At 37.8% G+C, this 72,089-nt stretch overlaps 1 protein-coding gene and 1 pseudogene across 1 annotated transcript; one reads left to right on the forward strand and one right to left on the reverse strand.

Moving 5' to 3' along the window:
- Positions 1-4,403: 4,403 nt before the first annotated feature.
- On the forward strand, positions 4,404-5,352 carry LOC148004516 (olfactory receptor 2Z1-like; annotated as a pseudogene).
- Positions 5,353-14,272: 8,920 nt separating this feature from the next.
- On the reverse strand, positions 14,273-36,702 carry LOC148004517 (vomeronasal type-2 receptor 116-like). The gene is made up of 6 exons (XM_087559395.1): positions 36,488-36,702; positions 29,791-30,079; positions 25,572-26,378; positions 24,950-25,177; positions 24,553-24,676; positions 14,273-15,215 (listed from the first exon to the last, which is right to left on the reverse strand). The coding sequence occupies exons 1-6, from the start codon at positions 36,700-36,702 to the stop codon at positions 14,305-14,307; spliced, it is 2,574 nt and encodes an 857-aa protein (XP_087415521.1). The 3' UTR covers positions 14,273-14,304.
- Positions 36,703-72,089: the final 35,387 nt, after the last annotated feature.

Here is a 72,089-nt window from a genome sequence, read left to right on the forward strand (position 1 = left end):
TAGACATTTTACAATGCCAAGGTGCCAAAGGCTTAACTGGGCAGGATACAGCAATGAACAAAGGGCAAAGACTGGTGACTCTTTCTTACTATTTTGTCCTAAAAAGCACTGGTTTCCTTTTTCTCTGGCTCAAGTAGTTCTTTCTGGTCATACGATAGGCTTGGAATTTATTAACTTTTCATGAACAAGAGAGAAAAGAAAGAAAAATAAAATGAATCATTTATACAGACAACATGTATAAACATACACACTCTTATTGGTCCCAACCACCTGTCTCATGCATACTTGAATAAATAAGCATATACCTATACACATATACATCTATATAGACAAACAGACATATTCATATTACATTTGGCTGATGGGGTTGAGCCCCACAAACGACGCACACAGGGCAGAGCCTGCCAAGTTACACATGTACACTTAGATAGATGTGGCAGATCTGCCCAAACTACCCCTTTATTTCTTCTCTTTGGCTTTTTTTTACATTTTTAGAAAAATAATATCTAGAAAATTACCTTTATAGAAAAAATGTTACATAAAATGTGAGTTAAAAGAATGTTGATAATAAGTTCAAAGTATGTTTCATTTTATAATCTAATTATAAGTTCAAAGAGTTTTTCATGGCCTTACTTTATCAAAGTACATACTTCATCCTTGGTCCTGACCTAGAATGAATGTTTTTCCTTGAAAAAAATTTGCCCCAAGCCTATTTCTCTTAGTGTAATTGTGAAATTTCATTCTGGCCCTTACAATTCTATGAGGACTACTCATATTCTATTCTTGGTTTTAACTTTATTATATATTTCTGGTAAAACCAACTCCTTAAATTTTCTTCATAAGATTACTTGAATCATATAAAATTATTTTTTATATTTCATTTGTTATTTTATTTATTTGCATTCCAAATGTTACCCCCTTCCCAATTAAACCTCCTATCCCCAATCCTATCACCTCTGCTTCTATGAGGCTGCTCACCCACCCACTCACCCACTACCACTCAGCATCCCAACATTCCCCTACACTGTGTCATCGAGCCTCCACAGGATGAAAGGGCTCCCTTCCCATTGATGCCAGATAAGGTCATCTCTGGTACATATACAACTGGAGCCACAGCTCGACCTATCTGTACACATTGGATTGGATTGGATTGGATTTAGTCCTTGGGAGCTTTGGAGGATCTAAACAGCATTAACTCATCAAAGTCATCTCCATGTCAACCTGCAGAAAGTTTCTCCATAGGGCAGACTGATGCCCAGATATTATTAGGCTATGTAATAGTGATATAAAAGGCATACCAACAGTAAGAAGCCATCCAGGGATAAGTCTCTAAGGACCCTGCATTCTTAGAGCACACCCACCGCAAGTCAAACAAAATGGTGGACCATCTCCAAAAATGTTTACTTGCATCATTTTAGCCTTTCCTGGATGGCTTCTGACAACCAAGAGAGTACTCTGAGGCAAAACTGTTCTTTCAATTATGCCAAGTGATAAAACTCCTGATGCTACTGAACTGGAAAAGGTAAAGAATTATTTTAAGGGCTTGTAAGCAAGAGTTATCTGGATCTAGCAAAGGGGAAATTTTATTTGACTTGTATTAATAATGCATTGGATAACTACAGAGAGGAAACTTATTGAGTAGGTTCAGGGTTGGAAAAAGCATAATGTTTAGTAATAATAGCAAGACGAAATAACTTGTCTTCGAAGATTTCAATATCTTTTACTGTGTAGTCAAGACTAGATAGCTATACATGTATCATATTTCTAATATTTTTTAATTTTGCATTTACATATAGTAATTGTCTATATAAGTATTTACATTTTACTGTGTACTACATTTCTATACTCATATAATTTATATATAAAATCACTGTAATTTTCATTTTTGTGGCATCAGACATATAATTTCATCATGTTGTGCATAATCAAACCATTTCTCACAGTTACTTTGAAATGTTCAATTAATTTTATCAAGAACTCTAATACTGCTATAGAGCATTTGAAAGTTTTTTTCTCTTCCAACTGACAAGTCATCTATAGCCATTAATTATTTTGTTTCGATGATATTATACACTTTATGCCTACTTTTAACTTAAACATATGTATCTTTCTTTGCCAAATTTATATCCCTTGATATAATATTCCTCATCTCTGTATAAGTAGCCAGAAATGAAGATATTTCATTCGTTTATACTATGTGAATTTGGATGTACATAAACCGTGTGTGTGTGTGTGTGTATGTGTGTGTGTGTGTGTGTGTGTGTATGTGTGTGTGTGTGTGTGTGTGTGTGTGTGTGTGTGTGTGTGTGTGTAATACAAGACAATGTTGACTATTTGTTTATTATTATCTACAATATTGCTTGAAAGATGGTCGGTTGTTTATTCTGTGTACTATGCTCCCTGACCTGTGAGACTCTTGGAATAATTATACCTCTGATCACTATCTTCCGAAAGGAGTATAAGAATTCAGCATCTTGTGGTAAGCCTACAACATTTGCATGGGTAGTGGAGGTCAACTCATGTCATCATGTTCACACACGAGCCAGTTCAGCACCCCAGCTCTTTAATAAGTGGTTAAATCACACACACACACACACACACACACACACACACACACACACACACACACTTTATTCATTTATTCATGTGTTAGCATGTTATATTCATTTTTCAAATATTCTGAATAAGGTTACAATAAAGATAAAAGTATACATATTTTTAATATATTAACATCAAGTGATTTCTACAAACACTTGCTTAGTAAGTGATTTTAAAATATTTCACCACTAAAGAATTGGCATGACATCATTCTTTGATTTAACTTTAACAACAGTGCTAGTAACCGTGGTCTTTGCCAAATATTTTGTGGAAGAAGAAAATTATGTCAACAAATTATCCAAGATCAATCTGTTGCAACTCAAAGGTATCTAAGCCCAGCTTATTTCTATTTTTGTCCCAAGATCATGCAAAGCATATGCATTACTAATATTTCTCTGCTACAGTATTCCATATTCTAGCTGCCTGGAAATTTTTGTCATCTTACAAACTTACTCCAATGTCTTTGTCTGCATTGATGTTGAGGAAATTGTGCTCAATGTCAACATTGCTGGGAAAATATTTTCCTGATTTAAGGGTGTGAGAGTTGCTGGTTCTTGATCTTAATACTTGACCATTTTAGTCACCCTGTAAATTAATAGCAGATATTTTAAATCTACTTCTGTATCATGGTCTTGTTATACCTAAAGAATACTTTAGGTATTCTTTAAGACTAGCCTAAATAAAGCACACTACTCAAAATAAAATTAAGCCATCAATAATGGGTTGTTTACTGATAACTTCATAACACACATTGTGGAAACCTAAGACTACCTTCATTAAACCTATTTTCATGATATCTTCATGTTTTGTACTCCTTAGAATAGTAAGAGCAATTTTACCCTGTGGTGACTGATGGTAGAATTGTTTCTGTCTATAGTTCTGTCCAAGAATTTATGTATAGTCCCTTGAATGCTGTACCACGTCCCTAGATGCCTCAAAAAGTTTGCCAGACTTCCCTATTCTCACCAGAGCATCCCAGTGATGAAAGTTATATTAACGTCTAGGAGTATATTATTTGTAATTTTTACCCCAAATGTTTTCACAGAACTCAAATGTAATTCTTTTTAATTTTAAGTCTGTACTTATATCTGATACACATTTGTGTGCGCTTATACATCCATAAGCAAGAGGGTTCATTTTTTAGCTGACGGCACACACACACACACACACACACACACACACACACACATATGTATATGTATATATATATATATATATATATATATATATATATATGTGTGTGTGAATAAATATAAATATATATGGAGGCATTTTAATACATAGAATTTTCAGTGTTTCTTTATGTGATATATTGATGCCTAGTCTTTCAATTAAATCCAATTTGCCCAAGTGGCTAGTCTAGATATCCAGCTTATTTAAATGATTCAGTGTCTCTACCTTATAAACAATGGAATTATAACCAAGCTGCTATACCTACTTGGCATTTACATGGGTTCTGGGTACTTTAACCTTGTAAATCACACTTTTTAACTATACAGCATGCATTTTGCCCATGGATCCATCTCTCTAGATTCAGTGGGTATCATTAGAATTGAGGGTGGACAAGAGTTTTCATCAGATATTCAAATGGCTTACTTTCTGCTCTGTATCTAACAAACATTATTAACTGAACAAGGCTCCACTCTCTTACTCATTTTACCTGTGGATGTATACATTTTCTCAGGATGACTACCCAAGTAGCCACTAAAACTTGAGAGAAATCTTCATGAGAGGTGCAAGTGACTTGCCATTTTGGGTTTCTTGATACAGCTGTTGTTCCTTGAGTTAAGCATTGTACATTAGACATGAAGAAGCCTGTGAACCAATCAGAGTTCTCCAAATTTATTTTTGTGAGTCTCCAGCAGATCAGGTTCACCTGAACTCCTTTTCTCTCTGGTGGCTGCCATGTTTATCATTGGCCTTCTCTGAAACACTATTCTACTCTTATTGATCCAGATTGACTCTAAGCTACATACCCCCATGTTCTTCCTGCTCAGTCAGCTTTCGCTCTTAGATATTTGTTTCTCCCTGATCACCATACCCAATATGGTATCAGACTTTCCTAAGAACAAAGTTTTATATCCTTTGCAGGTTGTGCAGCACAACTATTTTTCCTGACCATGATGGGTGTAGCTGAGGGAGTCCTACTAGCCCTCATGTCTTATGACCGCTATGTGGCAGTGTGCCATCCTTTGCAGTACCCTATACTCATGAGATATCAAGTGTATCTGGTTATGCTGGCCTCTTCCTGGCTAGCAGGTGTGCTCAATGCACTCATCCAGACTTCTATAACACTGAACTTTTCCTACTGTGCCTCTCGAATTTTAGACCACTTTTTCTGTGAGGTGCCAGCCCTGCTAAAACTTTCCTGTTCAGATACCTCTACATATGAGATTGCGCTGTCCATCTCTGGGGTTTTGATCCTTATGTTCCCCCTTTTATTCATCATTGCTTCACATGGCCATGTTTTGAGGGTAGTTCTGCACATGCACTCACAGGAGGCCCAGAATACGGCCTTTACTACGTGGTCTTGACTTATGACAGTAGTTGGACTCTTTTATGGTGCAGCAGTGTTCATATACATGGTACCTGGTTCATACCACAGCCCACATCAAGACAACATGATCAACCTTTCTACGGCCTTGTCACCCCTACTCTCAACCCTCTCATCTACAGTCTGAGGAACCGAGAGTTGCACATTGCTTTGCTAAAATTATCAGCAGATTTGGACACAAACGAGTGACAATTATATGAAACTGAAAGAGCAATTCAAATGGTGATTAATCCCACTAAATTTCTAATTTTTTTCTATCTGTAGTACAACTACAAAGGACTTGTGGACCCTAACTCTCATTGCGATTATGTGAAGTACAGATAAGAGTGTCAGTCAGTTTTAATTTATAATCTCTCTGGTATTGAAGTGTCTTCATAGATGAAATGCACTATTTTGGAAAGTTTCGTATTTCTATTGTTAAATTGATGCTTTGGGCATTAAAAAATTCTATCTACTGACTCAGTCTTCAATTAAGCATGTTAGTTTGTGCTGATGACAACTATGATATTTAGAAACAAATGAAATTTAAATTAAAGGAAAAATAAGACACAAAAGTAGTTCATGAGGGGTAACAAACATACCATAGTTACAGCTTGAAGTTGTCACATTTATGAAAAAGTGCAGCCTACAGTCACTAGAATGATTGATTGACACATAGATCAGTGGTCATTATAACAATTCAAAGTGTTTATGTGAAAATTCATGTCTACATGGAAGGGCAATGTCTGTTGTCTTGATTTGGCAATGTTTGGTGTGCACTAGATTTTTTAAAGATATGGATAATTACGTTATGATGATACACACCAATCAAATAATATTTATAAAGTACTGTTTGAAAATTTGAAGTTTGTTGAGCTGGTTGCTACCTTAATCAATACCATTTAATATTTATTCAAGGGATTGCTATTAAATTAACTTTGTAGCAAACCAAATGTCCAGCATTTGGACAAAGCCAATGTTGAACAAAAAAATCTGTGTACTTTGTTGATGTAATGTGATTATAAAATGCATTACATATAGTTCAAGTAAAAATCTTTTTCAAATTTACTTTTTTATTCACTTTATATCCTTATCACAGTTACCCTTCCTCCTCTTCTCCAAGTCCCATTCTGCCCCCATTTGTTGCCCTATCCTCTTCTCCTCAGAGAAGGGGGGCTCCTCCCTTGAATACCATCCTACCCTGTGACACCTAGTCCCAGCAGGACTAGGCACATCCTATCCCACTGAGCCCAACCAGGCATTCCAGGTAGGAGTAAGAGGATCCAATGGCAGGGAACAGAGACTGATACAGCCCCACTCGGCTTGTTAGGGTTGCCACAAGGCCAAGCTGCACAGTTGCCTCAAATATGTAGGGCCAATTGCTACAAATGTACAAGTGTACAGACCCTGGGTATGCAGGGCTGTGAGCCATGAGTGGAAGCCTACTAAGGTTGAGCTAAAGATTTGAAGTCCCAGAGATCTTAAAGGGATATTAGGAGTTTCACCTGCTCCTGGCACCAGGTCCTTGTCACATAGCTACAGACATCACCACCCATAGATTTGTCCCCATCAGTCATGTATGGGCAATGTCCCAAGCCCTTCTACATATAGATGAGACATCTCTAATGTCTCAGTCTAAGACAATAGGAAAAGGGGTATGACCACAGTAAAATAGTCTCAAAAAAGAATTCTCCATGATAATAAGGTTCCTAGAGATCCGGAGCGCATGCCAGTAAGCTTCCCTTCCCATACATTATTTCCTGCAAAAGGTATTTAATTTAAGGCCACCCTGAGAAGTGGGTTATGATTTTATGTATCCATTTTCCACCATGACAATAAACTGTTTATAATCATAGACTGCCTCTTTTCATTGAGATCTGTCATGGGGTGCCATGGAGAAGGCCTAGCTGCTGTCTAGTCTCCTGTAGAAGGCCTCTCTGCACTCCCAGCCACAAGGCTGCTGTCATCAAGTCAAGGACTCTCTCCACTGGGGCTAGCCTGAGCTCTCCTTTTGCCCTGGCTCTGAGTCTAGATGCAGCCTGCAGGCCCTCATCTTTTTTTTTTGCCCTTCTGCAACTCCCAGCAGAACCTTGATGTTCCAAGAATGTGAGAACCCCATAGCCCCAGCTTTGTTGCAGGCCCCTGGGTCCCTTGAACCAGCTCGAGCTTTCCCACACCCCTGAAGCAGTGTGTCTGCGCATCCCTGTGGCCCAGCACCAAGTAGCACAATGGGGTAAGTGCAGTCAAACTCTCACATTCCACTTCCCCAAGTGGCCATACACTGAGGTAGAGCAGATGTGGAACTACAACCCTACATGGATACAGCCACTGCTGCTTGCTTCTTTCTTGCTGGGCTGGTCTCTGTTAGCTTCATGGTCCCAAGTTATTTTTCTCTGTAGGTTTCTTTTTGGTGTTGTTGACACCTCTGGCTTACTCAATTCTATCCCCCACTCTTCAAAAAAATCTGTGAGTTCCACCTAATGTATGGTTGTGGGTCAATGTATCTGCCTTCATCTGATGCTGGATAAAGCCTCTTAGAAGATAGTTTTTTTATTAGCTTGAGAATTTCTTATTTGCATTTCGAGTGTTATTCCCTTTCCCGGTTTCCGGGCAAACATCCCCCAATCCCTCTCCCTCCCCTTTATTATGGGTGCTTTCCTCCCTATCCTCCCCCCATTGCCATCCTCCCCCCAACAATCTAGTTCACTGGGGGTTCAGTCTTAGCAGGACCCAGGGCTTCCCCTTCCACTGGTGATCTTACTAGGATATTCATTGCTACCTATGAGGTCAGAGTGCAGGGTCAGTCCATGTATAATCTTTAGGTAGTGGCTTAGTCCCTGGAAGCTCTGGTTGCTTGGCATTGTTGTACATATGGGGTCTCGAACCCCTTCAAGCTCTTCCATTTCTTTCTCTGATTCCTTCAACGGGGGTCCTATTCTCAGTTACTGGTTTGCTGCTGGCATTCGCCTCTGTATTTGCTGTATTCTGGCTGTGTCTCTCAGGAACGATCTACATTCGGCTCCTGTCAGCCTGCACTTCTTTGCTTCACCCATCTTGTCTAATTGGGTGGCTGTATATGTATGGGCCACGTGTGGGGCAGGCTCTGAATGGGTGTTCCTTCTGTGTCTGTTTTAATCTTTGCCTCTCTATTCCCTGCCAAGGGTATTCTTGTTCCCCTTTTAAAGAAGGAGTGAGGCATTCACGTTTTGATCATCTGTCTTGAGTTTCATTTGTTCTAGGCATCTAGGGTAATTCAAGCATGTGGGCTAATAGCCACTTATCAATGAGTGCATACCATATGTGTTTTTCTGTGATTGGGTTACCTCACTCAGGATGATATTTTCCAGTTCCAACCATTTGCCTACGAATTTCATAAAGTCATTGTTTTTGATAGCAGAGTAATATTCCATTGTGTAGATGTACCACATTTTCTGTATCCATTCCTCTGTTGAAGGGCATCTGGGTTCTTTCCAGCTTCTGGCTACTATAAATAAGGCTGCGATGAACATAGTGGAGCACGTGTCTTTTTTATATGTTGGGGCATCTTTTGGGTATATGCCCAAGAGAGGTATAGCTGGATACTCAGGTAGTGGAATGTCCAATTTTCTTAGGAACCTCCAGACTGATTTCCAGAATGGTTGTACCAGTCTGCAATCCCACCAACAATGGAGGGGTGTTCCTCTTTCTCCGCATCCTTGCCAGCATCTGCTGTCATCTGAGTTTTTGATCTTAGCCATTCTCACTGGTGTGAGTTGAAATCTCAGGGTTGTTTTGATTTGCATTTCCCTCATGACTAAAGATGTTGAACATTTCTTTAGGTGTTTCTCAGCCATTCGGCATTCCTCAGCTGTGAATTCTTTGTTTAGCTCTGAACCCCATTTTTTAATAGGGTTATTTGTCTCCCTGCAGTCTAACTTCTTGAGTTCTTTGTATATTTTGGATATAAGGCCTCTATCTGTTGTAGGATTGGTAAAGATCTTTTCCCAATCTGTTGGTTGCCGTTTTGTCCTAACCACACTGTCCTTGGCCTTACAGAAGCTTTGCAGTTTTATGAGATCCCATTTGTCGATTCTTGATCTTAGAGCATAAGCCATTGGTGTTTTGTTCAGGAAAATTTTTCCAGTGCCCATGTGTTCCAGATGCTTCCCTAGTTTTTCTTCTATTAGTTTGAGTGTGTCTGGTTTGATGTGGAGGTCCTTGATCCACTTGGACTTAAGCTTTGTACAGGGTGATAAGCATAGATCGATCTGCATTCTTCTACATGTTGACCTCCAGTTGAACCAGCACCATTTGCTGAAAATTCTATCTTTTTTCCGTTGGATGGTTTTGGCTCCTTTGTCAAAAATGAGGTGCCCATAGGTGTGTGGGTTCATTTCTGGGTCTTCAATTCTGTTCCATTGGTCTATCTGTCTGTCTCTGTACCAATACCATGCAGTTCTTATCACTATTGCTCTGTAATTCTGCTTGAGTTCAGGGATAGTGATTCCCCCTGAAGTCCTTTTATTGTTGTTTTGCTAGGTGAATATCTGCAGGCATAGCAGAGTATCAGGGGTTGGCTCTCTCAAATGGGATTGGTCTCAAGTTGGGGCAGTCATTGGTTGACTTATCTCTCTATACCTGCTCCATATTTATATTTATCTTTGTCTTTAGTCCAGGCAAATTTTGGATTAAAGGTTTTGTGGATGAATTGATGTCCCCTTCTCTCCTCTGGAAGTCCTTTATATATACAAATGTTTTACATGAATATTTGTATTATACCACATATGTGTCTATTTCCTGTGGAAATCAGAAGAAAACAATCTGTCTTTTTTTAACTGAAGCTATGCATGTTTGTAAACTATGATGTAAGTCCTGGGAATCTGAACCCACATGCTCTTTACAAATATAATTATCTACAAGAGGTGGACACTTCAGTGTCTGTAACACCCTCTGGTAAGAATATCATCTAAATTTACCCCCATAGACTCTTATACACTCCCCCACATATGGTGTGAGCCACTTCCAGAGATTCCCAACACCAAATAGATTGGACCAGAAAAGAAACACCTCCCAACACATAATAGTCAAAACACCAAATGCAGGAAATACAGAAAGACTATTAAAAATAGTAAGGGAAAAAGGTCAATAACATATAAAAGCAGACCTACCAGAATCACACCAGATTTTTCGCCAGAGACTATGAAAGCCAGAAGATGCTGGACAGATGTCATACAGACGCGAAGAGAACACAAATGCCAGACCAGGTTACTGTATCGTTCAAAACTCTCAATTAACATAGATGGAGAAACCAAGATATTCCATGACAAAACCAAATTTACACAATATCTTTCTACAACTCCAGCACTACAAAGGATAATAAAGGGTAAAGCCCAACATAAGGAGGCAAGCTATACCCTAGAAGAAGCAAGAAACTAATCGTCTTGGCAACAAAACAAAGAGAATGAAAGCACACAAACATGACCTCACATCCAAATATGAATATAACAGGAAGCAATAATCACTATTCCTTAATATCTCTCAATATCAATGGCCTCAACTCCCCAATAAAAAGACATAGACTAACAAACTGGATACGCAACGAGGACCCTGAATTCTGCTGCGTACAGGAAACACACCTCAGAGACAAAGACAGACACTACCTCAGAGCAAAAGGCTGGAAAACAACTTTCCAAGCAAATGGTCAGAAGAAGCAAGCTAGAGTAGCCATTCTAATATCAAATAAAATCAATTTCCAACTAAAAGTCATCAAAAAAGATAAGGAAGGACACTTCATATTCATCAAAGGAAAAATCCACCAAGGTGAACTCTCAATCCTAAATATCTATGCCCCAAATACAAGGGCACCTACATACCTAAAAGAAACCTTACTAAAGCTCAAACACACATTGCACCTCACACAATAATAGTGGGAGATTTCAACACCCCACTCTCATAAATGGACAGGTCATGGAAACAGAAATTAAACAGTGATGTCGACAGACTAAGAGAAATCATGAGCCAAATGGACTTAACAGATATTTATAGAACATTCTATCCTAAAGCAAAAGGATATACCTTCTTCTCAGCTCCTCATGGCACTTTCTCCAAAATTGACCATATAATTGGTCAAAAAACGGGCCTCAACAGGTACAGAAAGATAGAAATAATCCCATGCGTGCTATCGGACCACCACGGCCTAAAACTGGTCTTCAATAACAATCAAGGAAGAATGCCCACATATACGTGGAAATTGAACAATGCTCTACTCAATGATAACCTGGTCAAGGAAGAAATAAAGAAAGAAATTAAAAACTTTTTAGAATTTAATGAAAATGAAGGTACAACATACCCAAACTTATGGGACACAATGAAAGCTGTGCTAAGAGGAAAACTCATAGCGCTGAGTGCCTGCAGAAAGAAACAGGAAAGAGCATATGTCAGCAGCTTGACAGCACACCTAAAAGCTCTAGAACAAAAAGAAGCAAATACACCCAGGAGGAGTAGAAGGCAGGAAATAATCAAACTCAGAGCTGAAATCAAGCAAGTAGAAACAAAAAGGACCATAGAAAGAATCAACAGAACCAAAAGTTGGTTCTTTGAGAAAATCAACAAGATAGATAAACCCTTAGCCAGACTATCAAGAGGACACAGAGAGTGCGTCCAAATTAACAAAATCAGAAATGAAAAGGGAGACATAACTACAGATTCAGAAGAAATTCAAAAAATCATCAGATCTTACTATAAAAACCTATATTCAACAAAACTTGAAAATCTTCAGGAAATGGACAATTTCCTAGACAGATACCAGGTACTGAAGTTAAATCAGGAACAGATAAACCAGTTAAACAACCCCATAACTCCTGAGGAAATAGAAGCAGTCATTAAAGGTCTCCCAAACAAAAAGAGCCCAGGTCCAGCCGGGTTTAGTGCAGAATTCTATCAAACCTTCATAGAAGACCTCATACCAATATAATCCAAACTATTCCACAAAATTGAAACAGATGGAGCCCTACCGAATTCCTTCTACGAAGCCACAATTACTCTTATACCTAAACCACACAAAGACACAACAAAGAAAGAGAACTTCAGACCAATTTCCCTTATGAATATCGACGCAAAAATACTCAATAAAATTCTGGAAAACCGAATTCAAGAGCACATCAAAACAGTCATCCACCATGATCAAGTAGGCTTCATCCCAGGCATGCAGGGATGGTTTAATATACGGAAAACCATCAACGTGATCCATTATACAAACAAACTTAAAGAACAGAACCACATGATCATTTCATTAGATGCTGAGAAAGCATTTGACAAAATTCAACACCCCTTCATGATAAAAGTCCTGGAAAGAATAGGAATTCAAGGCCCATACCTAAACATAGTAAAAGCCATATACAGCAAACCAGTTGCTAACATTAAACTAAATGGAGAGAAACTTGAAGCAATCCCACTAAAATCAGGGACTAGACAAGGCTGCCCACTCTCTCCCTACTTATTCAATATAGTTCTTGAAGTTCTAGCCAGAGCAATCAGACAACAAAAGGAGATCAAGAGGATACAGATCGGAAAAGAAGAGGTCAAAATATCACTATTTGCAGATGACATGATAGTATCCCAAAAGTTCCACCAGAGAACTACTAAAGCTGATAAACAACTTCAGCAAAGTGGCTGGGTATAAAATTAACTCAAATAAATCAGTTGCCTTCCTCTATACAAAAGAGAAACAAGCCGAGAAAGAAATTAGGGAAACGTCACCCTTCATAATAGACCCAAATAATATAAAGTACCTCGGTGTGACTTTAACCAAGCAAGTAAAAGATCTGTACAATAAGAACTTCAAGACACTGGGGAAAGAAATTGAAGAAGACCTCAGAAGATGGAAAGATCTCCCATGCTCATGGATTGGCAGGATTAATATAGTAAAAATGGCCATTTTACCAAAAGCAATCTACAGATTCAATGCAATCCCCATCAAAATACCAATCCAATTCTTCAAAGAGTTAGACAGAACAATTTGCAAATTCATCTGGAATAACAAAAAACCCAGAATAGCTAAAGCTATCCTCAACAATAAAAGGACTTCAGGGGGAATCACTATCCCACTATGTTCATCGCAGCCTTATTTATAATAGCCAGAAACTGGAAAGAACCCAGATGCCCTTCAACAGAGGAATGGATACAGAAAATGTGGTACATCTACACAATGGAATATTACTCTGCTATCAAAAACAACGAGTTTATGAAATTCGTAGGCAAATGGTTGGAAGTGGAAAATATCATCCTGAGTGAGCTAACCCAATCACAGAAAGACATACATGGTATGCACTCATTGATAAGTGGCTATTAGCCCAAATGCTTGAATTACCCTAGATCCCTAGAACAAAGGAAACTCAAGACGGATGATCAAAATGTGAATGCTTCACTCCTTCTTTAAATGAGGAAAAAGAATACCCTTGGCAGGGAAGGGCGAGGCAAAGATTAAAACAGACACAGAAGGAACACCCATTCAGAGCCTGCCCCACACGTGGCCCATACATATACAGCCACCCAATTAGACAAGATGGATGAAGCAAAGAAGTGCAGACCGACAGGAGCCGGATGTAGATCGCTCCTGAGAGACACAGCCAGAATACAGCAAATACAGAGGCGAATGCCAGCAGCAAACCACTGAACTGAGAATAGGACCCCCGTTAAAGGAATCAGAGAAAGAACTCGAAGAGCTTGAAGGGGCTCGAGACCCCAAAAGTATAACAATGTCAAGCAACCAGAGCTTCCAGGGACTAAGCCACTACCTAAAGACTGTACATGGACTGACCCTGGACTCTGACCCCATAGGTAGCAATGAATATCCTAGTAAGAGCACCAGTTTAAGGGGAAGCCCTAGGTCCTGCTAAGACTGAACCCCCAGTGAACTAGACTATGGGGGGAGGGCGGCAATGGGGGGAGGGTTGGGAGGGGAACACCCATAGGAAGGGGAGGGGGGAGGGTGATGTTAGCCCGGAAACCGGGAAAGGGAATAACACTTGAAATGTATATAAGAAATACTCAAGTTAATAATAAAAAAAAAGAATATGATTGACTTGTATGAATACCAATAACATGTTAAATCTAATATATGAGGTTTGTAATAAAACATAGTTTTCTTCAAGCTATGCAATAACTTCACACATGATTTAAAAGTTAAGAAATATTCATTGATTCATCTGTGTTTTGTCTCGGAACTTTTGAATTGAGTTTCTGTCTGGTCTTAACAAAATAATGTAGCATTTCGGGATAAAGATACACCCTAGCAGGCCCATACTGGAGGCCAGAATAGAAAACACTTCAACTGCTACCATGACTTTTCCCTTGGAGCTATGGTAGACAGGAAGGAAGGTGATCCAAACACTGCAGAACACCAGCATGCTGAATGTCAGGAACTTGGCTTCATTGAATGTGTCAGGTAGATTCCTGGCCAAGAAAGCCACTGTGAAGCTCACTAGGGCCAGAGATCCTAAGTATCCAAGAACACAATAGAATGCCATAACTGAGCCTTTGCTGCATGTGATGGTGATGCAGCCATGTTCAGAGTGTGTATCAATGTCAACAAAGGGAGGTGATGTCCATAGCCATATTCCATAGAGAATTATTTGGACAACTGTACAGATGGGAATGATGTATTTAGGTATCCTTGATACCATCAATCCCCTCATTCTTCTGCCTGGAAGAGTGATCCTGAAGGCCAGAACCACAGTAAGAGTTTTGGCCAAGACTGTGGACACGGACACAGTGAACAGAATTCCAAATGTAGTCTGCTGTAGGATACATGTTGTAGTATTTGGATTTCCAACAAAGAGCAAGGAGCAGAGAAAGCAAAATATAAGGGCCGTTAGCAGAATGTAGCTGAGAGTACGGTTATTAGCCTTCACAATGGGAGTTTCTCTGTGCTTCAGAAAGACCCCAAGGACAAGAGCTGTAAGTACAGAGAAGCACAGGGCCAGGCAGACAAGAGCCATCCCCAAAGGATCTTCATAAGCCAGAAATGTCACAGCTTTTGGCAGGCAGTGGGTTTGCTCTGTGTCGGCATACCAATCTTCTGGACACTTCACACACTCCTCTGAGTCTATTGGCAAAACAAAGAATCACCAGCATAGCTCTGCATTGTCTCTAATTCATAGGATATCTCAGCCAAAGATTCTGAAGAACCTTAGCACAACCTTCCTTCTTTGTTGCTATGAAGAACCATAGCTCTAAAGCAGCATTTCTTATTTTACAGTATCTTTCATATATGTGGTAAAAGAAAACCTTTGGTGTTTGTGTTATAAATAAAAATTTTATTTACCTTGCATATTTATGAGATATTTTAATTATCTTGAGAGTAAGAAAAAATATATTGTGTCTTAGCAATTTGGTACTGTATAAGAACATAGCTAATACTTGGCCACTTGTAGTTGTCTCAATTTTATACACAGTGTTCATGAGAATGTGCCAGTTGGGTTCTCAGAAAAAGTTGGATTTATGTTAGCTAAACTGTCTGAATTAATAACCTATGGGTCTATTTTCATATGGTCATAGGGACATAGGAATCTCTCCCTTTAAAATTCTGTTTATCAGGGATAAAGATTCTATTGCTCAAAGTTTAGATAATGTGAAATTATTGCCTTACAAAGAGATACTTCACATTTCCACCACTTTGGGTTTTGTTTACACATATTCATTTTAGGGAGGCATGGCATTTACATATCTTTCAGTTCTACAATTGTAAAAGTTGATTTGTATTAACATACAAATGAAAGAAGAACTTCATGGAAAAGCAATATAAAAGAAATAATTTTCTAAATTCTACCAAATTGAGATGACACATAGTAAGAGAAATGGGAATAATTTTCCCTCCTAGGAGTTTTATATTCCACTTTGATATGTTTTGTTACTTTTATTGTAATTCACACATGTTACATTAAATTGAAGAATTATATATGTCCAATATTGATGCTCTCCACTGAGAAATATATTTTTTCACATAGTCTCTCATTTACTCAATAATATTGATTAAAATCATAGGTATATGCATTGCATTTATGTTTAGGCATATCATAATTAACATCATATACATATCAGAAGTCTTATTTTAGAACTCCTATAGAATATTAAAAGTAAATAAAAATATGAAAAAATTCTATCCAATAATGTTATATGTAGTCAATAGTGAGTTGATAATTAATTAACATTAGCTGTATATTTATGGGATAGTATCATAATCATAAAAATTATATGACATCTTTCATATGCTGTATTATCCTTAGCCCTTATTCTTCTGGCATTATATGCTAACCACTTCACAACAGCTCATTAATATTGATCATCTTTACAAAAATGCCAACCAAATGGAGCTTCCAGGGATTACACTACTACGGAAATACTATACATGACTGACCCAAGGCTCCAACAGCATATATAACAGAGAATAGTCTTCTTGGGGCACCTGTGGAAGTTCCCCTTAGTCATGTCAAGGTTGGACGCCCAGTGCAGGGGAATATGGGTAGTAAGGGGGGTGGATGGGGGGAATACCCGTATGGGGGAGTGATATGGGATGGGGGCTTATGGACAGGAAACTGGGAAAGGGAATAGCATTTGAAATGTAAGTAAAAAAATATATCGGGTTGCTACCCTCATGGAGAGCTGAAACCAAGAACTGAGGAGTGACTTCAGACCTGAGACCAGAGGTAAGACCAACTTTTCTGCCCCAAGTGACCTGTCTGTTGGACTCAGGACACACAAAGGCAAAACTCCTCTGGGACTGGACACTTCCAGTTTCTAGCTGACCCCAAAACTCTCTGATCCTGGCCCACAGCTCCCTGCTCCCAAGACCCGTGGGAGAGCTCATCGCCCAGACATGTGGGCAGTCCTGAGACTGCAGGGCAGGAGAGACCGTCACTTCTGCCCACCTTTACCCACATCCCTGGCCCAAGAGGAAACTGTATAGGGCCTCTGGGAACAGGAAGATAGAGGCAGTCAAGCTGCAGGAGCCTTGGAGTCCAGACTGCGCCCAGATCTGAATGGACCCGGTTAAAACAGTTCCCTGCACCCAAATCCCACATGAGGGAGAGTTAGAACTTCAGAGGGGCAGACACATCTGGAAAACCAGAGGAGACTAATCTCTGCCCACATTTCTGACTCTAGAGGAAAGCACCTAGCGCCATCAGGGCACCCTGAGCACAGGGACCCAGAAGTAGGGGTAGGCCCTTCTGCTTGCTGCCCTCACAGAGAGTTGAAACCAAGCCCTGAGAAGCAAATTAAAGCCCGAGACCAGATATAAGACCAACTTTTCTACTCCAAGTGACCTGCCAGGTGGACACAGGACAAATGCCCACAGGAACAGCTGAAAGCCAGTGGACAGGAAAGACTACATGCCCAAAAGCAGAAAACTCTGTTCCTGAAAGAAAACAGGAAAACAGGTCTACAGCACTCCTGACACACAGGCCTAAAGGACAGTCAAGCCAAAGTCAGAAATAGCAGTACAAGGTAACAAAATAGACAACCTGATAACAGGAGGCAAGTGCAGGAACCCAAGCAACAGAAACGAAGACTACATGTCATCATCAGAGCCCAAATCTCCCACCAAAGAAAACATTGAATACCCAAACACACCGGAAAAGCAAGATCTAGATTTAAAATCACATTTGATCATGATGATGGAGGACGTTAAGAAAGATGTAAAGAACTCCCTCATAGAAATGCATGAAAACACAAGTAAACAAGTAGAAGCTCTAAGAGAGAAAACACAAAAATCCATGAAAGAATTAAAGGACAACACAATCAAACAGGTGAAAGAATTGAAAATGGATATAAAAACAACAAAGGAAACAAAGGGAGACAAACCTGGATATAGAAAACCAAAGGAAGAGACAAAGAGCAATAGATACAAGCATCACCAACAGAATACAAGTGATAGAAGAGAGAATCTCAGGAGCAGAAGAGTCCATAGAAATCATCGACACAAGTGTCAAAGATAATGTAAAACAGGAAAAGCTACTGGCCCAAAACATACAGAAAATCCAGGACACAATGAGAAGATCAAACTTAAGTATGATAGGTATAGAAGAGAGTGAGGATACCCAACTCAAAGGACCAGTAAATATCTTCAACAAAATCAAAGAAGAAAACTTCCCTAACCTAAAGAAAGAGATGAACATAAACATACAAGAAGCCTACAGAACTCCAAATAGATTGGACCAAAAAACAAACTTCCCGTGACATAATAGTCAAAACACGAAATGGACTAAACAAAGAAAGAATATTAAAAGCATCAAGGGAAAAAGGTCGAGCAACATATAAAGGCAAACCTATCAGAATCACACCAGACTTCTCTTTTTTTTCTTTTTTTAAATTATTATTAACTTGAATATTTCTTATGTACATTTCGAATGTTATTCCCTTTCCTGATTTCTGAGCCAACATCCCCCTAACCCCTCCACCTCCCCTTCTATATGGGTGTTCTCCTCCCCATCCTCCCCACATTACCGCCCTCCCTTCAACAATCACGTTCACTGGGGGTTCAGTCTTAGCAGGACCAAAGGCTTCCCCTTACACTGGTGCTCTTACTACGCTATTCATTGCTACCTATGAGGTGAGAGTCCAGGGTAAGTCCATGTATAGTCTTTGGGTAGTGGCTTAGTCCCTGGAAGTTCCACACCAGACTTCTCACCAGAGACTATGAAAGCTGGAAGATCCTGGACAGACGTCCTACAGAACCTAAGAGAATAAAAATGCCAGCCCAGGTTACTGTATCCACCAAAACTCTCAATTAACATAGATTGAGAAACCAAGAGATTCCATGACAAAACCAAATTTACACAATATCTTTCTACAAATCCAGCCCTAAAAGGTAAATAAATGATGAAGCCCAATAAAAGGAGGCAAGCTACAACCTAGAAAGAGCAAGAAAACAATCGTTTTGCAACAAAACAAAGAGAAGACAAGCACACAGACATGATCTCACATCCAAGTACAAAGATAACAGGAAGGAACAATCACTATTCCTTAACATCTCTCAACATCAATGGACTCAATCCACCAAGAAAATAACACAGATTAAAAAAATAGATATGTAATGAGGACCCAGAATTTTGCTGCCTACAGGAAATACATCTCAGAAAAAAAGACAGACACTACCTCAGAGTAAAAGGCTGGAAAACAACTTTCCAAGCAAATGTTCTGAAAAAGCAAGCTGGAGTAGTCATTCTCATATCGAATAAAATTGATTTTGAACCAAAATCATCAAAAAAGATAAGGAAGGACACTTCATATTCATCAAAGGAAAAATTCACCAAGATGAGTTCTCAATCCTAAATATTTATGCTCCAAATACAAGGGTGCCTACATACAAAAAAGAAACCTTACTAAAGCTCAAAGCACACATTGCACCTCACACAATAATAATAGGAGATTTCAACACCCCACTCTCATCAATGGAGAGATCATGGAAACAAATTAAACAGAGACATAGACAGAATAAGAGAAGTTATGAATCAAATGGACTTAAGAGATATTTATAGAACATTCAACCCTAAAACAAAAGGATATACATTCTTCTCACCACCTAGTGGTAATTTCTCCAAGATTGACCATATGAATGGTCACAAAACAGGCCTCAGCAGATACAGAAAGAAAGAAATAATCCCATGTATCTTCTCAGACCACAGCGGGATAAAGCTGCTCTTCAATAACAATAAGGGAAGAATACCTACATATACATGGAAGTTGAACAATGTTCTACTCAAAGATAACCTGGTCAAGGAAGAAATAAAGAATCAAAGAAAAGTCTTCTTAGAATTTAATGAAAATGAAAGTAAAAAATACCCAAACTAATGGGACACAATGAATGTTGTGTTAAGAAAACTCAAGGCTCTGAGTGCCTGCAGAAGGAAACAGGAGAGAGTATATATCAGCAGCTTGACAGCACACCTAAAAGCTCTAGAACAAAAGGAAGCAAATATGACCAAGAGGAGTAGAAGGCAGTAGAAATAATGAAACTCAGAGCTGAAATCAACCAAGAAGAAAGAAAAAGGACTATACAAAGAATCGACAGAACCAAAAGTTGGTTCTTTGAGAAAATCAACAAGATAGATAAACCCTTAGCCAGACGAATCAGAGTGCTCAGAGAGTGTGTCCAAATTAACAAAATCAGAAATAAAAAGGGAGACAAAACAACAGGGTCAGAGGAAATTCAAAAAATCATCAGGTCCTACAACAAAAGCATATATTCAACAAAACATGAAAATCTGGAGGAAATGGACAATTTCCTAGACAGATACCAAGCACTGAAGTTAAATCTGTAACAGATAAACCATTGAAACAATCCCAAAACTCCTAAAGAAATAGAAGCAGTCATTAAAAGTCTCCCAACCAAAAAGAGCCCAAGTCCAGATGTGTTCAGTGCAGAATTCTATCAGACTTTCATAGAAGACCTCATACCAATACTATCCAAACTATTCCACAAAATTGAAACAGAACGAGAGTTACTGAATTCCTTCTATGAAGCCACAATTACTCTTATACCTAAACCACACAAAGACCCAACAAAGAAAGAGAACTTCAGACCAATTTCCCTTATGAATGTCGACGGAAAAATGCTCAATAAAATTCTTGCAAACTGAAACTAAGAACATATCACAACAATCATCCATTATGACCAAGTAGGCTTCATCCGAGGCATGCAGGGATGGTTTAATATATGGAAAACCATCAATGTAATCCATTATATAAACAAACTGAAAGATAAAAACCACTTGATCATTTCATTAAATGCTGAGAAATCATGTGACAAAATTTATCACCCCTTCATGATAAACGATATGGGAAGAATAGGAATTCAAGGCCAATACCTGAACATAGTAAAAGCCATATACAGAAAACCAGTAGCTAACATTAAACAAAATGGAGAGAAACTTGAAGCAATCCCACTAAAATCAGGGACTAGACAAAGCTGCCCATTCTCTCCCTACTTATTCACTATAGTTCTCAGAGTCCTAGCCAGAGCAATCAGACAACAAAGGAGATCAAAGGGATACAGATTGGAAAGGAAGAAGTCAAAATATTACAATTTGCAGATGGTATGATAGTATACTTAAGTGATGCCAAAAGTTCCACCAGAGAACTACTAAAACTGATAAACACCTTCAGCAAAGTAGCTGGGCATAAAATTAACTCAAATAAAGCAGTAGCCTTCCTCTACACAAAAGAGAACCAAGCTGAGGAAGAAATTAAGGAAATGACACCCTTCATAATAGTCCCAAATAATATAAAATACATGGGGGTGACTTTACCAAGCAAGTGTAATATCTGTTTTATAAGAACTTTAAGCCTCTGAAGAAAGAAATCAAAGATCTCAGAAGATGGAAGGATCTCCCATGCTCATGGATTGGCAGGATTAATATAGTAAAAATGCCCATTTGATCAAAAGTGATCTAGAGATTTAATGCACTCACCACCAAATTCCAATCCAATGCTTCTTAGGGTTACATAGAACAATTTGCAGACACAACTGGAATAACAAAAAGCCCAGGACAGCTAAAACTATCATCAACAATTAGAGGACTTCTGGAGGAATCACTATCCCTGATCTCAAGCAGTATTACAGAGCAATAGTGAAAAAAAAAAACCTGTATACTATTGGTACAGAGACAAGCAGATAGACCAGTGGAATATAATTGAACATAAGGAAATAAACCCACACACCTATGGTCACTTGATTTTTGACAAAGGAGCCAAAACCATCCAATGAAAAAAGATAGCATTTTCAGCAAATGGTGCTGTTCAACTGGAGGTCAGCATGTAGAAGAATGCAGATCAAACCATTCTTATCCTGTACAAAGCTTAAGTCCAATTAGATTAAGGACCTCCACATCAAACCAGATACACTCAAACTAATATAAGAAAAAGTGGGGAAGAATCTCGAACACATGGGCACTAGAGAAAATTTTCTGAACAAAACACCAATGGCTTATGCTCTAAGATCAAGAATCGAACAATGGGATCTCATAAAACTGCGAGCTTCTGTAAGACAAAGGACACTGTTGTTAGGACCAAATGGCAACCAACATATTGGGCAAGATCTTTACCAAGCCCACAACTTATAGAGGGATTATATCCAAAATATACAAAGAACTCACTAATTTAGACTTCAGAGAGACATATAACCATATTAAAAAATGGGGTTCAGAGCTAAACAAAGAATTCCCAACTGAGGAATGTTGAATGGCTGAGAAGTATCTAAAGAAATGTTCAACACCTTTAATCATAAGGGAAATGCAAGTCAAAACAACTCTGAAATTCCACCACATATCAGTCAGAATGTCTAAGATCAAAAACTCCAGCGACAGCAGATGCTGGCGAGGATATGGAGAAAGAGGAAGACTCCTCCATTGTTGGTGGGATTGCAGACTGGAACAACCATTCTGGAAATCAGTTTGAACGTTTCTCAGAAAATTGGACTTTGCACTACCTGAGGACCCAGCTATACCTATCTTGGGCATATACGCAAAAGATGCTCCAACATATAAAAAAGACACATGCTCCACTATGTTCATAGCAGCCTTATTTATAATAGCCAGAAGCTAAAAAGAACCCAGATGCCCTTCAACAGAGGAATGGATACAGAAAATGTGGTACATCTACACAATGGAATACTACTCAGCTATCAAAAACAATGACTTTATGAAATTCATAGACAAATGGATAGAATTGTAAAATATAATCCTGGGTGAGGTAAACCAATCACAGAAAAACACGCATGATATGCACTCATTGATAAGTGGTTATTAGCCCAAATGCTTGAATTACCATAGATGCACAGAACACATGAAACTCAAGATGGCTGGCCTAAATGGCCTTTAAAAGAGGAAAAAGAATACCCTTGGGCAGGGATAGGGAGACAAAGTTTAGAACAGTGGCTGAAGGAATGCCTATTCAGAGCCTGCACACGTGTTGCTCATACATATACAGCCACCGAGTTAGATAAGATGGATGAAGCAAAGAAGTGCAGGCTGACAGGAAGCATATGTATATCTAGCCTGAGAGACACAGCCAGAATATGCAAATACATAGGCGAATAACAGCAGCAAAGCCCATCTAGAACAGGACCCCTACTGAAAGAATCAGAAAGGTGTGAAAGAGCTGAAGGGGCTTGAGACCCCATATGAACAGCAATGCCAACCAAACAGAGGTTCCAGGCACTAAGCCACTACCCAACACTATGCATGGACTGACCCTGGGCTCCAACTGCATAGGGAGCAATGAATAACGTAGTAAGGGCAGTGGTGGAAGGGAAAGCCCTTTGTCCTGTCAAGGCTGGACCCCCTGTGAACAGGATTCTTGGAGGGAGACAGTCATAGGGGGAGGATGGGGAGGGGAACACCCATATAGAAGGGAGGGAGATGGGTTGGGGGAATGTTGGCCTGGAAACCAGGAAAGGGAAAATCATTTGGAACGTAAATAAGAAATACCCAATCTAATAAAGATGGGAAAAAAGAAATATATCTAATAAAAAAAGCAGGATCAAAGAATAAAGGGAATTTATATAAATAGTACTGAAAATATAAAAATTATTTTCTACTATATAAACCAATCTTAAAGCCTTTACAAAAAAAAAATAGATCATCTTTTTTCCATGTGATATCTCTACATCTGGATTTACCTTTGACTTTAAACTACATTAATTTTTAATATATTTCTAGTCATAATATTTTCTAATAGTTAATTTTTTATAATTATACTATTAAAAATTACTTCAATCACCTAATATATAATCAATATTATTAATTTAAAAACTGACTCTTGCCTCACAAGCATGTAACCACAACTATTTATGTCATCTCATAGCTGATTTGCTTATATTCATGTCAGTTTTATGCCTTAATCACAAATTTTATTTCCATGTGTTACTTTCATCACTGACCTGTGAACAAGATGACAACATAAAATATAGCATATCCATTGATTTTATGCTTGACAGGATAATTGACCACCAAAAGAATGCATATTTATTAAACTGAACATAGAATCTTTGAGCACCAGATCATTTTCAGTAACCTATCTGGGAATTAGTATGATATGGCTATGAATGATTTGTATTTTCAGTTTGATCTACATATTGGTAGAAACAATAACAAGTAATAAAATATGTGAAATTTCTGAGAAAAGTAATACTTACCATAATATTTAGCTCTCAAGCCTATTTCTCTGAAAAAATACACCCTTACATGGGTCTAGTAATAGTCAAGAAATGTGACTGAAGCAATAGTGTGAGTGTTTTATCTAGGGGAAATACTACTTATCATATAAATTGATTAAAATAAAAGGAGATTTTATCTTTAAGGTTCCTTTCAGGCTTTTTCATATACATAATGCATGTGGAACAAGATAGTCAGTCTGAAGAATTTCCTCCCAAACCATGCAATGACCTGTTGTGTTGGAAATCTCATTTGCAGGACATCGGGAACAATCAAAACAGCAGTCTGCTTTTCCTTCCTGATGGGATTTCTTGAAACCAGGATGGCAAGGCATACTGCACACCGAAGTGGAAAACTGAGAAAAATATGTGTAAATAACAGATATCACTTTCTCCTTCCATATATAGTATTTTTCAAAATATTGACATATAAATGAACTTATTTTCAGTATATTTTAATATAAAATGCAATGTTACCAATATGTAAACATGGATTCTGCTACATAATAGCATGAATATGTAAATTAATTCAAGAAAATATATAATCCTCGAAAATGGAAAATGAAATAAATACAACGAAAAAGTGCTGCTTAGAAGTTTAACTAAAATTAAAATTTGAGGCAACCTACCTGTCTACTTCCTGTGGCCCACTCTATCATGTCTTCAGATAAGAAGAGTTGTTGGTCATGTGCAAAATAAGGAGAAAACTGTCCTACTTTCACCTTTAGTACATAACCTTGTGGAAAATTCAAAACGTTGAAAATGTCATACATTGCATCTAAATTTCTTCCTTGATTAATATTCACTGGGTCTCCTATAGGATTGATAAGTCTTACATTCTTCAGAAAGTCATTTACCTAAAAATGCATAACCTTATTATTAATTATACTAACACTTTAAGGACTAACACTTTTGTGGAGGATATTTTTTTACTCTTTAATCTCTCATTCAAAATTCTTTAATGCAAAGTAATTAACAAACATGTTAAAATAACATTGTGTGTGTGTGTGTATGTATGTGTTTAATTTATGTGTATTGAGTCTCTCACTTAACATAAACCTTATGGTCTTTTGGCTTTGCTCATTAGCCACATATATATATGTTTAACGAGGGATATTTTTTCCTTTCAAATACTGGGATTCATCCTTGCCCAGTTTGTAACTAAGATGTTGGTATCCAATTTAGATACTAATTGAGGTGGAGTATGTTTATTTTAAATGTCAACTTGAAACAACCTAGAGTCATATTTACCTGCATGCATCTAGGAATTAGCCCTTCCCAACTTTCCAATACTTTTATATCTACTTGTTGGAGACGCATATTGTGAAAGGCATGGGCCACAGCATAAACAGCATTATATATGTTGTAACGCTCATCATTCATGGCCATGTCAAAACTGTGCCACGGTAATAATTCCAATATAGTATTAGATAAGCAATGATTCAGTGTTTTGCATTCACATACAGACACTGAACAGTTAAAATAGATCCATCCCAATCTCACCAGAGAAACAGCTTCTGGGTAAGCAGAAAAGTTTGTTTTCTGAATAAAATGCTTAAAAGTAGAAATCTCCTGATAATGGTGTGACAAAGACAAAGTTCCATGGAAAGAGTCAATGGTGAAGTCTCTTGACCTTGAGATGACATCCCATTGTGAGGTAGTGATCCACAATCTCCATATGCCTAACATTTCCCATCTTCTAAAGCTCACTTCTAGAGTAGAGTTCACATTACCATAAATGATGACAACATTTGCTGATGATGTCATTATTTGAAAATAATAAGTCTCAGCCCTTTCTATGTATAACTGCATGTTTGCTGGGATCATATTCACAAAAGCTAAACAAATTTCGTTTGTCTTCACTTCTTCTTTCATATCTGAGAGAAACTGAACACCCTGGTCATCATCTAAGATAACCAGTCCCACCCATTTCCAGAGGAAATGAATCATCAAGGATACCATGGCAAGAACGAGGCTAGTGTCCTTTGGTGCGATCTGATATAAATGAGGAAACAGATCACGGTCACTCAGACTATCATGAAATGGTCCATATGTAACCTAAATAAAACAGAATACCAGAAGTAACATGAGAAATGACACTGGCAAGAAGTTAACTTTAAGATCTGAAATTTAAAAGCCTCATTTGCAAATAGGAGAAAGGACTATTTGTTTACCACATTGAAATAATATTTTCCTTCCAGTAAGTTGGAAAACTACTGACCTTTCTCCATAGTCTATAAAATTCTTATTTCTAAATTTAGCATTTTTCTTTCAAATTTAAAGCATTAATATTACATGAGAAGAGTTTTCTTTTTCATTTTATTTACATTTTAAATGATAGACAGATACCAGGAACCAAAGTCAAATTGGGATCAGATAAAGCATTGAATTAGTCTCTTAACTGCTAAAGAAGTAGAAGCAGTCATAAAAAGTCTCCAAAACAAAAACAAAGACAAAAAAACCAGGCCTAGTTGGTTAAGGCAAAGATGGGTTTTTCTCTTCTTTGTAAACCATTATGGTTATGCAAATCTGCAAAGACACTATCTCAGGATTCTTGAAATATCTACAATCAGCATCTCCTGAGCTCTGAATGCTTCTGGACTGAGCTCAAACCAGAGAGACACGAAGCAGCACACAGCACACCAACCCACAGCTGTATCAGCCTCCTAAGCGGTAGGCTCTAACCAGACACCCAGAGATGAGGCATAGCCACTATTCCACCCCTGCAGGGAACCAAGCCTAGCAGCCAGAGTTCCATCTTCCTTCCAGTCCAAACCTGTAGCAGCAATGGTCAGGGGGCAGCATATCATGCCATACTCTATACCTCTGGCTATCTCCCAAGACTGTGGTTCTAACATGGCACACAGCATTCACAGATCATCACACCACTTCCCAGTCCACAGCCCTTCCTGGCTCTAAGGAAGTCTGCTCAAACCCAAAACATACAGCCCCACCTGCCTGGAAGGAGTACTGTTTCAATGTAGGACACTCATGCTAACACCAGAGACAACTAGATGGTGAAAAGCAAGTCAAGAATATAATCAACAGAAGCTGAAGCAATATGGTAACATCAGAACCCATCTCTCCTACTCCAGCAAGCCTTAGATATCAAAACACAAATGAAAAGAAAGACAGTAGCCTTAGCTACCATCTCATGAATGTGATAGAAGCCTTAAAGAGGAGAAAATAATTCACATTAAAAACAAAATCGAACATATAGAAGCCATTAAAGAGCAAACAAATACATCTCTCAAAGAAATGCAGGAACATGTAAACAGGTAAAGGGGATTAATAAAACAGCCTAAGACCTAAAATTGGAAATGGAAGCAATAAAAAAAGACAAATGGGGGAGCCCTGAAGATGTAAAACCTAAGAAAAAGAGCAAGAACTACAGACCTAAGCATTACCAACAGAATACAAGAGAAGAAAGGGAGAATCTCTTATAGTATTCAAGATACCATAGAAGAAATTGATACATTGCTCAAAGAAACTGCCAAGTGTAAATTTTTTCTAATTCAAAACATCCAGAAAATTTGGGACACAATGGAAAGACTAAACCCTAAGAATAGTAAGAATAGAAGAGAGTGAAAACTTCCAGGGCAAAGGGCCAGAAAACATCTTTGACAAAATCATAAAGGAAACCTTCCCTAACCTAAAGAGATAGTCACATACATTTTTTAAAAAAAGCCAACAGAACACCAGATAGTTGGACAAGAAAAGAAAATTCTCATGCCACATATAAGTCAAAATACTAAATATAATGAAAAAATAAAGAATATTAAAAGCTATAAGAGAAAAAGGCTAAGGAACATATAAAAGCAGATCTGTCAGAATTGCACCACACTTCTAAACAGAGACTCTAAAATGCAAAAGATCCTAAACAGATATACAGACTATAAGAGAACACAATTTCCAGACCAGGCTATGATACTCCCTCAAACTCTCAATCACTATAGATGGGAAAAAACTATATATTCCATGAAAAAACAAAATTTAAACAATATCTTTCTATGAATCCAGCCCTACAGAGAATATAAGAATGAAAATTCAAAAAAAGGGGAGGGTAACTACACCCAAGAAAACACAAGAATTGCATCATCTCATAACAAAAACAATAGAAGAGAATCACACACACACACACACACACACACACACACACACACACACACAAAATACCACATCAAACAACAACAAAAATGACAGGAACTAACAATCATTGATCATTAATATCTCTCAACATCAATAAACTCAATTCCACAATTAAAAAGCAACAAAAACTAACAGACTGAATACGTGAACAGGATCCATCATTCTGCTGCATACAAAAAACACACAGCTCAGCAACAAAGATAGACACTACCTCAGAGTAGTGGAAAGTGCTGGAAAAAGGTTTTCCAAGAAAATGTATCTGGTGCAGAAAGAGACAGGAGAAAGGTCCAGTGGACCAGGGGAAGGAATGGAAATCTTTAGCTGCTTTGGAGGATCTCTAGGAAATCCCAGAGACCTGGGATAGGGAAGGCTACCAGAAATCAATGTGGCTGACCTTAGCTGAGATGTCTAACAGGAGAGGCATGGAATCTGTAGAGGGCAACTCCTTTAGCCATGCAAGACCCCCCAGTGGAAGGATAAGGACACCAACCCACTCACTAAACTTTCAAACTAAAATTTATCCTATCTAAAAGAAATGCAGGGATGGAACAGAGGCTGAGGGAAAGACCAATCAATAAACAGCCCAGCTTGAAACCCATCCCACGGGCAAGCATTAATCCCAGACATTATAAATTATGTTTTTTTATGCTTGCAGACAATAATCTAGCATAGCTATCCTCTGAGTTGTTGTACCTAACAGTGGATGGAAACAAGCATTTACCCGCAGACAAATATTAGACAGAAGATAGGGACACACATGGAAGTGTTGGGGGATGCAATGAAGGCCCAGTACAAGATGGAAAGTTTGCAGGAAGACCAAAAGGGTCTACAAATCTAAATCCCTGGCAGTTCTCAGAATCTGAGCCACCAACCAAAAACCTACACTGCTTGGAATGAGGCCCACCACCATATATATATATATATATATATATATATATATATATATATATATATATATATATATATATGTGTGTGTGTGTGTGTGTGTGTGTGTGTGTGTGTGTGTGTGTGTGTGTGTGTGTGTATGTATGTATGTACATAAAACAGAAAGGCAGCTCAGTAGTCTTGGATCCTCTATCTGGCCTCAGTGGGAGAGGAAGCACCTAATCTGACAGAGACTTGATATGCCAGGGTGGGGAGATACCCAAGGGGTTCCCACCCTCTCAGAGAAGGGGTGGCAAAGGACTCAGTGAAGGATCAGCATTTGTGATGTAAACAAATAAATAAAATATCAACAAGTAAAGAATGAAGAAAGGAAGAATAAGAAAGAAACAAAGAAAGAACATGTGTTTTAAACTCTACCCATTACACTTAACATCACCTGTGGAATTTTGAAGAGCTGCAGGAGTGTTCCCACTCGGGCAGAAACTGTCCATGTTGGTCCTGTAAGTGCTACATCACAGAAACTATACTCACAGATATAATTAGGATTCATCTCACCAGACTTTGAGAGCATATTTAGGTTATTGAGATCTGTTGATGTAATGTCACACTGGTCTCCAAGAAAGGTAAATCCCAAGGTAGAGTTAGGTAAAAGATTAGGGTTCTTGTTGATCTCTTCTATGGCAAAAAGCATTACCAGAACATATGGGTATGTGTTCACTGGCAAACTGAAAACAAGACACAGTAATTACTGATGTGGCTCCAAACATAATAATCTTCAAATCGAATACAATGAGTGTTATGTACTAATGATATTTATCCCCTAATTTTCTGTGTTGACAGAATCTCCTTTAAGGGTAAATTAATATACAGTATGCTTCTAGGAACTAATAGTTGATAAACGGGAACCATTCAGAACTGTTTCATTGTGAAAGTTCATAATAACTTTTCCCCTCCTACTCACACAGGAATGTTATCAACTGACCTAATTCCATTCATGAATCAGAAGTATCCTATTAACATACAGTTAATTGCCTCATGTCTTCATTAGAGAAATAACAAAAATGAGAGTATTTTTATTACTGCTTCTATATCAATTCTTGTTATAAGTGTTTAAATAAATTATATCATCTTAGTTCAACACTTGAATGTCATATAAATCAAGAGATTCATTATTTTTCACAATCTGTAATCTGTTGTACAGCATATTTTTAGATGTTTGTGTTGTTTTCTATATTTCATTAGTCTTTGCTTTAAAGGGTAGCTCTTGCTCTTACATTCTCCCTTTTTGTTCTTGCTTTCATATTATTGATTGATTGTTTTCTTTTTATTTCACTTAATTTTAATGGTTAATCAAAATGGTGAATTTTTATGGTTGATATTTTCAAAGAACTTTCTCTTTATTATTTTGATTGCTGTTAAATTCTTTAACTTCTATCCATTCATTTATTTTCTGAGCTTAAGTACAATATTCTGTCTACTACTTTGTGATCAAAATAAGAGTATGAGAACGACCTTTGCTCCTGGCAAAGTAAAGCTTTTTGGGCCTCAAATTACTCCATAAAGGTTAGTATGTTGAATGAATAATTTGTGAATAATTTTGTGAAAACAGTTTCTCTGTTAGCCATAGGTATATTTTTAAGCCATGTGCACATCTTAAGTTTAATTTTTAAAAGATTCATGGGGGCATTTACACTGCTGTGTGTGAAGAAAAAAACTGGAAACCAGGGAAAAAGAATAGGGGTGGGCGAGAAGGGAACATGATCTTGTATTGGGAGGGGGGAAAAGGACTGAAGCCCTGAGAAGCAACAGAAAGGATAGAAACAGGCAACTTTGAGAGGAAGGAGATTGCGAAGACACTCTAGAATGTACCATAGACCTGTAAAGTGAGAGACTCTCAGAACTCAAAGTGGGGGATACCCTAGATGAAAGACCCTACAGTAGGGAGACAGAACTAATTGAATCCACCTCTGGCAGAAAGACATGGAACCAAGTGAGGGATTGATTTGTTATCCCACAGCCAAAGCTCTGACACATGATTATTCCTGTCTGAAAGAAATGCAGGTATGGAAATGGAGAAGAGCCTGAGGAAAGGAAGGTCCAGCAAGAGGCCCAAAGTAGGATCCAGCTCAAAAGGAGGCCTCAAGATCTGACACCATTACTGAAGCTATGGGGCATTCACAAAAATGGACTACCCTGACTGCTCTCCAAAAGACCCAACAAGCAGCTTAAAGAATCAGATGCAGATACGTGTACCCAACCCATGAACAGAAGCTGCTGAAACCTCTGGCTAAATTAGGCAAAAGTTCGAGGAAGCTAAGGAAGAGGGCAACTCTGTAGAAGAACCAGCAGTCTCAATTAACCTGGACCCCTGGTATCTCTAATACACTGGATTATGAAACCGGCAGCATGCACCAGGTAAGATGACGCCTCCAACACATATACAGCAGAGGACTCCCGGATCAGTCAGAGAAGATGCATCTAATCCTCAAGAGAATGGAGACCCCAGGAAGTTTAGAGGTCTGATGGGCTGGGTGAGGTGAGGAAATCATTGTGGAGAGGGAGAAAGTGTGGGGGTGGAGGAGGAGAAGATAGGTGGACCAGAAAGGGAATAAAATCTTGAGTGTATAGATAAATAAATAAATAAATAAATAAATAAATAAATAAATAAATAAATAAATAAATTTAAATGATTTTTTAAAAAAACCTGGAAGCCAGAAACTGGAAATGATCCAGGTGTCCCTCAAATGAAAAAAGGATAAAGAAAATGTGGTTCATTTACACAAAGTAATACTACTTAGCTATTAAAAACAAGGGTATAATGAAATTTGCACAGAAGCAAATGGGAAGAACTAGAAAATATCACCCTGAATGATGTAACCCAGACCCAAAAAGACATTTATGGTATGTACTCACTTATAAGTGGACACTACCACACTTGCTCTTGTAGTAGATCTTGAAGTCAGAAATGATGATGCCTCTACAAGTTCATTTATTGTTGAAAACTGTTTTCACCATCCTAGGTTATTGTTATTTCAGATAAATTTGAAAATTGAATTTTCTATCTCTGTGAAGAATTGGGTTGGAACTTTGATGGGATTGCATTAAATCTATATATTGGTTTTAGTAAGAGGGTCATTTTTATTATGTAAATTCTGTTGATCCATGAGCATGGATCCATGATCCTTGATCTTCTGAGGTCTTCTTCAAATTCTTTTTTCAGAAACTTGCAATTCTTTTAATATAGATCTTTCACTTGTTTCATTACACATTTTATACAAATAATATTTTACATTATTTGTGATTATTGTAAAGGGCATTTTCTCCCTAATTTCCTTCTTAACCAATTTATCCTTCGTGTAGAGAAAGACTACTGATTTTTTAATGCAGAAAAAGACCAATAGATCAATAGAATAGAATTGAGGACCCAGAAATAAACCTACACACCTATAGATACTTGATCTTTGACAAAGAAGCCAAAACCATCCATTGGGAAGAAGAGACATTTTCAACAAATGATGCTGGTTCAATGAGTGATCAGCATGTAGAAGAATGCAAATTGATCCATTTTATCCTCTTGTACAAAGCTCAAATCCAAGTGGATCAAGGACCTCAACATAAAACCAGATATACTGAATCTAATAAAAGAGAAAATGGGGGAAATCCTCAAACATATTGGCACAGGGGGGAATTTCCTGAACAGAACGCTAATGGCTCAGGCTCTAAGATCCAAAATTGGCAAATGAGACTTCATAAAATACAAAAGCTTCTGTAAGGCAAAGGACACAGTAAGGCAAAACAGCAACCTATAGATTAGGAAAAGATCTTTAACAATCCTGAATCCAATAAAAGGTTAATATCATTCAGATGCTCCCACTCCTTCTTAAAGGGGGGGAAATATACATAGGAGGGAATATGGAAGCAAAGTTTAGAGAGGCAACTCAAGAAATTACCATTTAGAGCCTAACACACATGTGGCCCATAAATATACAGCCATCAAAACTAGATAAGATTGATGAAGCTAAAAAACATTGCATGCAGAAAAGGACTGGAAATATATCTCTCCTGAGAAACACATCCAGAGCATGTCCAAAACAGAGATCAATGCTAGCAGCAAACCACCGAACTGAGAGTAGGACCCCCTTGGAAGGAATTAGAGGAAGTATTGAAAGAGTTGAAGGAGCTTGTAAACCCATAAAAACAACAATACCAACCAACCAGAGCTTCCAGGGACTAAACCACTACCGAAAGACTATACATGGACTGACCCAGGGCTCCAACTGCATATGTAGCAGAGAATAGCATTGCTGGGGCACCAGTGGACCCCCAGTGCAGGGGATAATGGGGAAGGGTAATAAAGGGGATGTACAGGGGGAATACTCATATGCGGGAGGGGGAGGGAAGGGAATGGGGGCTTATGGACAGGAAACCAGGAAGGGGAATAACCTTTGAAATGTAAGTAGAGAAATATATAATAAAAAGTTTTTAAAAATGGTGAATATCCAAAATATGCAAAGAACTCAAAAAGTTAGACTACAGAGAACAAGCATCCTTATTAAAAATGGGGTACAGAGCTAAACAAAGAATTCTCAACTGAGGAATCTTGAATGGCTGAGAGGCACCTAAATAAATGTACAACATCCTAAATAATCAGAGAAATACAACTCAAAACGACCCTGAGATTCCACCTCACACCCATCAGAATGGCTAAGATCAAAAACTCAGGTAACAGCAGATGCTGGCAAGATGTGGAGAAAGAGGAACACTCCTCCATTCCTAGTGGGATTGCATTCTGGTACAACCACTTTGAAAATCAGTCTGGAGGTTCCTCAGAAAATAGGAAATAGTTCTACCTGAAGACACAGCTATAACAGAGCGTATACCTATAAAATGTTCCAAAATGTAACAAGGACACATGCTCCACTATGTTAATAACATCCTTAATTATTATTGCCAGAACCTGGATACAACAGATCTCCCTCAACAGAACAATGAAATCAGAAAATGTGGTACATTTACACAATGGAATACTATTCAACTATAAACAATGAGGACATTATGAGTTTTGCAGGCAAATTAAAGAACTAGAAAAGATCATCCTTGACCAAAAGGATGTGCATGTTATGTGCTCACTGATAAGTGACTATTAGCCAAAAAGTTCAGAATACCCATGGTATAACCCACAGAAACCAAGAAGTTTAACAAGAAGAAAGACCCAAGGGAGGACACTTTATTCCCACATAGACAGGGGAAGCAAATAATCATTTAAGTCAGATGGAGGGAAAGACCTGGATGGGAGAGGGAAGGAGGAGAAGGAAAAGGAGAAAAATCAGGTCTGAGGGTAGAGGAAGAAGAGTAGAGAAGCCCAGAGGGCCGGGAAAATGAATGGAAATTTGCAGCTCCTCAGGGAAATGAAAACGTTACACAGCAGCAAATCTCAGAGGCTGAGATTAGATTGTACAGAGTCTAGAATCTTCCAAGACCAGCCCTAGGTTAGCAGAGGCATTAAACCTCTGAGACAACAATTATAACAGGAGATGAAAAAATACTTTTACAAAATTTAAGTTGACATTTTTGAAACAGAATGCCTACCAGTTATAGTTTTTACCTGATTCAAAGGAATATTTAAAATAAATGTGTCCTGTATCCATGAAGAAAGGAATTAAGATTGAATATATAAACAGAAACATGGAAATTATAAAAGCTGTTCTATGTCTGATTCCAAAGCTATAACCACAAATAAAAAGTATTCAATGTAAATATATACATTTTAATTGTCATTCCCTATCATTTAAATGATGTTTAATTTGTTTGAAAAGTCATTGCCCACGAAATTTTTCAGTTCTACCTCACCACAATTTCCCTTTGCCTCTCTATTTCTTCATAGGGTAATTTATTAGCTGACCAAGACATCTTAAAACTGCTGTTTCTCTGTATATATTGTATTTACTGCCCATGGTACATTTAGAGAGGAACAGAAAATGTCTTTCAAAAGAATAAGTTATACCATTGTACCTTTAGTAAACAGATATTACCCCACAGAATATGCATATTTAACAAAATTATCCACCTTTGTGCATGGAGAACAGGACTTAAATACATAAAGGGTAGATACTTCCGACTAAGTATAAGAAATATTTGTATGAGCCACCAGAATCAAAATGTACACACTGCAAAATGTACAAAATTTGCATGTACAATATGTAAGTCACCAAGAGAAGAAATGTATTATATGTATTAAATGTATTATAATCAAGAGAATTAATAACATGAAAGTATTTTAAAATAATACAGTAAGAATATTCAGTAGTGAAAAGATAACACAACTTATAACATTCAATTTTACTCTAAAATGTTGGCACCTACCCATAGTAACATCTCTGATATAAGATAATTGAAAGAGCTATCATTTCTTTCACTGACATCTTCTGTTTTTTCAGAACTACAAGTATTTCACTAGAATCTATTAACTCTATAATTATTTGAATTTTCAAAGGTAGACTATGCAACAAAACCTGACACAGAGCATTCTTCAAATGAGTGGTTGTGATATTGCAGGCTAGGGAAAATTAAATGAAAACAAAAACCACAAAAATATCAGTGTACAGTCCTCTCATAACTATAGTAAATTTCATCTCAAAAAGCCAAAGAACATAGATAGCAGGATGTCCTGGGATGCAAATAGTCTGAAAGAATACATAATATGTATGAATTCACCTATCCAAAGGAAGAAAACAAGTATAAATTGGCTGTTTTCTCAGGATTGGTATATTTCATATTTATGTTAGGCAGTTGAAGGAACATTCTAATGCTAAACTAATTCCAGTGGTTTGAATTGTATTTCTATGTGAGATAACTGTGTCCCAAGCATACAATGGCAACTCTTGAGAAAGGGAGGAATCTATGATAAGAAAAATAGGGAGTGCTATCTCTCCTACATCCCATCTTTATAAATCAAAGTCTATAAGAAAGAAAGATAAAATAAACTGATCCACTTCTAGAAGGGAAAAAAGAAAAACTAAATTTCAAGTGTTTCCTAAATTGATATGAGTTTGAAATGGGGAGAGTCACTTAATGCCTGTCTTCCCAGTTATATTTCAGTAACAGAAACATGAACACACAACGGAAGCACTCACGGAAAATCCAGCAGCACCCTGAAGTGATCTTCCACTAGATGAACAGGTATTGTGAAAAGGATGAAACCACAGTCCTTCCTCATGTTGCTCTCAAGATTTTCATTGTGATTTATTCTCCAAAAACAAGTGGCTTCTGGAAAACTGCACAAGATGAAAGAAAGTCTTAGCAGCAGGAAGAACACAATCAAAGTGTACGCCTTTTCCATGTCTGCCATTCAGTAAGCCTGAACAGAGGTTACATGTGCAGTCCCATGGACACACTCTGATCATGTAGTCATGGACACGTGTGTGCCTGGTTTTTATTACCATTACTGACTGGAGAGGCAACTCAAATTGTCCATGAATCCCTGCCATTCAATCTGACCACAAACTCCCCGAGCTACTTTCTTCTGACTCTGACCAATTGTCCTTAGAGGAATGCAAACAATTGGCCCAAGGGCTTTACATTTGAAGTAAATATGAACCATAAGATGGAAAATATGTTTTTAAGATCGTCCATTCTTGCCTTAGGGTAGTTATTTCATTAATGTTCATGGCATAGATGTTCTGGGGATAGTTAGTCTCAGGCCTGTGTCAGAAAGCCAATTGAAATCTCATATGTGAATTTCATCATGGGATCCAAAGTAAGAAATGAGATTAATGAGGTTAAAAAAATCATGCATACACATTCCACACAGACCCTATGCAAATTATGATGTCATCATCCATTATATGCAGAGGTAGTCTCACATACTGACTTTTCAGCAATCAACAAAGTATTCTGTAGGGATATATTATTTCACAGTAGTCACACTTATGGATTCAACCAAAAATTAATGCCATTTTGTAATACAGATAAGCAATCATAAATGAAATTCAGAAGTTAATCTAATCCTTGGTCTACTAACTTCTAGTTTGTGCATCAATGTCTATGCAGACACTAAACTTCATTCATATATGACTTCTAAAATGTCACATACATTTCTGCTTGTTCCCTTCTAAGGATAAAGATCTTGTAATGGTACACGTATCACTCTGAACCCACTATCCAACTTGGCCTGGGAAGCAGGTAGGCTAAATTTACATCTTCATTACTTCCTGACTTTCTCCAAATTCACCCCCAGTCTTACACCCAGATTGTAGCAAACCACATACTCTTTACCAGCTACCCATCTGCAATGTGTTACACATATCTTTCCTTTCCAACTTCCTTCCCCTCATGGCCAACTCTTGTAGCTAGGAAGGACTCCCAGAGGAGGGAGAAGACCATCAATTCACACAAATATCTTCAACCCAAACTTTGTGGTGTCTTCAAGACATGCAGTGATAAAGATAAAGCAGAGACAGAGGGAACAGCCAACCAATGACTGACTCAACTTAAGACCGATCATATATACCAACCTCTGACACTAATGATATTTTGCTGTGCTTTTGGAAAGGAACATAGTATAACTGTCTCCTGAGAGGCTTCATCCAGCAGTGGATGGGGACAGATGCAAAGACCCACAGCCAAATTCCAGATGGAACTCAATGAAACTTGTGGAAAAGTTGAGGATAGAATTCAGCAAGCCAGAGTGGTCAAGGACACCAGAAGAAAACCTACATGGTCAACTAACCTGTGCTCTCAAGGCAGAAGGGGCCACAAGGTTCAGGCTTCCTTGAGGCAGGGTAAGTATAGGAGTCATAAGTGGAGGAGGAACTGGGCTTGACAAGCCTCCATTGCCAAGACCTGTAGCTATGGTGACAGTGTGGGAACAAACCTTACACACATATTTACACCGGTCACAATTTATAAACATGCTAAATTAAACATCCCTTGATGGAAAAACTACAGAAACAAGTAGGCTGTGCTGGGTCCAAGTGAGGCTTGCAAACTGGGTCTAAGTATCCCAGTAAGAAGGCCCCTCCCAATTCTCCTGAAGGCCTAAGAGAACCGAGGGAAAAAAAAACAGCCATATAGTAAGGGTTAAGATTCACAGTGTCTAGAGAGAAGGAGCAATTCTACGTAGTCCTCAAGTGGCAGTGATAGCAGAGCCCTGTTTGGGTTCCAAACAACCCATGACCAACTCCAGGGTGAGAAGACTGAGAAGCTAAAAGAACTGCCAATACATCTGTCCTTGCTGAGTGGTGACAGAGGAATGGTACCAGTGCATCTGAGCACATAGGGAGGCAGCAGCAGCACTAGTGGCAGCTGGGCAGGGGAAAGTACTATGTGAAATGAGTGGAGTCAGCTCTGCAGTGTAGAAAGTGTAAGGGAGCCAGGCCTCTGGGGACACAGGAATAAGAGACCCTCCATCAGGTCATAAGGGATCTGATGTCCCTATTAGTTTGATCTTGACCATCTTAGTGTTGGCCTTGGCAAACTCTAGGCTCAGGGTCTGTGGGTTCCTCTACCCAAGGTGGGAAAGAATGTGGTATGTCCTGTGGCCCTGAGGGTGGTGAGTCTCTGTGGGAAGCTGGGCTGCTGCTGTGTCAGGTTAAGTAGAAAAGAAAGGGGTCACATTAAGTTTGGCCAATGTGGGAATCAGCAGAAGTGGGTAGGCATTGCCAGTGAACTTATTGCCTCAGATTTTTCACTAAGACTTGCTAGTGAGCCCGAGACAGATGTGGGTTTTTTCCACACACTTTTTACTAAAGGGCTGGTGTACTAACATGGAATATAGGACTGCATATCTTGTATCTCAAGTTATCTGCACCCAGTGTGGACACTACCAAGAGTAAGAGAACAGGATTCGGCACAGTGTATTCCTGGATCATGGTCTGGCCTAGCATGGAGGAACCATGCGGTTAAGCTGTACAGACTGATGGCTGCAGATCTTTGGTAGGCTGCCAGAGACAGAGGAGAAGCAAGGGTTCTCAGTACAGAAGGGGACGTTCACCCCCATGACCACAGTGATGTCTTTGGGAGTAGACAAAGAAGCAAAAGGACTATGCTTGAGAATTTCAAAAGTGTGGCATGGGCACAGACATAGCCATGATGTGCCAGAACTGACAGCATAGAGGGAGGCACAATGTAACTAGTTAGGGCTGATGCATAAAAAAAAATCACCAGGTCTAGACAGACCCCTTGAAGCAAGAGTGAAAAGTGAAAGAGAAGGACAAGTTCCCAGCTAGGATGTAAAAACACACTGACACAACTCTCAGGGATCATTTTGGGATTCATGTGAAATCCATCCAAGTCAAAGCATCCAGTGGTGAAAAACACTGGCCCAGGGTCTTAGAGACTAACAGGTCAGTAATGGTGCAGAGACAGGAAGAAACTGACCACTGGTTTATCAGCTTACTGTTAAATAAACAAACACACACACACACACACACACACACACACACACATACAGACGCACACACATGCACAATGAAAATTATGTTTGCAAAGAAATAATGTTAAAAGCAGTAAGGGGAAAAGGTCAAGAAACATATAAAGGCAGATCTATCAAAGTTATACAAGATTTCTCAATACAAACTCTAAAAGCCAGATTCTGGGCAGATGTCATACAGACCCTAGCAGAGTACGAATGTCAGCCTGGGCTACTATATCCAGCAAAACTCTCAATTAACATAGATGGAGAAACCAAAATATTCCATGACACAAAAATGTACACAAAATATTTACACAAATCCAGTCCTACAAAAGACAATGTATGGAGAACTCCAACACAAATAGGGAAACTACACCCTAAAAAATGCAAGAAAGTAATCTTGCAACGAACTCAAAGAAAGATAGCCACACAAGCATAATTCCATCTCTAAGAACAAAAATAACAGGAAACAGCTATCACTATTTCTTAATATCTATTAACCTCAATGCGCACAATTCCCCAATAAAAAGACATGGATTAACAGACTGGAGAAGTAAACAGGACCCAGCATGTTGCTGCATACAGGAAATGCACATCAGTGAAAAAGACAGACAATACCTAAGAGTAAAAGACTGGGACAAAACGTTCCAAGCAAATGGTCCCTGAAACAAGCTTCAGTAGCCATTCTAATATCAAATAAAATTGATATTCAGCCAAAAGTTATCAAAAAAGGTAAGGGAGGACACTTCATACTCATCAAAGAAAAAAATCTACCAAGATGAACTCTCAATTCTGAATATCTATGCTCCAAGTAAAAGGGTACCCACATTCATAAAACTAACTTTACTAAACCTCACAGCATACCTTGCACCACACACAATAATAGTAGATTTAATTGCAAGATTCATATAAATGAGCAGACAATGGAAACAAAAACTAAAAAGAGACACGGAGGAATTGACTGAAGTTTTGAATCAAATGTACTTTACAAATACATATAGAACATTCCATCCAAAAAGAATAGTATACAACTTCTTCTCAGCAGCTCATGGTACCTTCTCAAAAACTGACCATATAATTGGTCACAAAAGAGGACTCAAAAGATACTAGGAAATTGAAATAATCTCATGGATCCTATCAGATCACCATGAACTAAGGCTAATCTTCAATGATGAAAAAGCAACAGAAAGTCCACTCAAACATGAAAACCAAACAAGCCTCTACTCAATAATAATTTGATCAAAGAAGAAGTAAAAAAAGAAATTAAAGATCTTTTAGAATTTAATGAAAATGTAGGCACCTCATTTGCAAATTTATGGAATACAATGAAAGGAGTTTGAAGAGGAAAACTCATATCTCTGACTCCTGCAAAAAAATTGGAGAGAACATACACTAACAAGTTGAGTGCATACCTGAAAACTAAAAACAAAACAAGCAAATTCATCCAAGAGGAGTAGAAGGCAGGAAATGATCACTCAGAGCTGAAATCAACCAAGTAGAAACAAAAAGAACTATACAAAGAAGCAACAAAACCAGGAGCTGGTTCTTTGAGAAAATCAACAGTATAGAAAAACCCTTAGCCAGACTAACCAGAGGGCACAGATACAGTATAAAAATTAACAAAATCTGAAGGAAAAGGAAAAACATAACAACAGAAACTGAGAAAATTAAAAAATGAGTCAGATCCTACCACAAAACATTATACTTAACAAACCTGAAAATCTGGAGGAAATGGACAATTTTCTAGTCATATACCAGGTACCAAAGTTAAATTAGGATCAGATCAACCACTCAAACAGTCCCATAACTCCTAAAGAATAGAAGCAGTTATTAAAAGTCTTTCAACCAAACAAACCCCAGGACCACAAGTGTTTAGTACAGAATTCTATCAGGCTTTCATAGATTTATATCCAATACAGTCCCAATTATTTCACAAAATAGAAACAAAAAGATCACTAACCAATTCCTTCTATGAAACCACAACTATGCTTATACCTAAACCACACAAAGACCAAACAAAGAAAGAGAACCTATGACCAATCTCCCTTATGAACATCAACACAAAAATCCTCAATATTATTCTTTCAAGCGAATCCAAGAACACATCAAAATGATCATCCATCATGATCAAGTGGGCTTCATCCCAGGGATGCCGGGTTGGTTCAATATATGGAAATACATGAACGTTCAATATAATTCACTATGTAAACAAAGTCAAAAAAACAAAAACAAAAACCACATGATTATTTCATTAGATGCTGAGAAAGCATTTGATGAAATTCAACACCGCTTCATGTTAAGTCTTGGAAGATCAGGAATTCAAGGCCCATACTTAAACTCAGTAAAAACCATATACAGCAAACCAGTAGCTAACATCAAACTAAATGGAGAGAAACTTGAAGCAGTCACACTAAAATCAGGGACTAGACAAGGCTGCATGCTCTATCCCTACTTATTCAATATAAAACTCAAAGTCCTAGGCAGAGAAATCAGACAACAAAAATAGGTCAAAGGGACAAATTGGAAAGAAAGAAGTCAAAATTTCACTATTTGCAGATGATATGATAGTATAGTTAAGTGACCCCAAAAGCTCCAAAGGAGAAGTACTAAGCCTCATAAACAACTTCAGCAAAGTGGCTGGATATAAAATTACCTCAAACAAACAGTAGCCTTCCTCTACTCAAACAATAAACAGACTAAGAAACAAATAAGGGAAATGACACCCTTCACAACAGTCAAAAATAATATAAAATACCTCTGTGTGACTCTAACCAAGCAAGTAAAATGCCTGTATAACAAGAACTTCAAGTATCTAAATAAAGGAATTGAAGAAAATCTCAGAAGATGAAAACATCTCCCGTGCTCATGGATTGGGAGGATTAATATTGTAAAAATGGCCATTTTACAAAAAGCAATCTACAGATTCAATGCAATCACCATCAAAATTCCAAGTCAATTCTTCAAAGAGCTAGAACGAGCAAATTGCAATCATTTGGAATAATAAAAAAACAAACATAATGGAAACTATCTGCAACAATAAAAGAATTTCTGGGTTAATCACCACCTCCGACCTCAAGCTGTATTACAGAAAAACTGTAAGGTATTGCTACAGAAACAGGCAGATAGATCAATGGAATAGAATTGAAGACCCAAAAATGAACCCAAACACCTATGGTCACTTAATCTTTGAACCTAAAGCCACTCATAGGAACAAATCAGCATTTTCAACATATGGTGCTGGTTCAACTGGAGGTCAGCATGTAGAAGAATGCAAATTTACCCATTCTTATCCCCTTGTACAAAGCTCAAGTACAAGTGGATTAAAAACCTCCACATCAGATACATTGATACTATTAGAAGAAAAGTGGGGAAGAGACTCAAATACATGGGCACAGGAGAAATTTTCCTGAACACACCAATGTCTTATACTCTAACATCAAGAGTTGACAAATGGGACTAAATTTATCCCATAAAGTTGCATAAGCTTCTATAAAGCAAAGGACACTGTCTAGGACAAAACAGTATCCGAGGGATTGGAAAAAGATATTTATCAATCCTGCATCTGATAGAGGGCTAATTTCCAATATATACAATGTACTGAAGAAGTTAGACTCCAGAGAGACAAATAACCCTATTAAAAATGGGGTACAGAACTAAACAAAGAATTCTCAGCTGAGGAATACAGAATGGCCCAGACGTACCACCTAAAGAAATGTTCAAGATCCTTAGTAATCATCGAAATGCAAATCAAAACAACCCTGAGATTCTACTTCACACCAGTCAGAAAGGCTGGTGTGACAGTAGATACTGGTGAGAATGTGGAGAAAATGTAATACTCCTCCATTGATGGTGGAATTGCAATGGAGTCCTACTCAGCTACTAAAAGCAGTGAATTCATGAAAATCTTATGCAAATTGATGGAACTAGAAAATATCATCCTGAGTGAGGTAACCCAGTCACAAAGGAACACACATGATATGCACTTATTGTTACATGTATATGAGCTCAAAAGCTTGGAATACCCAAGATACGATCTACAGTGCACATGAAGCTCAAGAAGAAGAATGATCAAAGTGTGGATGCCTCAGTCCTCCCTAGAAGGGGAAACAAAATACTCATAGGAGGAAATATTGAGAAAAAGTGTAGAGCAGAGACTGAACGAAAGGCCTTCTAAAGACTGCCACCCCTGTGGATCTATCCCATAAACAGTCACCTAGCCCACACTCTACTGCAGATGCCAAGAATTGCATGATGACAGGAGCCTAATATAACTTTCTCCTAAGAGGCTCTATGAGAGTCTGAAAAATACTGAGGCAGATGCTCAGAGTCAAGCATTGGACTGAGAATGGAGTCCCAATGGAAAGAGGAGATGGTGAGCAAGAATTGGGTTATAGTTATCTGAAAATACTTTCTACTGAGTTTGAGGCAACATGTCTCTGGGAAACCTAAGAAAATTGTTATGGGAATGTCGCTACATTCTTAGGTAAGTTGGCTATTTCCCTGCTGTCCAGGTTCTCTAGAACAATCTTTGGGTAAGAAGAAGCAGGTCCAGTAGAAGTTTGTGTATCAGTGGGAGTTGATTGGAGCATATGTGAGTTGCATCTCTGGAGCTGTCCTGGATGTAAATTTTGAGTAAACGTCTGAAGTTAACAATATGCTAAAATACACACACACACACACACACACACACACACACACACTCACACTCACACACATCCTAGAGATAGAGAATAAAGTTAAGTATGTTAGAGATTCGGAGTAACAGTTGATATGTAGAATGAATTAGGTAGTGCTACTTTGGTTTATATTTTACAAAATCGTTAAAAGTACTGGGATTAGATATCTTTAGAGACATGGTAGAATTCTTCACTAAAACAATATGGCCTTCGAATGTTTTTTGTTGGAGGATTTCTAATGATTGCTTTCATTCCTTTAGGGGTTATAGCACTGTTTAGACCATTTCTCTGATCCTAATTTGATTGTACTACCAGATATCTGTCAAGAGAATCAACCATTTCATCTATATTTTCCAGTTTTGTTGAATAGAGACTTGGGTAGTAGGGTCTGATTATGTTTTTAACTTCCTCAGGTGCAGTTGTTATTCTCCCTTTTCATTCCTGATTTTGTTAATTTGGATACTGTCTCTGTGCACACTAGTTTGTCTGTCTCAGGGTTTATTTATCTTGTTGATTTTCTCAAAGAACCAGCTCCTGGTTTGTTGACTTTTTGTACAGTTCTCTTTGCTTCTACTTGATTGATTCCAGCCCTGAATTTGATGATTTGCCACCATCTACTCAGCTTGCGTGTATGTGGTTCTTTTTGTTTAAGAGCTTTCAGATATACTGTTAAGTTGCTCATGTATAATCTCTCCAACTTCTTTATGGAGGCACTCATGGCTATGACTTTTCCACTTACTACTGCTTTCATTTTTTTTCCCATAAATTTGGTATGTGGTACCTTCTTTTTCATTCAATTCTAAAAAGTCTTTATTACTTTTTTCAAGGTCTGATTAATTCATTGTTATTATTTTTTAATATATTAATTAGATAGATTTCTTTACTTACATTTCAAACGTTATTTCCATTCCCGGTTTACTGTCCATAAGCTCCCATCCCTCCACAACACCTCCCCCTGCCCGATATGAGTATTCCACCTATACATCCCCCTTTTTGCCCCCCCCCATATTCCCTTGCACTGGGGTTCCAACTTTGGAAGGACCAAGGGCTTCCCCTTCCCCTGTTGCCCAAACAAGGCTATTCTCTGCTACATACGCAGTTGGATCCCTGGATCAGTACATGTATACTTTTTCGGTAGTGGCTTAGTCCCTGGAAGCTCTGACTGGTTGGCATTGTTGTTTTTATCGGGTTGCAAGCTCCTTCAATTCTTTCACTACTTTCCTTCAAAGGAGTCCTATTCTCAGTTCTATGGTTTCCTGATAGGATTGACCTTTGTATTGGACCTGCTCTCGATGTGTTTTTTTAAAAGATTTATTTATTGTATTTATATGAGTACACTGTAGCTGCATTCAGATACATCAGAAGAGGACATTTAAGCCCTATTACAGATGGTTGTGATCCACCATGTTGTTTCTAGGAGTTGAACTCAAGACCTCTGGAAGAACAGTCTGTGCTCTTAACCACTGAGCCACCACTCCAACCCTCTTGATGTGTAATATTTAATATTACCTTTAAAACATTTAAAACATTTCAGTATTCTATGTATAATATCCAACACACTCAGTCCATTTAACAGGGGTCTTTAAATGTGGTTGTGTAGATTTGTCAATTCATGAACAGTTTCATTCAAACTATATTCATGGTAAAAAATGAATTTCAAATTTATGTCATTATTCTCTGTCTTCTAAGAAGAATAGGAGTACATTATTCTAGCTTCTATTATTTGAACAAGGACATAATTTTAAGCTAGTCTGTTTTTATCTCATGAGTAGTAGGTCTTTTTAGAAATAAGATTGTCTTAAGAATTTTGTCAGTCATTTAAATAGTACATGACTGTGAAAACTACAGTATAACTTAGATTTAGGGCTGTGGAAATGGTGGTAAGATGAGTTAGCTGAAGAAGCTGGATCTGGAATACGAGGTAAGGGAAATTATAATTGTTAAATTGATCAGAAACACATGGAAGCTTTTTCATCTCATAATTATGACTCTTTGATGTTTTAGAAAGGAGGCCAGGTATGTTTTAGGGATAAACAATTTAATTGCAGTCTAAATGTATATGAATAAATATAGGCCTGTTTTGCTAAGCAGTAGACATGTGGGGAATTTTGTCTTTCCTGAGAAGTGCCATCAGATATAAGGCATAATGGATCAGGTAAGTCACACATATGAGTGAGACATCACAATGCAATGATGTTTATTCCAGATATTTATCTTATGGTTATAAAAGAATTTCTACTTTGATTTTGTGTTTAAGACCTTACAATTCTAAATGGCTCACAGTCATAGAAATAACATAATTATTTAAAGGCTATGCCCCAGGGGATCCTATACGCTTTAGTAGAATAGTGAACTACGAAAATAATAAAATCCAATGAATGCATATGTGAAACCCAAAAGTAGCAATAAAAATTAATTTTATGAGCTGGAACCCCAACCTCACTGATCTTAGCCCACATTCCCTGCTCCCAAAAACTTTGGGAGAGAGAGCTCACCGCCCGGACAGGTGGGCACTCCTGAGACTGCAGAGCGGGAGAGACCACCAATACTGCCCACCCATGCCCACATCCCTGGCTCAAGAAGAAACTGTATACGGACTCTGGGAATGGGAAGATAGGGGCATTGGAGTGGCAGGTCTGCTTCAGTCAAGACACTGCCGGACCGGAAGAAACGCAGTCAAAAGTTCTCTGCACCCAAATCCCCTGGTAGACAGAGCTAAATCATCAGAGGGGAAGACAGGCCTGGGAAGCCAGAAGAGACTACACTCTGCCCAGAGGAAAACACCTAATGCTATCTGGGACCCCAGTGCACGGGGGCTACTTGTAAAGGTGGCTCAGGCCCTCCTGGTTGCCTCCCTCAGGAACGCTCAAAGGTAGCCCCTCACCAGCAACTTGAGCCGCGGGACCACAGGTAAAACCAACATTTCTGCTCCAAGTGACCTGCCTGGTGGACTCAGGACACAGGTCCACAGGAACAGCTGAAGACCAGTAGACAGGAAAGACTATACGCCTGAAAGCAGAACACTCTGTTCCCATAACTGGCTGAAAGAAAACAGGAAAAGAGGTCTACAGCACCCCTGACACACAGGCCTATAGGACAGTATAGCCACTGTTAGAAACACCAGAGACAACCTGATGGCGAGAGGCAAGCACAGGAACCCAAGCAAGAGAAATCAAGACTACATGGCATCATCGGAGCCCAATTCTCCCACCAAAGCAAACACTGAATAGCCAAACACACCAAAAAAGCAAGATCTAGATTTAAAATCATATCTGATCATGATGCTGAAGGATTTCAAGAAAGACATGAAGAACACCCTTAGAGAAACACAGAAAAAACATAAACAAGTAGAAACCTATAGAGAGGAATCACAAAAGTCCCTTAAAGAATTCCAGGACAACAAAATCAAACAGTTGAAGGAAATAAAAATGGAAATAGAAGCAATAAAGAAAGAACACAGGGAAACAACCCTGGATATAGAAAACCAAAGGAAGAGACAAGGAGCCGTAGATACAGGAATGACCAACAAAATACAAGAGATAAAAGAGAGAATCTCAGGAGCAGAAGATTCCAGAGAAATAATCGACACAACTGTCAAAGATAATGTAAAACAGAAAAGGCTATTGGTCCAAAACATACAGGAAATCCAGGACTCAATGAGGAGAACAAACCTAAGAATAATAGGTATGCAAGAGAGTGAAGACTTCCACGTCAAAGGACCAGTAATTATCTTCAACAAATTCATAGAAGAAAACTTCCCTAACCTAAAGAAAGAGATGCCCATAAACATACAAGAGGCCTACAGAACTTCAAATAGATTGGATGAGAAAAGAAACTTCTCTCGTCACATAATAGGCAAAACACCAAATGCACAAAATAAAGAAGGAATATGAAAAGCAGTAAGGGAAAAACGTCAAGTAACACATAAAGGCAGACCTATCAGAATCACACCACACTTCTCGCCAGAGACTATGAAAGCCAGAAGATGACTGTATGGACAGATGTCATACGGACCCTAAGAGAACACAAATGCCAGCACAGGTTACTGTATACTGCAAAACTCTCAATTAACATAGATGGAGAAACCAAGATATTCCATGACAAAACCAAATTTACACAATATCTTTCTACAAATCCAGCACTACAAAGGATAATAAATGGTAAAGCCCAACATAAGGAGGCAAGGTACTCCCTAGAAAAATCAAGAAACTAATCATCTTGGCAACAAAACAAAGAGAAGACAAGCACACAAACAAAATCTCACATTCAACTATGAATATAACGGAAGCAATAATCACTATTCCTTAATATCTCTCAACATCAATGGTCTGAACTCCCCAATAAAAAGATATAGACTAACAATCTGGATATGCAATTAGGACCCTGCATTCTGCTGCCTACAGGAAACACAGCTCAGAGAAAAGACAGACACTACCTCAGAGTGAAAGCCTGGAAAACAACTTTCCAAGCAAATGGTCAGAAGAAGTAAGCGGGAGTAGCCATTCTAATATCGAAAAAAATCAATTTTCAACTAAAAATCATCAAAAAAGATAAAAAAGGACACTTCATATTCATCAAAGGAAAAATCCAACAAGATGAACTCTCAATCCTAAATATCTATGGCCCAAATACAAGGGCACCTACATACATAAAAGAAACCTTACTAAAGCTCAAAACACACATTGCACCTCACACAATAATAGTAGGAGATTTCAAAACCAAACTCTCATCAATGGACAGATCATCAAAACAGAAATTAAACAGAGACATTGACAGACTAAGAGAACTCATGAACCAAATGGACTTAACAGATATTTATAGAAAATTCTATCCTAAAGCAAAAAGATATACATTCTTCTCACCCCATCATGGAACTTTCTCAAAAATTGACCATATAATTGGTCAAAAAACAGGACTGAAGAGATACAGAAAGATAGAAATAATACCATGAGTCCAATCAGACCACCATGGACTAAAGCTGGGCTTCAATAACAATAAGGGAAGAATGCCTGCATATACATGGAAGTTGAACAATGCTCTGCTCAATGATAACCTGGTCAAGGAAAAAAATAAAGAAAGAAATTAAAGACTTCTTAGAATTTAAGGAAAATGAAGGCACAACATACCCAAACTTATGGGACACAATGTAACCTGTGCTAAGAGGAAAACTCATAGCTCTGAGTGCCTGCAGAAAGAAAGAGGAAAGAGCATATGTCACCAGCTTGACAGCACAACTAAAAAGCTCTAGAACAAAAAGAAGCAAATACACCCAGGACGAGTATAAGGCAGGTAATAATCAAACTCAGAGCTGAAAAAAACCAAGTAGAAACAAAAAGGACCATAGAAAGAATCAACAGAACCAAAAGTTGGTACTTTGAGAAAATCAACAACATAGATAAACCCTTAGCCAGACTAACGAGAGGACACAGAGAATGTGTAAAAATAAAAAAAAAAAATCAGAAATGAAAAGGGCGACACAACTACAGAATTAGAGGAAGTTCAAAAAAATCATCAGATCCTACTCCAAAAGCCTATATTCAACAAACCTTGAAAATCTGCAGGAAATGGACAATTTCCTAGACAAATACCAGGTACCAAACTTAAATCAGGAACAGATAAACCATTTAAACAACCCCATAACTCCTAAGGAAATAGAAGCAGTCATTAAAGGTCTCCCAAACAAAAACAGCCCAAGTCCAGACGTGTTTAGTGCAAATTCAATCAGACTTTCATAGAGGACCTCATACCAATACTATCCAAACTATTCCACAAAATTGAAACAGATGGACCACTACCGAATTCTTTCTATGAAGCAACAATTACTCTTGCACCTAAACCACACAAAGTCCCAACATAGAAAGAGAACTTCAGACAAATTTTGTTTACGAATATTGATGCAAAAATACTCCATAAAATTCTGGCAAATGGAATCCAAGAGCACATCAAAACAATCATCCACCATGATAAAGTAGGCTTGATCCCAGGCATGGAGGGATAGTTCAATATACGGAAAAAGATCAACTTGATCATTTATATAAACAAACTGAAAGAATAAAACCACATTATCCTTTCATTAGATGCTTAGAAAACATCGGACAAAATGCACCACCCCTTCATGAGAAAAGTCCTGGAAAGAATAGGAATTCAAGGCACATACCTAAACATAATAAAAGCCATATACAGCAAACCACTCACTAACATTAAATTAAATGGAGAGAAACTTGAAGCAATCCCACTAAAATCAGGGACTAAACAAGGCTGCCCACTCTCTCCATACTTATTCAATATAGTTCTTGAAGTTCTAGCCAGAGCAATCAGACATGAAAAGGAGATCCAGGGGATACAGATTGGAAAAAAAGAAGTAAAAATATCACTATTTGCAGATGATATGATAGTATATTTAAGTGATCCCAAAAGTTCCACCAGAGAACTACTAAAGCTGATAAACAACTTCAGCAAAGTGGCTGGGTATAAAATTAAGTCAAATAAATCAGTAGCCTTCCTCTACACAAAAGAGAAACAAGCCAAAAAAGAAATTAGGGAAACAACACCCTTCATAATACTCCCAAATAATATAAAATACTTCAGTGTGACTTTAACCAAGCAAGTAAAAGATCTGTACAATAAGAACTTCAAGCCTCTAAAAAAAGAAGTTGAGGAAGATCTCAGAAGATGGAAAGAGCTCCCATGCTCATGGATTGTCCGGATCAATATAGTAAAAATGGCCATTTTCCTAAAAGCGATCTACAGGTTCAATGCAATCCCCATCAAAATACCAATCCAATCCTTCAAAGAGTTAGACAGAACAATTTGCAAATTCATCTGGAATAAAAAAACTCAGGATAGCTAAACAATATTCAACAATAAAAGGACTTCTGGAGAAATCATTATCCCTGAACTCAAGCAGTATTACAGAGCAATAGTGATAAAAACTGCATGATATTTGCACAGAGACAGACAGATAAACGAGTGGAATAGAATTGAAGACCCAGAAATGAACCCACACACCTATGGTCACTTGATTTTTGACAAAGGAGCCAAAACCATCCAATGGAAAAAATAGCATTTTCAGCAAATGGTTCTGGTTCAACTGGAGGTCAACATGTAGAAGAATGCAGACCGATCCATGCTTATCACCCTGTACAAAGCTTAAGTCTAAGTGGATCAAGGAACTCCACATCAAACCAGATACACTCAAACTAATAGAAGAAAAACTAGGGCAGCATCTCAAACACATGGGCACTGGAAAAAATTTCCTGAACAAAACACCAATGGCTTATGCTCTAACATAAAGAATCGACAAATGGGATCTCATAAAACTGCAAAGCTTCTGTAAGGCAAAGGATACTGTGGTTAGGACAAAATGGCAACCAACAGATTTGGAAAAGATCTTTAACAATCCTACAACAGATAGAGGGCTTGTATCCAAAATATACAAAGAACTCAAGAAGTTAGACCGCTGGGAGACAAATAACCCTATTAAAAAATGGGGTTCAGAGCTAAACAAAGAATTCACAGCTGAGGAATGCCGAATGGCTGAGAAACACCTAAAGAAATGTTCAACATCTTTAGTCATAAGGGAAATGCAAATCAAAACAACCCTGAGATTTCACCTCACACCAATGAGAATGGCTAAGATCAAAAACTCAGGTGACAGCAAATGCTGGTGGGGATGTGGAGAAAGAGGAACACTCCTCCATTGTTGCTGGGATTGCAGACTGGTACAACCATTCTGGAAATCAGTCTGGAGATTCCTCAGAAAATTGGACAATGAACTACCTGAGGAGCCAGCTATACCTATCTTGGGCATATACACAAAACACTTGCTCCACTATGATCATAGCAGCCTTATTTATAATAGCCAGAAGCTGGAAAGAACCCAGATGCCCTTCAACAGAGGAATGGATACAGAAAATGTGGTACATCTACACAGTGGAATATTACTCAGCTATCAAAAACAATGACTTTATGACATTCATAGGCAAATGGATAGAACTGGAAATTATCATCCTGAGTGAGGTAACCCAATCACAGAAAAACACACATGGTATGCACTCATTGATAAGTGGCTATTAGCCCAAATGCTTGAATTGCCCTAGATGCACAGAACACATGAAACTGAAGAGGGATGACCAAAATGTGAATGGTTCACTCCTTCTTTAAAAGGGGAACAAGAATACACTTGGCAGGGAATAGGGAGGCAAAGTTTAAAACAGAAGCAGAAGAAACACCCATTCAGATCCTGCCCCACATGTAGCCCATACATATACAGCCACCCAATTAGATAAGATGGATGAAGCAAAAGAAGTGCAGGCCGACAGGGACCGGATGTAGATCTCTCCTGAGAGTCACAGCCAGAATACAGCAAATACAGAGGCAAATGCTAGCAGCAAACCACTGAACTGAGAATGGAACCCCCATTGAAGGAATCGGAGAAAGGACTGAAAGAGCTTGAAGGGGCTTGAGACCCCATATGAACAACAATGCCACGCAACCAGAGCTTCCACGGACTAAGACACTTCCCAAAGACTATATATGGACTGACCCTGGACTCTGACCTCATAGGTAGCAATGAATACCCTAGTAAGAGCACCAGTGGAAGGGGAAGCCCTTGGTCCTGCCAAAACTGAACCCCCAGTGAACGTGATTGTTGGAGGGAATGCAGTAATGGGGGAAGGATGGGGAGGGGAACACCCATATAGAAGGGGAAGGAAGGTGTTAGGGGATTGTTGGCCCAGAAACCGGGAAAGGGAATAACAATCAAAATGTAAATAAGAAACACTCAAATTAATAAAGATAAAAAGAAACAAACAAATAAACAAAACAATACAAAACAAAAGAAAAACAGCTGTGGCACAATTACTGCTGGGTGCTTTTAGCCAAATTCATAGTGAGGACTGGACATAAAATGTGAAGCAATAAAATTTGAAAATCTTGCAATTTTGACCTGAAGGGGATCATTTGATTGAAAAGAGACATTACCAAGGGAGATATGGCTTTAGTTCCGAAACAAAGAAAGAAAGAAAGAAAGAAAGAAAGAAAGAAAGAAAGAAAGAAAGAAAGAAAGAAATGAAGGAAGGAAGGAAGCAAGGAAGGAAGGAAGGAAGGAAGGAAGGAAGGAAGAAAGGAAGGAAGAGGAAAAACAAACAGGCAAAATAGCAAAGTAAGTAAATAAAGAAAGAAAAGTGTTATATACAATTCTGAATTTGAGTTGATGTATATGGAATTTTGATGACCTTGCTTATTTTGTCTGACTTATAATTCACTTTCCCTGTCGTGTTTGTGTCATGTCAGAATTTTGGAACCTCGGAAATTGGTGTTTGTTTTAAAATATGTGGATGAATCAATTTAGTTCTTTTTATAAATTCTATAGGTTTTATTTTCTGATATTTGTTATCAATTTTGCCGAAGTTGTTACTGTCTTTCTGTCTCATGGATAATCGGCAAATATAGTCCATGTATGTATACAGTGGTTTGAGAGACATAGAACATGGGGATTAGAAGCCCTGTGAGTTCATACAGTAAATTAAGCACACAGGGACTCACTTATAAAAATGAATTTTACAAAAGAATATGTGTCTCAAAACTATAACTTTGCCCCTTTGAAGCAAAAATCTTAATTAATCATATGCTAATAGATAATTTTTACAAACTGCAAACTCAAAATTATCACAACATTGCCTCAAAGCCTTAATGCTCACTTTAACCATAAGGAAGGATGAGCTAGTCATGGTTCATATTGCCTTTTGTTGTGTATCATGTTACTTGCTCTAACCCAATTTCTTTGTCACCTATCACTCTAAAAATGACAAGTATGAATTTAGAAAATCATATATCTGGTCAAAATTAACTTCCACTCTGAAAACATTCACCATGCCTTATCTTGCAATAATTATGAATAAAACCAAGGTCTGGGAACAGCTATGAAATACCATTTTGACACCAGTTATTTTCATATATGACTCCAATATAATTTGGGGCATATAAGACAAGCATCCATTACTTCTTTTATTTCAAATTAGGCTTAGAATAATAAAGTTTAACCCTATTTAATCTCATTTACAAGCAATATTTTCATTGCTGAGAACGAGCCTCAGATTGAGGTAACTCAAGGAAGAAGATTTCTGTTTTATTCATAGTTATAGAAGATGGTCCACCATAGCAAGTAGAAAGCATGACAGCTAAAAGTGCCCTGCCACAGTGGTGGGCTTGAGGCAAAATTTCTTCATATCATTTTTCTTTATATTTATTTTATCTGACATATTACATCCTAACCTCAGTTTTCCTTCCCTAAACTACCTCAATTTCTCCTCAAGTCTTCTCCCCTCCAACTCTATTTCTCTTCCAACTCTTCTCCTACAAATCCATTCCTCCTACCTTTTGTTTTTCTGTTCAGAGAGGAGGGTACTGTGGGACTTGGAAGCCCAGGAACCACAGAGCTCTGTGATGGTTCTGTGTCAAAAAAGAAGGGTATCCTGAAACACTGAATCTCAGGAAACTTACAATTCTGAGCTCAGACACTGTCTTGGTGGAAGGGTATGCAGAGACATGGGAGCTCAGGAACCACACAGCTCTGGGGATTTCTCCTAGTATGAGGTCTTGCAGCTCCCAGGGGAGAATATCTGCAGCTTCACTGCTTAGAAGACTCATCCCTATGACTTCTTTGTTTCTTCCTTTCACTGCTTCTTTTCTGCTGGGTGTCTGCTAACCAGAATATCAAATGAGGCCAAAAATCTCAAAAAAGATATATACTATAAATTCCAGGGTGTGGAAAGACAAATCCAGGAATGGCTGCCCTCTTCACATTGAAGTGGGTAGCAGGAAATGAACAAAGGATAGTGCTTACAGAATTTCTTAGGGGACAGAATTTTCAGAGCAAAAATATCCAGAGTGAGGATTGATGGGGTGTCAAACGCTGAGCTGGGTTCTAGAGGGATTGGTGGTTTTAATACCCTTTTCCTGCATGGGGCATTTTGCATACAGTGGGACTTCCTTCCCAACTATACCAGGCTTTTGCTGATACACCACCTTTGTGGTATGTTGGTGATGGGTATTGTGAGGAGGTGCTTCCATTCCTGCAGTGGTTGACAGTTCCTGCAGTGGTCTTTCAGGAAGGCTGTAGGATGAGGCATGAAATGTTATGAAATAAGGTGGCACCACCATGGAAGACATGTCTCTTGAAGGCAGTAGGCTGAGACTAGAAAGTTGTAACCACTCTGGACAGGTATTGAAGGGCAGACCCTGTGGAGTAAGGGATAGTGATGTACCAACCTGGATAGTTTCTATGATGAATGCCTACTGAGGAAGTGTCGTGATGCCAACATTTTGACAGAAGCAACCATTTTGGGAAATTCCTGTGGGAAATTTTACTGCAGCGGCCATAGGGCAGGGAGGAAGAATGGGGGCAAGAAGGAAGACCCTGTCACAAATTTGACAACTTTTGTTGTGCAGTGGTTTTGGGGTGTTGCACTCAACAAAAACAGCTTTTTCTTTAGAAGAAAGCAGGCATTCCAGGGTTATTAAGCAAACGAGCCACAATAAATTATAATAAAACTAGGGACATACCTTCATATTAAGGTGGAATGAGGAACCCCGGTAGGAATAAAAGACTACCACTTCATATCTTAAAATAACATGTACCACAATGTTCATTCCATAGCAACAAAACAGTCGTTTTGCTGCATATAGGAAATACACTTCATTGTCAAAGAAAGACACTACCTCAGAGGGAAAGGCTGGAAAACAATTTTCCAAGCAAATGTTCACAAGAAACAAGTTGGAGTAGCCATTCTTAAATCGAATAAAAACAACTTTCAACCAGAAGTAATCAAAGAAGATAAGGAAGGAAACATCACATTCTAAAAAGAAAAACACACAAAGAAGAACTCTCAATCCTAAATATCTATGCTCCATATTTATAAAAAAAAAAAACCTTACTGAAGCTCAAAGCACACCTTGCACCTCACAGAATAATAGTGGGAGATTTCAACACCCCAATTTCATAATGGACAGATCATGGAAACAGAAACTAAACAGCGACAGAAAGAAAATAACAGAAGTTATAAACCAAATGAATTTAACAGACACTTAAAGAAAATTTCAACCTAAAACAAAAGAATGTAACTTCTTCACAGCAACTTGTGGTACCATCTCAAATGCTGACCGACCATCTAATCAATAAAAATACATGCCTCAACAGATACAACAAGATGGAAATAATCCCATGCATCCCATCAGATCCCCAGATCTATGGCTGGTCTTCAATAACAACAAAAATAAAAGAAAGCCCACATGCACATAGAAGATGAACACCGCTCTACTCAATGATAGCTAGGTCAAGAAAGAAATAAAGAAAGAAAGAAAATACTTTTTAAAATTTAATGAAAGTGAAGATATAGCATATCAAAACTTATGGGACACAATGAAAAGAGTGCTAAAAGGAAAGCCCATAGCTCTAAGTGCCTCAAAAAGAAACTAGAAAGAGCATATAGTAGCAGCTTGACAGCACACTTAAAAGCTCTAAAACAAAAAGAAGCAAATCACCAAAGAGGAGTAGAAGGCAGGAAATAATCAAACTCAGGGCTGAAAACAATCAAGTGGAAACAAAGAGAACTATACAAAGAATCAACAACACCAGGAGCTGGTTCATTGAGAAAATCATCAAGATAGATAAACACATAGCCAGACTAATCAGAGGGCACAGAGGGTATATCCAAATTAACAAAATCAGAAATGAAAAGGGAGACATAACAGTAGAATCCCAAGAAATTTCAAAAAAATCAATAGACCCTACTTCAAAAGCCTCTAAGAACCTGAAATGGACAATTTTCTAGACACATACCAGGAACCAACATTGAATCAGGAACAAATAAACCATTTAAACAACCCCATAACTCCTATAGAAATAGAAGCAGTAATTAAAAGTCTCTCAACCAAAAAGAGATGAGTCCAGTGCAGAATTCTATAAGACCTTCATAGAAGACCTCATACCAATACTATCCAAACTGTTCCACAAAATTGAATCAGATGGACCACTACCAAATTCCTTCTATGAAGCCACAATTTTTCTTATACCTAAACCACACAAAGACCCAACAAAGAAAGAGAACTTCAGACCACTTTCCTTATGAATATCAACGCAAAGATACTCAATAAAATTCTGGCAAACCTAATCCAAGAACACATCAAAATAATCATCTATCATGATCAAGTAGGCTTCATTCCAGGGATGCAGGGATGGTTCAATATACAGAAACCCATCAATGTAATCCACGGATGTATACAAACTCAAAGAAATGAACTCATGAGATGCTGAGAAAGCATTTGACAAAATTCAACACCCCTTCATCTTGTAAGTCTTCGAAAAATCAGGAATTCAAGGCCCATACACAAACACAGTAAGAGCAATATACAGCAAACAAGTAGCCAACATCAAACTATATGGAGAGAAAATTGAAGCAATTCCACTAAAATCAAGGACAAGACAAGACAACCCACTCTCTCTCTACTTATTCAAAGTATTCAAAGTCCTAGCCAGAGCAATCAGACAACAAAAGGAGGTCAAATGGATACAGATTGGAGCAGGAGAAGTAAAAATATCACCATTTACAGATTACATGATAGTATACCTATGTGACCACAAAAGTTCCACCACAGAACTACTGAGCCAGACAAACAACTTAAGCAAATGGTCAGAGTATAAAATTAACTCAAAAAAATGAGTACCCTTCCTTGACTCAAAGGATAAACAGACTAAGAAAGAATTTATGGAAATGACACCCTTCACAATAATCATAAATAATATAAAATACCTTGGCGTGATTCTAATCAAGCAAGTGAAATATATTTATGACAAGAACTTCAAGTCTCTGAAGAAAGAAATTAAAGAAGAACTCTGAAGATGGAAAGACCTCCCATGCTCATGAATTTGCAGGATAAATATAGTAAAATAGCAATTAGTCAAAAGAAATCTACAATTTCCATGCAATCCCCATAAAAATTCCAACTCATTATTCGTAGAATTAGAAAAATCAATTTTTCAAATTCATTTGGACTAATAAAAATGAACAGAATAGAGAAAACTATCCTCAACAATAAAAGAACTTCTGGGGGAATCACCATCCCTAACCTCAAACAGTTTTACAAAGCAATATTGATAAAATCTGCATGGTGTTGGTAAAGACACAGGCAGGTAGATAAATAGAATAGGATTGAAGACCCAAAAATGAACCCTCACGCCTATGGTTCCTTGAACATTGGCAAAGAACCTTCATTAGGACAAAACGGCAACCAACAGATTGGGAAAAGATCCTTACCAATTCTATATCTGATAGAGGGCTAATATACAAAATATATGAAGAACTCAATAAATGAGACTCCATAGAATCAAATAATCCTATTAAAAAATAGGGCACGGAGCTAAACAAAGAATTCTCATGGTATTGATACAGAGACAGGCAGATAGAGCAGTGGAATAAAATTGAAGACCGAGAAATGAGCCCACACACCTATGGTCACTTGATTACTGAGAAAGGAACCAAAGTCAAACAATGGAAAAAAGATAGAATTTTCAACAAATTGTGCTGGTTCAACTGGGGGTCAGTATGTAGAAGAATGCAAATTGATCCATTTTTCTCACCCGTACAAAAGTTAAGTCCAAGTGGATCAAGAACCTTCACATAAAACCAGGTGAACTCAAACTAATAGAAGAAAAATTGGGGAAGAGTCTCGAACACATGGGCACTGGAGAAAATTTCCTGAACAGAAAACCAATGGTTTATGCTGTAAGATCAAGAATGGACAAATGGAATGTCATAAGGCTGCAAAGCTTCTGTAAAGCAAAGGACACTATCATTAGGACAAAATGGCAACCAACAGATTGAAAAAGATCTTTACCAATACTACGACTAATAGAGGGCTAATATCCAAAATATACAATGAACTCACCAAGATAGACTCCAGAGAGTCAAATAACTCTTTTAAGAAATACAATACAGAGCTAAACAAACAATGCACAGCTGAGGAATAACAAATGTCTGAGAAGTACCTAAAGAAATGTTCAACATTATTAGTCATCAGGGAAATGCAAATCAAAACAACCCTGAGATTCCACTTCACACCAGTCAGAACAGCTAAGATCAAAAACTCAGGTGACAGCAGATGCTGGCGAGGATGTGGAGAAAGAGGAACACTCCTCCATTGTTGGTGGGATTGCAGACTGGTACAACCATTCTGGAAATCAGTCTGGAGGTTCCTCAGAAAATTGGACAATGAACTACCTGAGGACCCAGCTATACCTCTCTTGGGCTTATACCTAAAAGATGCTCTAACATCCAACAAAGACACGTGCTCCACTATGTTCATAGCAGCCTTATTTATAATATCCAGATGCCCTTCAACAGAAGAACAGATACAGAAGGTGTGATACATCTACACAATGAAGTACTACTCAGCTATCAAAAGCAATGATTTCATGAAATTCATAGGCAAATGTATGGAACTAGAAAATATCATCCTGAGTGAGGTAACCCAATCACAGAAAAACACTCATGGTATGCACTCATTGATAAGTGGATATTAGCCCAAATGCTTGAATTACCCAAGATGCACAGACCACATGAAACTCAAGGAAGATCAAAATACTGATGCTTCACTCCTTTAAAAGGAGAACAAAAATATCAATATGAAGGGATAGGGAGGCAAAGTCTGAAGCAGAGACTAAAGGGACAGCCATTCAGAACCTGCCCCACATGTGACCCAAACATAAATATAGCCACCAAATCTAGATAAGATGGATGAAGCTAAGAAATGCATGCTGACAGGAACTGGATAGATCTCTCCTGAGAGACACAGCTAGAACATGCCAAATACAGAGGCGAATGCCAGCAGCAAACCACTGAACTGAGAATGGGACCCCCACTGGAGGAATTAGAGAAAGGACTGAAGGGGCTGAAGGGGCTTGCAACACCATAAGAGAAACAATGACAACCAACCAGAGCTTCCAGGTATTAAACCAGTACCCAAAGACTATACATAGATGTACCCTGGGCTCCAACTTCATATGTAGTAGTGAATATCCTTGTTGGGGCACCAGTGGAAGGAGAAACCATTGGTCCTGCCAAGGTTGGACAAGCAGTTTAGGGGATTGTTTGTGAGAGGCAGTAATGAGGGATACATGTGGAGGGGAACACTCACATAGAAGGGGAAGGGGAGAGGTTAGCTGGCTGATAGACAGGAAACTGGGAAATGGAATAACATTTGAAATGTAAATAAGAAATACCCAATTAATAAAATGGAAGAAAAAAATAAAGATATGCTGAGTCTAAAATGTATTTACCAAAAAAAAAAAGGAAAAAGAAAGAATTCTCATCTGAGGAATATCAAATATCTGAGAAGTACCTAAAGAAATGCTCAACATCCTTAGTCATTGGGGAAATGCAAATCAAAACAAACTTGATACTCCATATTACAGCAGTAAGAAAGGCTAAGATCAAAAACTCAGGTGACAACAGACACTGGTGAGGATGTGAAGAAAGACAAACACCCCTCCATTGTTTATGAAATTACGAGGTGGTACAACACTCTGGAAAGATCCCAGATGCCCTTCAACAGAGGAATGGATTCAAAAAATGTAGTACATCTGCACAATGGAGTACTACTCAGCTATCAAAAACAATGACTTCATGAAATTCACAGGCAAATGGAATGAACTAGAAAATATCATCATGAGTGAGGTAACTCAATCACAGTAAAACACACTTGCTATGAACTCACTGATAAGTGGATATTAGTCCAAAAGCTCAAATTACCCAATATGCAATCCATAGACTACAGGAAGCTCAAAAGAAGGATACCCAAAATGCAGATGCTCTCACTCCTTCTTAAAAGGGGAAAAATATCCATACTAGGGGATATGGAAGGAAAGTTTAGAGCAGGAACTGAAGGAACAGCCATTCAGAGCCTGCCACACATGTAGCCCATGTGGGATATATTTATATATATCTCCACCAAAACTAGATAAGATTGATGAAGCTAAAATGCATGCTGAAATGGACCAGATATAGATCTCTCCTGAGAGAAACATCTAGGGCATGACCAATACAGAGGTCAATACTATCAGCAAACCACTGAACTCAGAACAAGACCCCCTTGGGGGGAATTAGAGGAAGGATTGAAAGAGCTGAAGGAACTTGCAACCCGATAAGAACAACAATGCCAAACAACCAGAGCTTCCAGGGACTAAACCACTACCGAAAGACTATACATGGACTGACCCAGGACTCCAACTGCACATATAGCAAAGGATAGAGTTTGAAGGGGAAGCCCTTTGTCCTGACAAGGTTGTTCTCCCAGTTCAGGGAAAGGTCGGGGGTGGCTAAATGGGGGTGGGGGGAACACACATGTGGGAGAGGTGTAGGTGGTGGGGATTGGAGCTCATGGACAGGAAACTGGGAAAGGGAATAACATTTGAAATGTAAGTAAAAAATATATCTAAATTTTTTTTAAAAAAGAAATATATCCAATAAAAAATGAAAGAAAATATCCAGAATGAGGTAACCCAATCAAAAAAAAATCCCACACATGGTATGTATTAATATGTACTCACTGATAAGTGGATGTTATCCCAAATTACCCAAGATACAATCCACAGACCACATGAAGCTCCAAAAGAAGTACGACCACAGTGCAGATCCTTCAGCCCTTCTTAAGAGGTTGGGGGGGGTGGAAATTCATAGAAAGGCATATGGAGAAAAAGTTTGGAGCAGAGATTTAAGGAATGACCATTCAGAGCCTGCCCCACGTGGGGATCCAGATAGATACATATAGATAGATAGATAGATAGATAGATAGATAGATAGATAGATAGATAGATAGATAGATAGATAGATAGATTGATAGATAGATTAGACAATATTGATGAAGCCAAAAAGATCATACTGACAGGAGCCTTATATAGCCTTCTCCTGAGAGACTCAGCCAGAACATGACAAATACAGAGGCCAATGCTAGCAGCAAACCATTGCACTGAGAATGGAGTCTCTGTTGGATGAATTAGAGAAAGGATTGAAGGAGCTGAAGGCGCTTGCAACCACATAAGAACAACAATACCAACAAACAGAGCTCGAGGGACTAAAGCACTACACAAAGACTACACACGAACAGATCCATGACTCCACCTTCAAATGTAGCAGAGGATGGCCTTGTTGGGCATCAATGGGAGGAGAAGCCCTTGGTCTTGCCAAGGCTGGAACCCCCAGTGTAGGAGAATGTAAAAGTGGGAGGGGGAAGAGGAATGTTTTGGGAGGGGGAACACCATTATACAAGAAGAGGAGTGTGATGATATAGGGGGCTTATGGGCAGGAAACCAGAAAAGGGAATAACATTTGAAATGTAGATAAAAAATATACAATAAGAAAAATGGAACTGATATAATATCCAATTTGACAATAGTAATGACTTACATGGCCTATAGGTTGTAAGATTGGAAGAGTAATATTTCAGATCTTTTGCTTTCTAACACTACCATGTATCGCTGGATATGATCAATATCGATCAACTACTTCATGCAGTAACATCACAATTCAAATTCTTTACAACAAAATACATTCATCAACACGGTCTCTGATCTATTAGATAAAATACTACAAGAAATATATATTAAAATTATATAATACCTTCCTTCAGCCAAGAAATAACATGTGAATTGAATCATGAATTATTAATACAAGAAGAATGAAAAGTTTCCCAATACTTAGATATTAAAAAGTCCAATCAAAAATATTACATGTGTTCTTATGCATGTATAAAAAACAAATCCTAATAGAAATTTTAAAGTTTATAAAATAAATTAATGGAAAATTATTTTAGCTTAGAGTAACAAGTCAATTCAGACTAATCTGTAATTGGACAGGAGGTCTAACTTAGAACACTAATGAAAGATATTTTATACAAGTCCTTAACTCTGAATTCATTCAGATTAGAAGACTCTACAAAGTAAACAACCCTGCCCCTGGCTGCACACTCTGTTCTTTGTTTACTTTTACTAAGCTGTCACCTATGACCTGATTGAAACCACTTGGTTATTTACATAAACTTTCAAGTTGCAGCAATTTACTGATTGATTCCAGAAAAGAACTGTGAGTTCTTATCTATTAAGTGCCTTTAATTAATGTTTGCTACAACTTGACATTCCACTTAATATAATATTTTTATTAAATCTCTGAATTATTAGGTTTATCCAGCTCCCTATTTACAGAATTAAGTTAAAGCTTCAGAATGTAAATAAAACCTTCAGGGATAAAGATTTTGGAATCTTTGACAAAAGTGAAGCACTGCTTGACTGAGCACACATCCTCCCAACCCATGATATAGATTTCCTGCTAAAATAGCTCCTTGTTACTTTTTGTAATTGATACTCCTTTGACAGAAAGCAGATAAATAAATTCTGTTATGATCCTTCTACAAATCTTCTTCATAATATGTATTTAAACATACTCGAAATGAGAAAAGGGAGGATAAAAATGAAGATAACCACCAGAATATTGAATTGGTCTGAACTTAAATTGCAATACACCCAGGGAGAAAAAAATAAATTTAAACTGTCTCATAGCAAAATCCTTTTTCTAATTTTGGTCTTTTTATTTTATAATTAATATGATTACCACTGGAATGTTTTAGCAGCACTAAATTTTTACATAACTCTAGTTTTGCCAATGGTTAAAGAAATCCATTTTCTTTACCAATTTCTCATTCTTGGTTTCTTTTTGAATTCAAGAAAAATAAGGTATGCACCTATGTAATTCTATTTTGATAACAGCTTTTCATTAGCCATGTTGGATGATAACTCAGAACTACACAATTTTAGTTCTTTGTGTGAAATAGACGATGATGTTCCTAGCTGATGAAATATTTTTCCTTTTTTCTTACTAACACAAAAAACAGCTATCTATACGAATATCTGTTACTAAGTTTTAGGATCGCAATACGATATGAGCCCAAGTCAACCACTTTCTGATCCTAGACAAGGAAAACATGAAACAAACCAGAATTTTGCATTGTGAAAAGACAAACAGAAAATTCATATAATTTGTTCTGATGAGAAATTTAAGGTAAGTAGAGAGAAAAGGGCTTATTACCCCCACAGTTCCAGTCATGGTATGGGCTGGCTACTGAAAAAAAATGTCATTGCTAAACTATGTATGCTTTCTTTCACAAGATTGTATGACATGTGTTAGAGTTGTCTGATCCCTCCTAAGAGCAAAGTTCTCTTGCTCTTATTTGGGTTGCAATCATTTTGTCTATTACATTTCATCTGGAAAAGTCAATGGAATAAATGAATTACTTCACAATAGAAAGTGTTATTACGTGAGTTGTGTTCATATCATAGGATTGCATTTTGAGTATAGATTTGGAAACTAGGGTTCCTGTGGAATGGATCTATTTACATGGTTGTTGGAAAGACAAATGGATATTTCCATATATTTAGTGTAGGTTTGAAGAATATTTTGTCTATATTAGTTGGAGAGACTATAAAAAGAATCCAAGGTAAATGGTCTTTTAAAAGATTTTTTTGGATATTTTCTTTACTCACGTTTCAAATGTTATCCCCTTTTCCAGTTTCCCCATAAATGGTCTTTTTATGATAATTACACCATCACTTCTTTTTCTTCTTTGTGTATAATCATTTCTGTGAGTCATATTTTGTTAAAATTTGTGATTTTTTTAAGATAACCATATGCCATACTGAGTTGGAAATCCCTTAAAATTTTGTCTGTAACATATTACACATGTGTAGTGCTTGCATATAAGCATTTCAAGGATGTATTATAGCATCTACATCTCCTATGATACTATTTAATTAACAGCTTTCTTTCATCTTGGCCTCTGCAAAATGTACACTTAAATTGATCATTACGGGAATTTCAAAATAAATTTCCAGAAATACAAGAATATATAAATGATCATAAGAGGTGCCCAAAATTTTTGTGGTGTTAGATACATAAAGAAAGAAAGAAGCCATTGTAAATTTTGAGGTTACTGCCTAAAGTGCAATTTTGACCAGGCCTTGGTTTAGTTAAACATAAATTTATGACAAATCGTTGTTGACTGTTTACAGAAAAAAAGAAAATACCTGCTTACCCTAGCAACATGACAACTATATCTCATACTTGTAGTTGATAGAGTGGAATGGGCCAAAAGAGTTTGATTCAGAGGAAAGGGAAGATATAAAACATTATAGAGTCAGTATGACTCACTATGTGATCATCCTTCTGGTTAAAATTAAGAGTTTTCAGGCAATATTCTGATAATTTGGAAATCTCAGTTAGTAAATATTAACTACTGACATTGGAATAAGTAGTATTTGTGCTTTTAAGGAGCATTATTAAAATTTTATGCATGTTATTTTATAAAATAAAGTTTTATTTTTTATCATTTGCCATGTGTATCCATTGGAGTTTTATTTTATTTCTGCCCCACATTTTAATCAAGTAAGATCATTTTCTTTTACCTTTATCTGTCTCCAGGCAAAAGTGAAATTTTTCTCCAAAAGTTTTTCATTCTGTCTTAACACATGCTTGACAACTAAGCCTAGTATAGTCTATAATTTTCATGTGTAAAGGTAAAATAAAAATCAGCATCTACCTTAACTACTCATGGAGTTTACTCTGATCAGTTAAAACTACTTAACATCCAGTCTTTATCCAAGATCAGAGAAATTTGAACCTTACTCTTCTTTGCTCCCAATAACTATGATACATTACAATTAACTTTTTTCTTTTATGCTAATTCTGGTCTCTCTGGATTTAAAACATCTGTTTACTTCATGCTTTTAGAGTGAAACTTGACATTATAACAATATAAGTAACAAAATCAGGAGTTTTGAATTCATCTCAGTAGCTGTGGGATAGTTTTGGCCACTTATATATGAGAATTCATAACCTCTTAATAAAAAAATAATTTTATCACTGGGATTACTTCTTGTGTGAGTACTAGTTCAAATAACTGTAACATTGACATATCTAACGACATTCTATGAGGGAATAAGAATTCCCTGGAGAAAAGAGTCTTGTATATATGCCAGCAAATCAAAATAATATAATCACCATGCTAGAACAATAACTATGTAAATTACATAAGAGTGCCCCCAACACAGGGCCCTTTATAGTAGGAAGTGAGCATCTTTTTCTGGGTTTCTTGTTTTCTTGCATCTACTAAGCAGCTTATACAATTATTTTTCCTTGCTAATTTAGCCTCCTGGTGTGATATAGAGTTTTCATAGTACAGGTCATTTATGTCCAAAGGTTGTTATCTTGGTGACAGCAAATTTTTGCATTAATATCTGTATTTCTGTTACCAATAAATACTTCAGGAAATTAATATGATGATTTGACTTTTAATGTCCTATGATAGCCATGCTTTCTTTTCTGAATGCCTCTTAAGCCTTTTATAATTTACTGTCATACCATATAATGACAGATCAACCAAAAGAATGTGAGTTTTCCATATCTACATTCAGCCCTGAAGAAGATCCAAATATGATCTCTGAACAATGGCAACATTTCCAGCTTGTTGACCTATGAGTTGAATAATTTAGATGCAATTAGGCCAATGTAAAAGGAGAAATTTCCATGTTCTAGTTTACACTGACTTATTGGAATCTAACCAGTGGCACATGATGCTTTAAACAACCAATTACATCTGCGTATACAGACATATAGTACTTCATCTTGCAAACAGGAAATATGATGTTTGAAGATTTATTACAGAAAAGAACAGTCAGAGGTCCACTTTTATATTCAAATAGGTAAATGGATTGAACTAGAAAATATAATCCTGAGTGAGGTGTAACTCAATCCCAAAAGGATACACATGGTATGCACTCGCTGAGAAGTGGATATTTGCCCAAAAGATAGAATTATCCAAGAAACAATCCAGAGATCACATGAAGCTCAAGAAGAAGGACGACCAAAGTACAGATGCTTCACTCCTTCTTAAAAGGGGGAACAAAATTATTCCTAGGAGTGGATATGGAGACAAAGTTTGGAGCAGAGATTAAAGGAATGGCCATTCAGAGTCTGCCCAACATGGGTATACAGCCCATATATATACAACCACCAAAACTAGATAATATTAATAAAGCCAAGAAATGCATGCTGACAGGACCCTAATATACCTGTCCCTGAGAGGCTCAGCCAGAGCATGTCAAATACAGAGGCGAATGCTAGCAGCAAACCACTGATCTGAGAATGGGAACCAGTTGGAGGAATTAAAGAAGGGACTGAAAGAACTGAAGGGGTTTCCAACCCCATAACAACAACAATGCCAACCAGCCATAACTCCCAGGAACTAAACCACTACCCAAAGACTACACGTGACAGACCCATGGCTCCTTCTGCAAAGGTAGCAGAGAGTGGTGTTGTTAGGCACCAATGTGAGGAGAAGAACTTGGTCCTGCCAAGGGTGGATCCCCAGTGCAGGGGAAAGTCAGGGGAACGGGAAGGGGTGGTTTTTGGTGAGCAGGATGCAATAGGGGGCTTATGACCAGGAAACTGAGAAAGGGAACAACATTTGAAATGTAAATAAAAAATATCCAATAAAAAATATCTCCCTTCACAGACATATATTCTTTTCTTCATCTGTTTTGTTTCCATGGGATTCCTGAGTGGATGATCAATCAGGTCTTTGCTTCTATATCAGTTTATCTGCAATTTCAATTAGGAAAGTTTATGCTGCAACATTTATTTTCTTGGTATCAGATTGAGAGTTGTAATGATACAACTTGTCACTAGGGAAACAAAAGAGGAAAAGTAAAATAAGAAATTGCTATACTTTAACATGTAATGACTTTTTTGAGTCTGACTAAACGAGAGGTGATGTTTTACAGAAACATCCAAAGCCTAGCCCCCAATTCTTCTTGATATGTCATCCAATTTGGCCATTTAATAAGGAAAAAATGATATCATCACTACTATCTAACAAAACATTGAGATGCCCAGTCTTATGATTCAAAGAGCAACTTACACAAATGACCCAGAAACTAAGACCAGTAACCACTTTTTAAAAATGTACCTCAAGACTTCTCGTTTTTGGCTATGCCTGGAAATGATCTGAACTGATCTAGCAGTTCCTTGAACCCAAATCCCACGGGGGAGAAAGCTAAACACCCAGATTTTCAGACAATTCTAAGACTGCAGGAGAGTCTGCCACATCTGCCCAACATTCCCACATCGTTGCCCAAAGAGGAAACTGCATAGCATCATGAGATACAAGAATATAGGAGCAGTCAGTGGCAGGAACCACCTGGGTCCAGCCTGCACCTGGAACTGAAATACATGGGTCAAACAGTTCTCTGTACCCAAATCCTGTGGGGGAGAGAGCTGGAACCTCAGAGTGTAGACACTCCTTAAAAATCAGAAGAGACTACTCTCTGCTTACATTGCTGACCCAAGAGCACATCCCCTAGTGTCATCTCTGTCCCCTGGCTACAGGGATGTAAGAGCAGTTAGGGAGAGGAGCATTCATGTTTCTGACTGCACCAAGAGCTGAATGACCGTCACCATGAACAGCTACATACATGAGAGCAGAGATCTCATATCCCAGATCCAGCTGAAAGCAAACAGGTCTACAGGAATACTGACACACAGGCGTACAGGAGGGGCCAATTCACTGTCAGAAAGAGCAAGACAAGCTAACAGCACAGACAACCTGGTGGCAAACACAGGAATCTAAGCCACAGAAAACAAGACTATTCAGCACCAAGAGAGCCCAGCTTTCCCACCAAAGCAAATACTATACTGGATATCCAAACACACTGAAAAAACAAGATTTAGATATAAAATCACATTTTATGATGATGAGGGAGGACTTTAAGAAGGACATAAATAACTCTGTTAAAGAAATACAGAACAACACAAGTAAGCAGGTAGAAGTCCTTAAAAAGGGAGCACAAAAATCCTTAAAATAATTACTGGAAAACACAACTAAACAGGGGAAGGAATTGAAGAAAAACTTCCAGGATTTAAAAATGGAAACAGAAACAATAAGGAAAGCACAAAGAAAGACAACCGTGGAGATAGAAAACCTAGGGAAGAGATCAGGAGTCATAGAGGCAAGCATAACCAACAGAATAAAAGAGATAAAAGAGAGAATCTCAGGGGCAAAAGACTGACTTAACAATCAAAGATAATATAAAATGCAAAAACTCCTAGGCCAAAATATACAGGAAATCCAGGACTCAATGAGAAGATCAAACATAAGGATAATAGGTATAGAAGAGAGTGAAGATTCCCAACTTAATGGTATAGTACATATCTTCAACAAAACTATAAAAGAAAACTTCCCCAACCTAAACAAAGAGATGCCCATAAATGTACAAGAAGCCTACAAATTCCAAATAGATTACACCAGAAAAGAAATCCCTCTGGCCACATAACACTCAAAACACCAAATGCACAAAACAAAGAAAGAATATTAAAAGCAGTAAGGGAAAAAAGATCAAGTAACATATAAAGGCAGACCTATAATAATTACATCAGACTTCACAGCAGAGACTATGAAAGTCTGAAGATCCTGGGCAGATGTCACAAAGACCCTACGAGAACATAAATGCAAGCCGAAGCTACTATATCCAGCAAAACTCTCAATTACCAAAGATGGAGAAACCAAGATATTCCATGACAAAACCAAATTTACATAATATCTTTCTAAAAATCCAGTCCTACAAAGGACAATAGATGGAAAACTCCAATACAAGGGGGGAAACTACACCCTAGAAAATGCAAAAAATAATCTCTTTGCAATGAAACCAAAAGAAGAAAGACACACAAGCATAATTCCACCTCTAACAAAGAAAATAAGAGGAAGCAACAATCACTATTAATTAATCATATCTCTTAACATCAATGGAATCAATTCCCCAATAAAAAGTCATAGGATAACAGACTGCATGAGAGGACTCAGCTTGTTGCTCAATACAGGAACCACACCTCAGAGACAAAGACAGACACTATCTCAGAGTAAAAGGTTGGAAAACAACTTTCCAAGCAAATGGTCCAAAGAAACAAGCTGTAATAGCCATTCTAATATCAAATAAAATTGACATTCAATGAAAATACATCAAGAAATATAAGGAAGGACACTTCATATTCATCAAAGAAAAAATCCATAAAGACGAACTCTCAATCCTAAGTATCTATGCTACATGCAACGGCACCTCAATTCATAAAAGAAACCTTACTGAAGCTCAAATCACACATTGTACCTCACACAATAATAGTAGGAGATTTCAGCACCTAACTCTCCTCATAGGACAGATCATGGAAAAGGAGACATAACAACATAATCTGAGGAAATTCAAAAAATCATCAGAAATTAAACAGAGACATAGAGAAACTAACAGAAGTTATGAATCAAATAAATTTAACAGATATTTATAGAACATTTTATTCTTTTTTCTTCCATCTTTATTAAATTGGGTATTTCTTAGTTACATTTCAAATGTTATTCCCTTTCTCGGTTTTCAGACCAACACCCCTAACCCCTCCCCCATCTATATGGCTGGTTCCCTCCCCATCCAGCCCCCATTTCATCCTGCCCCCCCAACTATACCATACAGTGCAGGTCCAGCTTTAGCAGGATCAATGGCTTCCCTCATGTTTCCACTGGTGTTTCTACTAGGCTATTCTTTGCTACCTATGTATTTGGAGCCCAGGATCAGTCCATGTACAGTCTTTGGATAGTGGCTTACTCTCTGGAAGCTCTGGTTGGTTGGCATTGTTGTTCTTATGGAGTCCCTTCAACTCTTTCAGTCCTTTCTCTGATTCCTTCAAAAAACATTCCATTCTAAAACAAAATGATATACCTTCTTCTCAGCACCTCAGGGAACCTTCTCCAAAATTGACCATATAATCAATCACAAAACATTCTTCCCCAACAGATGAAAGAAAATAGAAATAATCCTATGCATCCTATCAGATCACCACAGAATAAGACTGGGCTTCAATAACAACAAAAACAAGATAAAGCCCAAATATACATGGAAGTTGAACAACGCTCTATTCAATGATAACCTTGTCAAGGAAGAAATAAAAAAGAAATTAAACACTTCTTAAAATTTAATGAAAATGAAGGAACAACATACACAAACTTATGGGACACAATAAAAGCAGTGCTAAAGGAAAACTCATAGTTCTGAGTTCCTGCACAAAGGAACAGGAGAGAGCACACATCAGCAGCTTGACAGTACACTTAAAGCTCTAAAACAAAAAGAAGCAAATGCACCCAAGAGGAGTAGAAGGCAGGAAATATTCAAACTCAAGGCTGAAATCAACCAAGTAGAAACAAAAAGGTTTATACAAAGAATCAACATAACCAGGAGCTGGTTCTTTGAAAAAAATCAACAAAATAGATGAATGCTTAACCAAACTAAACAGACAGCACAGAGAGTGTATACAATTAAACAAAATCAGAAAGAAAAAGGGAGATATAACAACAGAATATGAGGAAATTCAAAAAGTCATCAGATCCTGCTACAAAACTCTATATTCAGCAAAACTGAAAAATCTGGAGGAAATTGACAATTTTCTAGACGGCAAATACTAGTAATCAAAGTTAAATCAGGAACAGATAAACCATCTAAACAACCCCATA

The sequence above is a fragment of the Rattus norvegicus genome, chromosome 7 (genome assembly GCF_021556685.1).
Source record: "Rattus norvegicus strain SHRSP/BbbUtx chromosome 7, alternate assembly SHRSP_T2T, whole genome shotgun sequence".
Classification (NCBI taxonomy): domain Eukaryota; kingdom Metazoa; phylum Chordata; class Mammalia; order Rodentia; family Muridae; genus Rattus; species Rattus norvegicus.

What these genes read in the sequence shown, in the direction of transcription:
- LOC148004517 (XM_087559395.1), bottom strand. Translation starts at nt 36,702, where the DNA reads ATGGCAGACATGGAAAAGGCGTACACTTTGATTGTGTTCTTCCTGCTG. An exon ending in AGCTCTTCAAAATTCCACAG is followed by an intron (nt 26,379 to 29,790) that starts GTGATGTTAAGT and finishes TGTTTTATTTAG; the next exon opens with GTTACATATGGACCATTTCA. An exon ending in TAATTCCTAGATGCATGCAG is followed by an intron (nt 25,178 to 25,571) that starts GTAAATATGACT and finishes ATGCATTTTTAG; the next exon opens with GTAAATGACTTTCTGAAGAA.